We start from the raw sequence: 65,588 nt of genomic DNA, 5'->3' as shown, positions 1-65,588 counted from the left end.
GAGAACATGTTCTTCATGGGGCTATTGTTTTAAGTAGATGGACACTGTTATCTGCAAGTGAGTCGTGGTTTTTGCCGCAGGCTGATCAGGGCCTCCCCTTGGAAATATTCCTTTAGTGATCTTTCACAAGTGATGGCATGCGTTTCTTTTCAAATGGTCTATAATCAAGACTCCTATCTCACTCTTTCCAGGTAATTGTAATTAGTGAAATGTGGCTGCTCCCAGGTTTCTCTGTGTCTTTCTGTGTTGGTTGTTGCAGGATTTGAAAATAATTTCCCTGGGGAGAGAGTCATTGGCAGAGAGCTGGACTCAGATTCCTCTTCTCTCTGCTTCTCCTTTCCCACTTTTTAAATGGCTCTCTCACTTTTGTTCTACAGTTTGGCTTCAGTTAGTTCAAAACTAGGGCAATCATGGAGAGGGTGGAAGTTCCACGGTTTTTTTGTTAGTGTTTTTTTCCAATCAACCTGTCCCTCACGGGACTCCCTTACTAGTCCCTACTCAGCCCATCTCCACTCTTGGGCCACAATGAGTTTCTTTCCTCCCTCAACTTACCTCAGCTACTCTTCTGCTGCCCCTTAGGTCAGTCAGAAGAGCGTTCTCTTTCTGGTGGGAAGGATCAAAATGGAAATCTCTTATCTCTGGTACAAAATGGTTTTGTTTGTTTTGTTGTTGTTTGTTTGTTTAAATCTGCTCCCTCACACCCCTTGCCCTCTTTCTCTCTCTTTTTTTTGGTAAGTCTTCTGTACTTAAGATCTTGGCCTGAAGACCTGTCCCATTCATACCTTATATCAGCTGGGACTGTCCCTAGTCTGAGCTCTGATCAGAGGAGAGATTGAAGACTTGATCTTTCTCTGGGGAAAGAGGCCTTATATTGTTTGATGTTTTCAATGGCTGACACTCTCTCCAACTCTCCCCTTCCTCTCCATTCCTTACGCTTCCTATGCACCCACCCCACTTCCCCAGGCCAGGATGGTTGGCATTGATCCAAGACCTCTAAGGGAAGGGGAAATTTATGTCCTTTTGGCTCTGGGGACCTCTTGGCCTAGCTGAGATCATTATTGTTCCTTTTCCATTTTTCCCCAGGAGTGGGGTTGGATTAGAGGTGGGTTCTAATTCTATAGCAGCTAAACTCCATTCTTCCTATCCTGACCATCCTGCCCTTACCCCTAAGGCCCCTTTTCCTACTGACCAAATCTCTTTACCTTGTTTGGGGGAAAATATTTTGTTTTTAAATCTATTTTCTAACTTAAATGCAATTTAATATGTAAATCTCTGCACTTTTGTGTGAGCCTACAAATGTGTATGTGTTGGGGTTTTTCACTCTCTGGTATTTCTTAATAAAGAAATCTTTCTTTTGGGGGGAAGCCAATTAATGAAGGAGACTTGAATGGTTTTAGAAATATAGGGCTGTCTGTTTCTTTGTGCTTCTGCCTCATTTCTTTACTTGTGCCTAGTATGAGTGATTTGGCCCCTCCCTCACCTTTGAAACCTCCCCTTTTCCTTTGAGAGAGCCCTCAACTTGGAGGGAGGGAGAGAGGGAGGGAGGGAGGGAGAGAGAGAGAGAGAGAGAGAGAGAGAGAGAGAGAGAGAGAGAGAGAGAGAGAGAGAGAGAGACACCTGTCCGGTATCTGGTACCCCTCTGGGACCACTTAGATTGGATCAAGTGGTAACCTAGCAACTTAGCCTCCTTCACACTCCCTGTAGCCTGGCCCTGTTAGTCCTTTCTTCCAACTCAGTTCATTTTATACTCTCGAGGCTGGGGCCAGGCTAGAAAATCACCAAGAGATCACAGTAAATAGCTTTTTTCCCCCTAAGATAATAATTTTTTTTTTCTTATGGTGCTACTAAAGAAGAATCACGTTCCCAGTAATTCAAAAGGCATTTGTGTTACTTTTGAGAATACATTCTAGGAATCTCTTGCTGTTCTCAGGCGATAGGTTTTAAAAATAGCCTCAAAGGCTCAAACTCTGAATCTCATTAATTTTAAAGGATGCAAGCCCAACACACAAGAAAGAGTGTTGGTGAATTGCATGTTTTAGGTAAATATGAAAGGGGAATAAGAAGTATACACATACATCTTAAGAACATTCAACTGTCCTGTAGAACATGAATACAGGTGAAAAAAATGGTATAATCATTGGTCCTAATAATTTCATAAATAAATGCAAAATGATCTTATAGTGTGAATATACATGGATGGAGTTTCCAGGAATGCAGCAACTATGTAGATTGTGGAAAGGTAGTATTTTTTCTTTTGGTTTTTCGAGACAGGGTTTCTCTGTGCAGTTTTGCGCCTTTCCTGGAACTCACTTGGTAGCCCAGGCTGGCCTCGAACTAACAGAGATCCGCCTGCCTCCCGAGTGCTGGGACTAAAGGCATGCGCCACCACCGCCCGACAAGGTAGTATTTTCTTTGTTTGGAAACTTACTATGAGCTTTTCTTGTCTCTATTGCCATTCTTGGGTATTGAAGTTGCCAGCACAACTTACCTGTGTGAGCGTATGTTTATATGGCATTCAACACTAATTCTACAGATAGTAGGATGGATCTTGTACTTTATGTCTTAGCATAAACATTCCCAAGTATTTCTATTAACATGCATTTTTTTTTTGGTTTTTTTTGGAGACAGGGTTTCTCTGTGTAGCTTTGCGCCTTTCCTGGAGCTCACTTTGTAGCCCAGGCTGACCTCGAACTCACAGAGATCCGCCTGGCTCTGCCTCCCAAGTGCTGGGATTAAAGGCGTGCGCCACCAACGCCCGGCGAACATGCATTATTTTATAAATTACTTTCTTTTAGTTTTTCCCTTTATAGTATAGCTAGTACAGTAGGCTCTTCTTTTGTGTGTTCCACATTCACAGATAAAAATAACCTTAGATAAGATAGATATTCTTAAAAACTTCATCTGTGCCTGGTGTGGTGGTGCATTAACTTCAGCACTCCAGAGGCAGAGGCAGGTGAATCTCTGTGAGTTTGAGGCCAGCCTGGTCTACAGAGTGAGTGAGTTCTAGGCCAACCAGGGCTACACAGTGAGACCCTATTTCAAAACAAGAACATCCTGCATCTATCTATACTAAGCATACTAAATACAGACTTTTGTGTGTCGATATTCCATAATACAGTGCACTGAATATTTGAATGCTGTGGGTTGTGAAAGAGCACTCAGTGACTCAAAAGTTCTGTTTCTAGAAATATATAAGGCTGTAATCACAGATATGCCCATATCTTTTTAGAAGCAGAAATATTGAGTCACAGAAAATGTTCTTTTACAAGCTCTTGGCCAAATTCTTACATGGAAAGGGTGCTAGCAGTGTATCAGAAAGCTTCCTTCAATCCGTGTCATTCAAACAATCAGCACAGTAATTTGAGAGTGTAAATCTCAGTGTCATATGCTTGCTTGGTTAATAGTGAGATTAGACATTTTCTGCAATTTCTATCTACTCTATATTTATGGACATTTGTAGTTCTTCTGTGAATTATCTGTCTGTGGTCCATGTTCTTTTGGTACCAGGTCATTTTCTGATAAATAAATAAATCAGAGGTTGGGGCTCCCACTCCCTCATGGGTTTGGAAATGATAGGACCCTTGATTTAGAAATGGTTTTACAATTCCAGAATACAGGCTAGAGTTACCTCCTTGACATTCCATATTCCTTTGCTTTCTTTTTTTAGACTTATTTTTATATTTTAATTATGCATATATATGTATGTTTGCTTATGAGTATGTCCCACATATGTACAATGCCTGCAGAGGTCAGAAGAAGGTGTCAGATCTCTTGGATTTGGAGTTATAGAGAGTTGTGAGCCAACTCACATGAGTGCTGGGAGCTGAACTCAGGTCCTCTACAAAAGGTATACTTTTAATCTAGCCCCCACTGTTTGATGCCCATCTTCCCAGTCTTTTCTGAGAGCTACTGCCCATCTATTTGTCTATCTATCACTAGTTATTTGTCTATTCCAACTTGGATGAAAGAGTTAGAGTTTTGTGTTCAAATAAGACACATGATGATTATTTTTCATAAAATGCAGGCTCTGCTGAACAACATAGCTGAGAGGAGCCTATTGATGACGTGGGCCATGCTACTTGCTGGTGCTCTCATATTCATGATCTTTCTCTCTCCAAATTTAGTACAAAGACTTATGCAAAGTCCCATAAAGAGTTACCAGTAAAGCCAAGACCAAAAGGAAGATGCGCTGATTTCAAAATCCAGAGAGTTTTCTAGTATAACCCACTCCCTCTATGTTAAGTGGGTATTAACAGAAGGAGTTTGGATTACTACAACTGACATTTGAATGAAATAAGCCTTTGATTGGTTTTCACATTTAAAAAGTAATGTCTGAGTATTGTGTGGTCTGTGCTAGGGCAATGGTTCTTAAACCTGTGAGTCATGATCCCTCTGGGGTGGAACGATCCTTTCACAGGGATCACATATCAGATATCCTGCATATCAGATATTTACGTTATGATTCATAAAAGTAGCAAAATTACAGCTATAAAGTAGCAATGAAAATAATTTTATGGTTGGGGTCACCACAACACGAGGAACTGTATTAAAGGGTCATAGCATCAGGAAGGTCCTAGGGTTAACAGGAGAAACTCCATTGCTGACCTCATTCTCTCTTAAGCGTCTCGACACACAACAATGGTTTTTAGGATTGTCATTTGGAGTGTATAGGATTGATGCGTTCTCCATTTTAGGGGTCAGGTTGACAAGGGGGTGGTTACTGGTTTTTGTTTAAAAATTAAATCTGTTCGATTTTTCTCCAGACCCCTGCACTTAGGTTGAACTGGTGGTGAGGTTTCTTTAGTATTGAAAGTCAGGAAATTGCCTTGCCAGTTCCCACAATCAAGTTGGCTGTGCCTTTGTGAGGGCCATTGCCTTGGGCTCATTCTGGCTTTCTGACGCTATCCCTAGCAGGTCCCAGAGGTAATGGTATACAAATGCTATATTGGTCACTATGAAGTTATAGGAAAAGGTGAAGCCTACATATCAAGTACTATAGAATTCCACTTATTTAAGTACTTCCTGGAGGAGGAGTCTTGGCTAAGTCCAGAGGGGAGGCAGTTCCTTCCCACTTGATTGTGTTCTTGGCTAAATAATAATGTAATGTGGCCACTGTTGTGTGAGAAGTGAAGGTAGGTTCTATTGTGAGAGAGAGAGCTGGGAGAACCACTTTTTTTTCCCAGCTTGGAAACCTCATACCTCATCCTGAATTTCCTGAATTGGGAGGGAGGAAGGTGTTGGGCCCTGCTGGAATAATGGGACTCTGGGTCTATCAGTGTGTGTCCCCCACCCCCTGTCTTGTAATTCAATGTCCTTGGGTTCTGTGCTCCAAATAAGGCCTCCGCGCCTGTGAAAAGTCTGAGTGGGATGTTTAGAGAGTGAGAAGTTGGAAGATTACCAGCAGGGACTGGGGCCTTTGCCATATGTTGACCCACATTGCCATGGGGGTTGAGGGCAGGTGGGAAAGAGAATGGGGAGGGTCTGTGGCCAGCTGGTCAGAACCTGCCTAGAGTGGTTTTAGGTAGTGTTAATGAGATATGGAGTCTGTGAGAAGGGAGGTAGTTTAGCTGGTATGTGCCAGTGCCAGGAGCTGCTTCCTCTGATGGGAAGAAGAAAAATGTGCCTGTCACCTTGAATTGGACAGTAGCTGACCAGACGAACCCTGTCATCTAGCTTTTAGCAGACAGGAGTCTTGTGCCTAGGGCTGAAATTCTACAAACTGGACAGAGCTCAGGGCCGCCCTAGCTGCTCTAGACTCCTTAGAGGGACCTTATCTCCATCACCAGCCTCCGTGGTAATCAGAGTCGGCACCCTCAATCGACCCTTGAAACCCAACATCTCCTAGGTATTTGAGGATCAGCTTGATTCTAGGCTATGGCAGGTGAGAATGTCTGTCTACAGACAAGCATATATTAGCACGGTTTCTGGGCCTATTCTTGAACTCAGTACTCTGGACATCATAAAAAGGTCAAAGAATTGTAACTTACTGACATTGTGTGCCAAAAATTTAGTATGCGTTATCGTGTTTAGTTCTCTAAATGTACTATTAGACCACTTCTATTAATAGGCCACTATTCCCATTTATAAGGAAGGCAGTGTATATGTAACTTACCTGAAGTCAAGTAACTAGTGAGTGGTGATGCCAGATCTTGAAATCTTTTTAACATTGTTCATGCTCACTATATTTACTAGGGGCCAGGGGAAGATAGGCCTTGAAGGAAATGAAATGGAGGTGGCAGAGTGGTACAAAATAGGGATATGCAGGTGCACTATTCATTGTTAAGTACGTATACTAGTATCATGAGGCTAATACTGTTATCTCCACTTTCTATTTTTGTTTTTGTTTTTATTTTGTGAGACAGGGTCTCACTGTGTAGCTCTGGTTGTCCTGGAACTCACTATGTAGACCAGGCTGGCTTCAAACTCACAACCTCTGCCTCCTGAGTACTGGGATTAAAGGCATGTGCCCACACGAGGCTCCATATCCTCACTTTCTTGATGTAATGTGGAAATTGAGGCTTAAGGAAGTCATGTGACTTGTTTAAAGTAACACAGCTAGTGAGAGGCATCTAACCCTTGAATTTAATTAGGTTGGCCCCAGTTCCTAAAGGCTAGGCCTCACCTTTTCTAGAGGACATCCCTGTTGCTGTCCTTTGGCTCTGGTTGGACAAAGATCTTCCTTCTTGGACTAGTCTGTCCCCATCCTTCTTAGGGGAGACACTGGTTACAGTCTTAGGCCTCCAACAACCAGGCTGAAGTGAGAGTGTACCGTCTCCACCTTGAGATATCAGCCTTTTGGACCCCAGACTTCAGTTTGCTGAGCTCAGGGTAAGGGTACTACTATACATCATCTTCCAACAGTTCAGGTAGTTGGTTGGACAAGAGGGCTTGGCAACCCTTCATGGAGAAGGATCTTCGGGCTGACCTGTAGCCTTGCTTGGCACTGTTTTTCTTGTCCTGCATACCCTGTGGCCTGTTGTCTGCATTACCTTGATGCCCCTCATCTGTTCCTCCTGTGATCATTGGGGCCGTTGTGTGACTACCTCCTTTAAGTTTGTAATTGACATACTGGCCAAAATGAGTCCCATATCTTTGAGCTGTCCTTCTACTCCCCACACTCTTCCCCAGGTCAAGAGAGGGTATCAAAACATCGTTTTCTCATGTGTTCTTTTTCTGATGTTTCCCTTCAGCTTGGCGCTATTATAAAACCATTACCCAAGGTTATATTGTTTATGGGTTTTTGTTTTGTGGTGTTGAGGGTGGAGCCCAAGTCCTTGTGCATACTAGGTGAGATGAGTCCTACTGCTGAGCTATGCTCCAGTCCAGTTTAGGGATTTCCTCTGATAGGGACCTCTGGGGCAAATGATTTCTTTTAAAGCACTTTGGGCATTAGTTACCCACAATCTCCATCTTTCATCTTTCCAGAAACTTTTACCCTGTATTAGAGGGCAGAAGTTAGGCAGTATTACCTTGATTAAATCTAATTTTATATATATATATATATATATGTGTGTGTGTGTGTGTGTGTGTGTGTGTGTGTGTGTGTGTGTGTGTGTGTTTGAGACAGGTTCTTGTTATATAGCCCAGGCTGGCCTGGAACTTTCTGTATTAGTCTTGGATGACCTCAAACTCAAGTCCTCTTTGATCACAAGAACATCCCTCATCACCTTTAGGGCGGATCTTTCCCGGTTTTTATTCTGTATGTAGGACAAATTGTAGAAGAGGAAAGGTTGTGTCAAGGGGTCAGATTTCTTCTGAAGTGCCCCCAGCTATTGCTTGTTGGATAGAGAGAAATGTAAGATAAGACTTAAGAACTTGGCCTTGGGGGATGGAGAGATGGCTCAGCAGTTAAAAAAGCACTTGCTTTTGCAGAGGACCTGGATTTGGTTCTCAGCACCAACATGATGATTTAGAAGCATCTGTAGCTCTAGTTCCAGAGGATCTGGCAGCCTCTTCTGATCTCCCTGGGCACCAGGCACATATATGGTGCATATTTATATATTTATATATGCAGGTAAAACACTAATACAGATAAAAGTATAATTTTAAATTATACTTTAAATATGGGCTTGCCCTCTGACATTCTTTTCTTTTCTTTCTTTCTTTTTTTTTTTTTTGAGACAGGGTTTCCTCTGTGTAGCTTTGGTGCCTGTCCTGGATCTTGCTTGGTAGACCAGGCTGGCCTCGAACTCACAGAGATCCACCTGGCTCTGCTTCCCGAGTGCTGGGATTAAAGGTGTGTGCCACCACTACCTGGCAACTCTGTGACTTTCTAATCACTCTCTGACCTTTCAGCTTGTTTCTTCTATAAATTCGATGATGATCATGATGATGATACCTACCTAAATACATAAAATGCTCAGTGATAATAGCAATTAATCAGTCATTCTCAGGGTGCTTATTTCTTGGGTGAAGATAATGCTCATAGCTTTCTGATACCCAGAGTCACTAGGAGCAGTATGGTGGAACAGCCTGGAAGCCCCCATGCTTAGTCTGGTAGCATATCTCACTCTAATTGGCCCTCCCTAGTTCAGGTAATGCTGTGCCAAGGAAGCTCAGGGGTCTCCATCACCATGTCACTTCCCAGAAGATCATGACACTTTAGTGTGTCCAGGAGGAGGTCCAGGAGGAGGGCTTCAGAAGAAAAGCCCTGCAAATTCCAGTTGTCCTACTTTTGTACCCTGCAAAGCTCCCCAATGTAGAGCTTTAAAAGGCTCTTGTTTAAGGGATTATAGGAAGAGGGAAGTAGCTCTTCCTTGACTAGCTCACAGACCCCAGCAAGGCCTGTCGATACACCTGAGCCCTCTTCTCAGTAGGGATGTTTGGAAGGAAGGATGGAACCAGCTGGAGCTTTAGATGGAGAGTTAGGTTAGCTGAGTCAAGGATTCTTGCATCCTCGGGAAGGGGAAAGATGACTCTGAAAGGACAACACATGGATATTTTGCCGAGATCAGCTTTAAAGACCTTTCTGTCCCTCTCCCAACCCTCTCTCCATAGGAAAGAAAACAGGAGACTCTAAATAAGTTCTGTTTCTATTTATTGCTACTAATTTCTTTCCCCGATAACCCTATTTACAATAATTCAACCGCTTCATCGAAACTAGACTTTACGAAAGTTCCTGGTGGTAGATCAGAAGCATGACCACTTACTAAGCAGGTAGTCCCACCTGTGATGGGCACAGGTGACCCTGCATCAGGAAGAGCTGCTCTTGCTGCTGAAGTCAAGGAGGGCCAGTAACAGATGTGATGGTCTCCCCGCCCTTTGGAGCGAGGGTACTAAAAAACCTTTAGCAGAGCAATGTTGGGAATAGTGGAGCCTCCAATGTCAAGCAAAAGAAGCCTTTTTTTGTGAAGAGCCACATAAATGACCAAATCTGGGCCCCAAAGAGGCAGTTGTGTCATTGGAAGCCAGGTGTAGCCATCTTCAACTAGCCTGTGGGAAATCTCACTTGAAGGGGCCAAGGAACTGGTGTGAACACTTATATGAGATACGGGCATTGTTTTAAGCTGGAAGAAGGTGCCACTCAGTTTGAGTCACATGGGAAGGTATGACGTGGATGAGAAGAAGGAGCTAGTTCATTGAAAAGCCTGGGGCCCCTCCAGCCTCCTCAAGAAGCCCACTGGTGTCTTGGATGGTAGGCAACTGGAGAGTGCATATTTAAAGGTGCAGAATGTCAGCGATGGGGTCCTCAAAACTGCCCATTTGAATCTTGACCAGGCTAGTTCAAGTCTCATGGTGACTTAGTGGTCAGACCTCTAAAATGTTGAGAAGGATAGCAGGAATAGTAGGTGTAGCTTCCTTCAAACCTCATTTAAGGAATTCTAGATTCACCTATGTCCAACTGAGGTCCTTTGAAACAGACAGCTTCCCCAGGGCTATGAGACTGGTTTGAAACAGTGGTTTGGTGTTCTTCTAGCAGTGTGGCAGTGGTGTGAGAGTAAGAAGGTTTGGGGTGTCTTGGTCGTGGGGCATGGCTAGGTCCCTTGATGCCCCACTTGCATGTCCATAATGGGAGAATGGGAGGTGCCAGAAGGGCCCATACTGTCAGTCACTGGTGGAGGAATGGGGTCCAGAAGGTGAGATATGCCTCTGGGCAGTCCCTTATCCACTCTATTTGAGCCTGTAGCACCCTGGCAGGGCCTTCAGCCATAAGCCTCCCTGGTGAAGCAGGGCCAGATTCTGTACCAGTCCTCTGATCCTGAGCCATTGTGGGAGGAGGCCACACCCATCCCTGCAGTCTCTGCAGCTAGGGCTCAGCCTTGGCCTTTGCCATCTTCATTTCAAGGTGCCCCCGCCAGGGAGAGACCCTGCAGCTGCTCCTCTGTGCCTGCCAGCTCCGATTCATCACGCCCACTCTCTGAGCCCTCAAAGCAGCCAGAGTCACGGGGGATGTCCACCTTGGGTTCTGACACTGTATGCATAGGCTCCTGGCTGCTCTCGGCACCCTCTTCGGCCTCTTCACTGCCAGCTGCTAGGAATGAAGACAAAATGGAGGGACTGGGTCCTAAGCTGGTTTGGGGTGGAGGTAGGAGAGGGATAGCAGGGTGTTTTGAGAAGCCTTTGGGGCCTGGTCATGGGCTGGGACCCCTGGGCAGTCTCCTGTAGGCAGTCAGCTCTGTTTTTCTTCTCCCCAGTTTCAGCATAGAAAGTGGGAGCTGTTCCCAGGCCCAAGAGCTCACACATCCCCAGCACTGAGCTGGAGCCAGGCAATCTGGACTTGGACTCTGGGGTAAATCCCTTGCCTTCTCTGGCCTTAATCTCCCCTCTGATTCAAAGGGGGTTGGGCCTGACTACCCCTATAACTTGCTCCCCACCCCCACCCCCAACAAATTTTCCCGGAAACCCCAATTGAAGTGTAGAAAAGTGCCTTCCTGCTGCAAAGGGGGGTCTGGGGCAGAGCATGGTCAGAGCACAGGCTCTCCCATGCCAGCGAGTACCTATGCCCACCCCCACCAATGCGACTCACTGTCATAGTCCAGCAGCAGCTCTGCAGCCGTGAGCAGCTTGGCCCGGTGCTGTGGGTCCATGATGTTCAGCTCATTGAGGTGTGTTTCCCTCAGCTCTTTGAAGTCTTCCAGTGTCTGGTAGCCATTGAGCAGCAGGGTGGATGTGTGCTCCTGGGGGCAGAGACAGGCCATCAGCAGTCTCCTTTATGAGTCACCCTTGTCTGGAACCTTTCCCTTACACATAGCAGCTGTCCCCTTCGCCCCCATCCCAGGGGCAAGCATGCCTCCTTGACTCCCAGACACTAATGCAAGTCCAAACTCAAACCTCCAGGCCAATGCGTTCCAGCAGTTCATGCAGAGTCTTGGGCTTGGGCCTCTTGCCTTTGCTCTGTCGGCGGCTGGGGCGCACAGGCCCCACAGCCTCCTCAGGCAGCACGTCCACATAGATGAATTTGAAAGAGCCCAGCTTGCCATTGAGAAGGCCCAGCCATGTGCCCACAGGTGGCTTTTCTATGATCTGGATCACATCTCCTTTCTGGGGGGGGGGAGAGCAGAAGAGAGCAGGGGGAGGGAACACTTGGCTTCTGCTGATACTTGTCATACATTGGCTCTGTTTTGTTTTCTTTCTTTGTGGCTGAAGCCTGCCAGGCTCTGGAGGGACCCAGATGCCCACTTTACCTGCAGTTTCAGGGAGTCGTGGTCATAAGGGCTGGGAGTGAAGTCAGTGTGGACTCGAGCACGCCCACAGAAAGGCCCTGTGTACTGGGGAGCAGGTGAGTCCTCCATGAAGCTTCCAGAGCCTGGGCCAGGGCTACAGAGTTCACTGCCTGCAGGAGATGGGTAGAGAGGAAGCATGTCTTCGTCCCAAGGCAGCTGGGGTAAGCAGTGCCTAGTAGGGCCACTACAGGAAGCTCGCAAGTAAACACCCCGGTGACAGAAGCTGCGCTCTCACAGGAAGTGCGGAAGTGGTTCATCCCCTTAGCCACTCTGGTGAAGCACAGCTTTTTACCTCCAGGGCTTCAGACAATGAAGAGTTGGTGGCTGGAGAGCTGGCTCATAGAGACTAAAGAATGGGCAAATCCGGACCACCTCTGGGGCTCAGTAGGGCCAACACCTTACTGAACAGGTGAAGAATCGGAGGCCAGGTAGGCCAAATGATGCCCCCCACCCCCCCCCCACACAAGACTTCTCACATGTACTTGGTGCCACTGGGTCTACCACACTCCAGGGCTCCTTACAGGTCCTTATTCCCACTATGTGTTCCTTCCACACAGGAAGTCATATCTTGCAGGATCCTTTAACTCTCTCTATTTTATAAGACTTGACGATGAGTAACAAGGCCTTACGAAAACGCAAGTGCACTCTTTCTACCTGAGAGGGGCAGGGTGATGGGCATTTTAAGTGGATTCCAGTGGGAGGCAGAGAGAGGGTGACCAAAGTGGGGTGAGCCTGAGGGACTTCTTCAGGCAAGGCACCTCTTGTCTAGCCCCTGAACTTCTAAAAGATGCTCAATGGTGCCATAAGCTCAATAAACAAAGATCTGAGGTCCAAGAGGCTGACTCTTCAGAAATGGAAACTACCTCTGGACTTCAAGGTGGGATGTTTGAGATACTCAAGGGCTGTAGCCTGTAGGTCCCCTTGGACAGCTAAGGACGGGCTGGTCTTTGAGGACATTGAGGTTCTTCCTCTGCCTGTGGGCCTTTCCAGGCCTGAAATAGCAAGTGGAAGCCCCTGGAAAGCAGATCTGAGTTCAATACTGGGTCACTTGGCAAGTTACTTCCGTAAGCCTCAGTTTCCACATCAATAAAGTGGGGATAACAGTACAGGTCCTATCAGGTTGGACGAAGATTTAATGTGAAGTGGGCCGAGGAGATTCCAGTAAGGAGAAGACAAATACTCATTTCTCTTTCAGCCTTTCCCAGAAAAGCCCCTGGCACTGCCCTAGTCTAGGTCTTCTCTCCAGATCTGGCACAGGTCCCCTCACCTCCCTCACCTGTCGATGTCTGGCGGCTGAGTGCTGGCAGTTCACGCTCCTCCTGCTCAGAAAAGGCTAGGGCCATCTTCTCAGGACCGGGGCTGTCCAGGCTGCAGTCTGGAGATGTTGGGGAGGCTGAGCCCTCCTCCAGTGTGTCTCCCTATAGGAAGAGCGTTGGAAGCGCTGAGAAGCCTTGCTGTGGTAAGATAGGCCAGTCCCCAGTGTGGTGAAACTGGGCATGAGCTTCGTTCAGATCGCAGTTTTGTTACCTACAGGCTCAGTGACCACATTCTGAACCTTAGTTTCCTCTTTTATAAAAATGAGGATGGCAGGCCCAGTTCTCACAGAAAGAGACTCCTAGGGCATAGAGTGGACATATTTTGTCAGCTTCCGGTGTTGGTGGATATGAAGAAGAGGCCAGAGCGACTAAACTTGGACTTGGGGCTGTTGCCATGACCCAGTGAGGCAGACAATTTTGTCTGAGAACAATTGTCCACATTCGTGTGTGCCAGGCTGGCCTGCCATTTCATTTAATCCTCACAGTAACACTTGAAGTTAAGTGGTATGGTTGGCCTTAGTTTTAAAATAAATAACTTTGCCAAGGCCTGAGAGAAACAACAACTGAGTTGCCTGGTTCCAGAGCTCCTTCCACCTCAGCTCAGTGCATCTGAGCATACTGTTGTTTAGCAACTGGTTCTCTTTGAATAAAGGACTGGATGATTTGCCAACTCCTATTTTGTGAATGTCCCCCATCAATGGTCATCATCTGGGTACCACTGCATGTCCCTGGATGAGTTGTCAGAAGAGCTATCTAGGTTATTTCCATTATGTAGACACTATACACACACATCAGCAACATGAGTAAGAAGAACAGGTTGTGTTGGCAATAGGAGATGATGAATTTTGAAGATTTTTTTAGCATCACCTTTGTCCTGGCTAGTGTTATGTCAACTTGAAACAAGCTAAAATCATCTGAGAGAGGGAGCCTCAATTGGGAAAATGCCTCCAATAAAATTGGACTGTAGGGTATTTTCTTAATCAGTGATTTATCGGGGAAGACCCATCGTGGGTGGTGCTATTCCCAAGCTGGTGGTCCTGGGTTCTTTAAGAAAGCAGGCAAAGCAAGCCAGTAAGCAGTGCCCATCCATGGCCTCTGCATCAGCTCTTGCCTCCAGGTTCCTGCCCTGTTTGAATTCCGGTCCTGACTTCCTTGAATGATGGACTACAGTGTAGAAGTATAAGCCAAATAAACCCTTTCCTCCTCAGCTTGCTTTGGTCATGGTGTTTCATTACAGCAATAGGAACCCTAATTAGGACAACCTTTGCTTTTAATAGGACATACTTGATTTAAAGTTCTCTCTCTCATGAGTGTGTGTGTGTGTGTGTGTTTGGTAGTGTGGTAGTGTTGGTGATCAAACCCAGGGCTTTGCACATGCTAGGCAAGTACTTTACCACTGATTTCTGTAAGTCTATAGAAGTTGATTTCTAATAAGAGTTCTATTTAACAACTGGCTTACGGAATTCATGGCAGTTAACCAACTGCCCATACAAGCTAGTTGAGCTGGCTCCAGTATTCAAGATGCCTCCTGTAAGAGCCACATGCACAAGCAGCCCACTGAGTGCTCTAAGCTATGCCTGCCCCCATAGCTCTCTGTACCCCCTCCTCCTGGGGCTGAAGCTAGCAACCTCCATTTTCTCTACAGTCTTTGAGTTAATGGAGGTTCAACCAGCCGGGCGGTGGTGGTGGTGGTGGTGGTGGTGGCGCATGCCTTTAATCCCAGCACTCGGGAAGCAGAGCCAGGCGGATCTCTGTGAGTTCGAGGCCAGCCTGGTCTACAGAGAGAGATCCAGGACAGGCACCAAAACAGCACAGAGAAACCCTGTCAGGTTCAACCAATCTATCTCTTTCTTTTTTACAGATCTGTTTTACTTTTTAAATTATGTGTATATGTATGGATAGGATGACATGGGGGGGTATATGCATGCCAATGCAAGTGCCTTCAGAATCCAGAAGAGGGCATTAGATACTTTGAAGCTGGAATTACGGGTGGTTTTAAGTCACCCAACATGGCTGCTGGGAACCAACCTTTTGTTCCCTGGAAGAACAGTATACACTCTTAACCACTGAGCCATCTTGTTAGCCCCGCAGTCTATTTGACTTTCTGATGGTTACAAACGTGACACCATTCAGGGGGAAGCACACTTTCAATCTTGAGTTTGGATCTTTGCCCAGGCTGGCACTAGGTAGTGTGATCCTCTCTGGTGATGCTGGGTAGCAACAGCAAGTCATAGCTCTCCATCAGCAACAAAGCTGTGAGGGGAAGGGAGCACGGGACACTCTGCACAGTGCTATGTTGCTAAGCTTAGTAGTGTTCAGTAGGCTGGGTGTGCATTCTTGACTCGTGGCATTTTGAACTTAGGGCTTATCGGGATGTAACCACATGGTAAATAGAGGTGCATCTGTAGTTTTCTCTCTATTTTCCTGGAATCAGGCCTTTTAAAAAATCTGTCTCAGGGGCTTCTTCCAGTCAGAGCTTTTGGCTGGATACATACAGCTCAGGAGAGTTCATCTTCCTTTCAACTGCCCTCACTCTATGCCTGTCTTTGCAGAGAGCTTCTGTTGCCCAGACTTTCATCTTTCCTCAGCCTCAGTCCTTTCCTAGCCAGCCCCCTGCTGCCCGTGGCTGGTGGTAAATCCTTGCCCCCTCCCCCCCACCTCCTCGTGAACCTCCTGTTTGCACTGAGCAGCACATGCACATCTAAGTCGCAACTATCCAGGTGATCATGCTCACTCCCCTGCCAGAATGGCCTCCTTGGCCCTCCTGGGCCACACCCCACCCTTGGATTCCAGGCCTCACCATCTCCTCTGACAGGGCCTTCACCATCATCTTGCCCATCTTCCTGTTCATGGTTCGGGAAATGACTGCCCTCCACTTCTTTCCCAACTTTTTGCCACTCTTCCCAGAGTCCTCTGGGGTAAGAACACCTGAGTCATCTTCTGGAATCTGTGACAACAAAAGAAGAGGTTGAGGGACCATGCTAACACTGGCTTGGGGCCAGGTCTTGGCATACAAAGAAGTCTTCAGGATCCGGAAGTGGGTGGAGGTGGTAGGATTGAGAGCAACTTGCCCTCCAATTCCCTTTTTCATCAGGCCCAATCCTGTTCTCAGACTTATTAATTTGTGATGAATTCATTTGCTGTTTAATGTGTAATTAATCCAAGCAGAAATTTGGTTCCTAGGAGAAGCAGCCCTTCTGTGTTAAGGAAGCTTTGTCCCAGAGACACTAAGACCTCCTGTTTCCCAGTCCCATTCCACCCCCTACTCACCACTTCCCCTACTCAGTATACCCCAAGAATCTCTGAAACTCACATTATCATCCAGGTTAAATTCCTTCTCGCTCACCACAGGGGAGCTGGGCTTGGATTTGGCGAAATCCTTGAAGCTGCTGGAGCGCTGAAGTGAAAGCTGGAAGAAGCAGAAATGATGTAATCAGTGGTGCTAAAATGGCTGCCCAGGGGTGGATCTCTTCTCCCTTGTGGGCACATATGCCCACATCAGGGCTGGGCAGAACAATGGAAGCCCTGAGGTGAAGGGACAAGATGAATTGTTCTTCATTCTATCCCTGGCCACAGAACAAAGGACTTCTGGCCTCAGGTGCCTCATACCTCAGTGCAGCTCCAGGCTAAACTCCAATTCCCACCAGCACCCAAAGCTTGGTCTCAGAACTCTGGCATAACAGAGTCAATGGATCAGAGTCAGTGTCCACTTCAGCACATATGAAAATGTCGGGAGTGAACTGGGAGGCAATCCCTCACAGAAGCATTTCCCTGGCCTCCACACTCTGGTGGGCACTGAGTCAGGTTGCTATCACAGCGACAGGGACAAATATCCAGGCCTATAGCCTGATGAACTCATGTCCTGGGAACAGAAAAGACAGTCCCACCAGATGCCTGGCGTGACACTTTCTAGGAAAAGCACAGCAGAGACTTACGTATAGAAGGTGCCTATAGATTTGGCTCATAAACGATTGGAGCCAATTCAGTTCAAGAAAGCCACGATTTTCTCTTGATTCATCTCTGAGTTTAACCTTGGCCACTGATGTGAGAAGCTGGCAACTGCTGACTTTTGCCAGTGTTTGGACTTTCAGGCATGGCCTATTGTTTGTGTTGATGAGACTGTCTTTAGGAGGTGATCTTTAACTCTCTACACGTGTACACGCTGAGATAGCAGCCTGAAAACAGGACAAGACAGGTAATGGGGTAGCTATAGACACAAAGAGTTGAGACTAAGCCTGTGTCGCGATAAACAGACAAGACCAGAAGACACACACAGGAACCAGGGTTCACAGATGGCCAGACAGATAGAGTGGGGATAGACTTCAGACACCCAAGATAAGGGCTTGAGGAACCAGAGCTCCAAACCCCCACTAAAGCTGAAGGTTTCACATCCTTCTTCCTACTAAGTGGGGGTGTGTCTAGTGACACACACACACACACCCCCCAAAGCAGGGGCAAGAGCACTTGCCTCTCAAGTGCAATCTGTCCTAACTCCTAGAGACTGCACTGTAGCTGTCTGGTACATTTTCTGGGTCTTGACCAAAGATGAATCAGCAACTACTTTTCAGGGTCATGTATTCCTAAAGGTAGTTGACCAGAAACTAGGTCAGCAGTCAGGCCAAGCAGAAACCAGCTTCATCCGGGGCCACATAGGTAGGTGGGTGCCTGGAGCCTCAGGTGGTAAGTTTCCTTTGTGATACCTTAGAGACCTGGAGGGGGTGCTGTGAGTGGGTATATAGAGAGGAATATCTGACCATGGGGTGATTTCCATGATTCCCATACATCTCCTCCATCCTCCATCCTTAGCGCCACCTCCCACTATTCTTTTCTCTTCTTTCTTTCTTTCTTTCTTTCTTTCTTTCTTTCTTTCTTTCTTTCTTTCTTTCTTTCTTTCTTTCTTTTCTTTCTCTCTCTCTCTCTCTCTCTTTCTTTCTTTCTTTCTTTCTTTCTTTCTTTCTTTCCCCTCCTTCCTCTACTTTGCATCTATTTCCTTTTCTTGTATGGTAGGATGCAGCTGCCTGGATAACTTCCCCCTCTTATTGCATGGAGAAGAGGGAACAGGGAGAGGGTGGGCACCAGGCTGGCTTGGGCCCAAGGAGAGCAGGCTGGGTTGCTATTTATAGGCCGATGCGGCCTATTGTGGCCTTCTCTCCATAACTGCTTAACCTAGCCTCCAGAGTAGGAGGCTGAGAGTCGCCCCTGAAGCCCCAGGGACTGGTGAGGCTGAAAAGCAAGCCAGAGGGCAGATGTGAGGTGGGAAAAGTAGGCTTTGTTAGGGAAGAGTAAGCTCATTGCTGGCTGTTCTTTCTCCAGACCTTTTCCGGTCATTAATTTGCAGGCTGGGAAACTTGGAGGAGAGGCCTTTGACTCCCAGGCCCCTGAGATGGCCCCTCTGTCTTAACTTAAGCCCAAAGCAGGAGATAACCCAAAAGAGCCATGAAGATAATTCTGGGGCTTGGGCCCACCCAACTGGCTACTCCTTAGTCCAGATAAATAAGCAGACAGGCACATGTTCTTCAGGTGATCAGCGGCAAGAGTCAGCTAAGGTGTTCTTTTACTAGGCCTTCCTCCATGCTCCAGGGCAGCTGCAAATATCCTGGCTGACTTTTGCTTACCCTGGGATAACCTAGCCCAAAGGTGAGTTGAAATCCATGAGCTTGTTTTTTTATTATCTGTCTTCCCTTTGGGGTGAAGCCTGGCTGGGAGCTGCGCAGGCAAGGAGGAAGTCTCATGTACTGGTGGCCTCTTTTTCAAGTCTAAGGAGAGCATGTGAGCCTCTTGGAAACAGCTACACTTTGGGCATTGGGCGTTGCTAAGTTCAGCTCTGGTATGACTCTGGCATGTGTGGCCTCAGATGACTTACTTAACCTTTCAAACCTCAGTTTCTTCTTTTCTGCCACTGACCAGCTGTGTAAGTTACTATTTTCTCTGCGCTGTTGTTTCCTCATTAGTAAAAAGAAGACAAAACCCTCTACTGCACTGGACTGTTGTTGAGATGAACCGAGTACCCGTCCAGCACTGGGAACATCACTGGGCACATCTGGCCCTTCTGGGATGCTGCTTTATGTTTAGCTTTTTGTATGACCCATCAGCAAACTGATCCAAGCCAGTGTTAGCATGGTCCCTCAACCTCTTCTTTTGTTGTCACAGATTCCAGAAGATGACTCAGGTGTTCTTACCCCAGAGGACTCTGGGAAGAGTGGCAATATTTTGTTTGTTTTTTTTTGAGACAGGATTTCTCTGTGTAGTCCTGGCTGTCCTGGAACTCTACTTGTAGACCAGGCTGGCTTTGAACTCACAGAGATCCACCTGTCTCTACCTCCTGAGTTCTGGGATCAAAGGTGTGTGCCACAACACCAGGCCTTACCTGCAAACTCTTAACCTGGACATTTCCCCACCTTAAACACTCTATACTTTTAGCAACTGCCAGAAAGAAATATCCTTTAGATTTTCGTTTACTTGGACACAATACAAATGTCCATCAACTGCAGAGTGGATTAATTGTGTCAGAGTCATACAAGAGGACAGTAACCAACAATGCAACTATCTCAGCAATATTTATTCCAAAAATCTGAATAAATCTCACCAACACACAGTTGATGAAAACTGGTCAGCTTCCCCCAAAAGTATGACACATAATTCTTCCTACACAAAGTTCAAAGAAGTGGAGGAACTCATTTATGCTGTTAGAAGTCAGGAAAGTTTCTCTTGGGGAAGGGATTATGTGGTGACAGATAGGGTTGTAAGAGAAACTTCTGGAATTTCAGAAATGGTTTATTTCTTGAGCTGAGTGCTGCCTCCCTGAGGATATCCACTTTATGGAAACTCACCATATGGATATCATACTCAGACAGAAAAAAAGTGGTTTCTACTCAAGTGTCTAAGGCAGCACCCCTACAGAAACTTTTTCTCTGATCACCCCTCATAGCTTCACCCTACCACAGGTGGCTCACCTTCCCTACATATCCCCTGAATTGCCCTCTAAGCTACTTCAGTGATCTAAGCCCTAGCCTCTGCCTGTATGTGAAACCATCCAAGAAACTGCCCATATGCCCGATAGCCTTCCAGGTTCTTCACATGTGACAGCCTACTCCAGCATCACCAACTCCATAATACATCCCCACCTCTCAGTGAAGGAAACGGAGATGGAAAGAAGGGAAGTGTTCTAGGCAGAGTCCCATGACTTATCGTGGAGACACAAGAGCAGGGCACTCCTAAACCCCGGTCTGGGACTTGACACTGGAAGGCCATGGGCGTTACTGTGCTGGTCCCGCCTCCCAGCTAGCGCAGTCACTCCTACACCAAGATGGAGATGGGCTGAGTACAGGGCTGACTACGGGCACTGTTCGCCTGGAGCCACCAGGAGAGCAGGGGGGAGCAGTGGTGGAGGAACGGCTCAGGCTTGGGGGGGATGCACATTTAAATGGACTCGGGCAAGAGATGGGAGAGCCCTCCACACTGAGCTAGGAAGCATTGGAACGAGAGTGAGAAACGAGGGTGATGTAGTGCTGGGCATGTTCATAGCTGTTCTGGAAGGCAAAGCAGAAAAGGCCATGGAAGGTCCTTGCTGGCCATGTCCCTGGGGACGACGGGGAGCCACAAGTTGAATATCATTTATCTGAAATGCTTAGGACCAAAAGTGTTCCACGTTTCAGATTTTGGTTTTTGAGAGAGTACCTTGTGTAGCCCAGGCTGGCCTCTAATTTGCTATGTAGCAGAGGATGACCAATATTCACTAAGATTACATCTGTGGCTACCATATTCAGTTTCTGTGGTGCTGAGGACAGAGCTGAGAGCTTTATGAATACTAGATAAGCACTCTAGTGACTGAGCTACATCATATAACATCATATACATCATAACCCTTCCAATATAAAAAATTTAATATGTGCATATATAATGAAATATTTTGTCAATGAGACATCTAGACATGAATTTCATGTATATTTCATATACATGAAATATATATATTTATATATATTATATATAATCATATAAATATATATATATATATATGATTTGAAGGTATTTTTTTCCCGGAGCTGAGGATAGAACCCAGGGCCTTGCTCTTGCTAAGCAAGCGCTCTATCACTGAGCTAAATCCCCAACCCCCAGGTAATTTTATATAACGCTTTTTTTTTTTTTTTTTTTTTTGTTTTTTGAGACAGGGTTTCTCTGTGTAGCTTTGTGCCTTTCCTGGAACTCACTTGGTAGCCCAGGCTGGCCTCAAACTCACAGAGATCCGCCTGGCTCTGCCTCCCAAGTGCTGGGATTAAAGGCGTGCGCCACCACCGCCTGGCTATATAACACTTTTAATGTGCCTGTGTTTTGACTGTGACCTGTCACATAAGATCAGGTGTGGAATTTTCTACTTGTAGCATCATGTGGACTTTGAAAATCCTTCAGGTTTTGGAGCATTTCAGATTTTCATAATAAGGATGCTCAACCTGCAGTGAGACAACAAAGCATGTGTTGCTGGAGTGCCATTCTAGAAGTGTGACATGGGGAACAATGCTCTGGTATTGGGGGAAGAGATGAGAAGAAAGACTGGAAGGAGGCAACAGCCCCGCACTTGAACATGAGCCTCGCCCGTTCCTTTCCATTTCCCCTGGAGGGAGGCCAGGCTTCGTTAGAGCAGGGCTGTCTTCAGGGGAGACAAGTCCAGAACAAATCCCTCTCCATATCCTAGACCCTGGCCCTACTGGTACACTGAATCTTGTGCTTGTTACTCTCTCCTAGTGCTTCTGAGATCAGGACGGGGACAAGGGAGTACAGAGAGGAGGTAAGAGTCTGAAATTAAGCATCTTGGCTTGGATCCCTGCAACTTACTAGCTGCGAGAGTTCCAGCAAATTTCACCAGTCTGGGCCTTTAGTGTGAAATCAGTAGAAAAGCAACACCTGCCCTACTCTTGGAGGTTGAAGTCAGCAAGCTAAGCCATGGCCAGAGTGCAGAGCACAGCACATGGCCTCTGATGAGCCTTCCCTCAGTGGTGGCTCTCCATAGGTCTTGTTTCCTGTACTTCAAGGGTGGAAACCATGGTTTATTCTTTGCAATGTATTCCCTGTCTTGGCTCATGCCAAAGCAAGCGCCTCCTTGTAGGCAGGAGTGCACACGTGACAGAGTGCTTTCACAACTGTTATTCCAGTGATCCCTACCTCTAGATCAGACTTCACCTTTCCTTTTAGAGGTGAAGAAACTGAAGCCCACTAGAAGTCAATGAACTGTCCAGGGCCCTGAGGCAGAACACAGCAGGAGTCCAACCCCACTTCCTTGCCCCTCCCCCCACCAGCACATTTTCACGGGCAGAAGGAGGAGATGGGACAAGTAAGAGAAGCTTTCTTTGTCTTTGTTCATTCCCTTCTACCCTATCACCTCAGTTTCCAAAGGGAAGGGACTTGACTTCAGTCATCTGACGATCACAGATGGAGTTGGCTGGCTGTCGGCCCTGGGAAGATGCCCCGTCTTCTGGAGTTTAGTTGTGCTAAGGGCATTTTTATAGTCTGGGGCTTGGGTGTGTAGAGGCAAGCTCATCTTGGCTCCTGGAGGCTGGTATAGGCTCTGACAGGGGTATGGTGCAGTTTGCATGGACTACTCTTCCCTAAGGGATGTAGACTGAAGACTTTTCTAGAAGAGGCCTGGAGGAATTCCCAGAGGCCCATCTGCCAAACATAGAATCTGGGTAGTCGGAGCCAAGAGAGAGGAAAGGGATTTCTCATTCTGTGGGCCTCAGAGCACCTCTGCCTGAGGTAGCATAGGGTCCTAGTGTCACAGTGTGAACCTTTTCTCAGACTTTCCTCCAGCTTGATTCTCCTGTGGTTTGGGGCCTACCCGTGTCTACACAGCAGTCTCTGTTTCTCTCATGAGCGAGAGAGCAAGGGGAAGTAGCTTGGCTCTGAGGAGGGGCAGCCAATGGCAGGCTTTTGGGGCCTAGTTTAGGCGGGGAGGGGGGCGGAGGGGGATAGGGCCCTGGGTGAAGATTCACAAACCTCCCCCTCCTCCCCCTCCCAGCTCTGCAGCCTTTGAGAAGCCGCTGAGGTGGGGAGAGTGCACACGCAAAAGTGGCAACCCCCCCAGCTCCTCAGAGATGGGACAGGATGCACACCCCAGTGCTCCAAGCCTGTTTCTCAGCTGCCACCCTCTGTCTGGGAACTGACAAGGGGGCTCCCCCACAGTGTACCTGAGTTGAATTCCAGGGGAAACTTGTAGGGCACAGTGAGTCCTGGGGGCCCTAACTATGGCTTGGGCGCTTGGATCTAGTCAGACCTGTTGGGATATTCCTGTGCTCTCACTAGACATACAGGCCAGACAGGCTGATTGCCTGGGAGAATCCTACCACAAAATGAACTCTGTACATACAATCAGAGAGATCTGGCTATAGCAGAGTCCTCAAGCCTCTTTCCATCTAGCTGCTGTCTCAGGAAGATGAACACCTCAGCCATCCATGACAGCTACCTTCCTTCCTGGCCTTTGAAATCTCCCTCCCCTGGCAAAATTTTCCTCCTCAGCTCTCACACCTACTCACCATGTCATCAGCTTCATTTCTCATTTTTCACACGTTCTCTCCCTGCCCAGAAAGAACTCATCTAACCCTCCCGAATTCCACTGTGTTTTGGTGGGCCCTTCTCCCGAGTCGGAAAAGCACCTATTGCCTCATCTCCAGTGGCCTGGGGAGCTGTAGTAGACATGAGCCCAGTGGGCAGGGGCTTGGCCACCCACCTCGGTTGGCTAGGCCAGCGGGGCCCTCTGAATGAGATGGTTCCCAAGAGGACACATTTGAAGAGAAGTGATACCGAACCAGGCTAGGAGAGACAGAAGTCCGCTCTTGGGATTCAGCTTGGGCTCGGTATTTTGTCATTCCCAAACTGAAGTCTGTGGTTCTAGCCCTTAAATTCTTTAGTCTCACCGTTGTAGGGTTGCACTTCTAAAAGTCCAACTCATAGCTCTATACGCCAGAGTTTCAAAAGCGTCTTCCGTACGTTTCCTACTCTGGTGACCGCTGAGCCCATGCCTTTTTCTTTCGGGGAGAATGGCCCTCACCTACAAGCTCAACACACAGTCTTGGCTCAACTTCCCCCTACCAAGAGTCCAGGAGGGGATTGGTGGAGAGTGTGGAGGAGGACAGGAAGGAGTGAGCGCTCAAAAATGCTCCTCACCTTTTTCTTCTGAGTGGGCTCCTTGTCACTGGCGTTGGAGGGTTTGCGACGCAACATGGTCCTCTACTGTGACGACACTCCTGCTCTGTTCTCCAAGATGCTGAGATGCAAAGACCTCTTGCTCAGCCTCACCAGCAGCAATCAGGGAGCACGACATAGACTGAGCCTCCGGCTGCCACTGTTACTGCAGCTTGGGGGTGAGGGCCATGGACACCCAGCAGCAGGAGCAGCAGCATACAGGAAACCTTGCCACGTGACCTACTCTTACAGCAATCATGGCCCCTGCTGGCCTCTAGGGAGGAAGGAAGTCCCAGCTTCGGTCTCCAGAGATTCTGATGCAGACAGATCTTGAGTTGAACAATCAGAGAAAAGCCCCAATCCGGTTGTCTCACGCCATTCACCAGCAGTTCTTTCCTCTCTGGCTTATTCAGGCTCTAGCCTCACTAATTAAACTTCAGAAATCAGACCGTGAACAATCTCTCTGCCTGTTGAGTAAATGAATGCCCTCAGTCAAGTGGCAAATTCAAAGTCATTACTGCTATCATAATTACCCTGATGGTCACCCCTATGACCACTATCTCTGTGGCCATCACTTCTGCTCCCATTACCAGATCGTCACTACTCACTCCTACAACCATGACCTCTACAACCATCATCCTTCCCACCATCCCCACTGCGATCAGCACACCTTAGCCATGATCGATAAAGCTGTCATCTTGTCAGATATTTCCACTGCTTTTATCATCCGTATAGTTGTCACCCCTACAAACATTGCATTCATGATGCTCTTGGCTCCACAACCTTCAAGAACCCTGTATCCACAACTCCTACAGCTGCCATCCCAGCCACAATCCACATTTCCATCAGCACACATACGGCTCTCATTCTAGATGAGGTGTGCCTACACTCACCACCCCTCAGCTGTCACACAAACTCTAATTACAAGAACAACTGAGAAACATTTGCAGGCAATGCCATGTCAACAATAGGTGCCCCATTCAAAAGGCATTTATCAAATGCCTATTCACCACACCCATCTTAGAATTAGTGCGGCAGATGAGGAGGAGGACAATCACGGTGATGATTTGCAGTGATTAAGGGTCTAACCCATGACTTACATATGCATTTGTGACAGATGTGTAAATACTTTCAATGACTCCTGTTTACTACAAAGCAACTGTTATACATCATATATACTTTAGAAAATACAGTTGGACAATAAAAAGAAACTTCAGGCCCAGTAGTGGTGGCTCATATCTTTAATCCCAGCACTCGGGAGGCAGAGCCAGGCGGATCTCTGTGAGTTCGAGGCCAGCCTGGTCTTCGGAGCAAGATCCAGGACAGGCTCCAAAACTACACAGAGAAACCCTGTCTCAAAAAACCGGAAACAAACAAACAAACAAAAACAAACAAACAAAAAACTTCAAAAAGTCTCCAAATAGGCTTCCACACTGTTTAGAGAAATGGCCTTTTACCCTTTTCAGCATCTAGCACCTCTGTTTAAACTAAGTTTACTTCTTACAAAAATCATACTGTACAGGAGGCAGAGCATTGGTTTGGGGAGATTTGCAGAGATGGGAGGGACAGATCACTAAGGGCACATAGAACTTTTTGGAGGTGATGAATATGTGTGCTATTTTGATTGTAGTGAAAGTCTTATGAATGTATGTTAAAACTTTTCAAACTTTGTTTTGCTGAAGTTCAAGTATATCTCAGTAAAGCTATTTTTTAATTTTCAATGAAAAAAAAACACATTTCATAAACTCTTCGTATTTGCTTTTCATGTGGAATATATTTATATTTTCTCATGCACAGGGTCTTGCTTTGTATCCCAGGCTGGCTTGTAACTTGTGATCCTCATGTCCCAGTTTCCTGGGTGCTGGGATTATAGATGTGCACCACCATGACTGGCTGAAATAGTCTGGAACTATGTGATTAGATGTGTGCATGAGTGTGCACATGTGCATAGTCAGAGGGCATGCTTACCTGTGCATTCACATGTGGAGGCTAGACGTCAATGCTGGATGTCTTCTTCTATTGCTCTCTACCTTGGTTTTTGAGGAAGGGTCTCTCATTGAACCTGGAGCTCATGGCTTTCACCTAGACTGGCTAGCTAGTGAACTTCGGGGATCCGCAGGTCTCTGCTCTCCCCATCGAGTGCTGGAGTTACAGATGTATGTCACTGTACCCAGCTTTTATGTGGGTGCTGGGGATCTGAACTCAAGTACAACAAGCAATTTCTCAAAGAGCCATCCCCCCAGCCTGAATTACATGATTTTTTAAAATGGCTGCTTAGCATTTGGTTTCGTGAACCCACAATAATTAATCTTGTCTTGGTTGGTTTTTAAAAAACACACAAATACTTACTGAAAGTCCTTAAGGTAAAATTTACTCAGTCACATCTATTAGTTTATTATTAAGTTAAATGTCCAGAAAGTTTGGAATTGCTGGGGTGAGAGATGTGCACTTTTTTTTTTTTAATTCAAAGACAGCTTTATTCTTAGACTAAAATAATTCTTCAAAGAAGGCAGAAGAGAACAAGGAAGAAGTAAACTCTCCAAGTGATGTGACACGAAATATTCATCTTCAATGAGGAGTCTTTCTTACCTGGTTCATGCGCTACCTTCGATTTTTATTCCCTAGCCTCCTGGAACGTCATAAAGAATTCTAGTGATACACCTTTGAAAGGCTTTCGATTCTATGGAACTTGTGAAATCCCGAGCTGGCCTGCCCCAGCTCCCAAGATGTTCTCGTGACTTCCTCCCTGGGCCCTCAGGCCTTCAGATCATTCATCTGTGAGCTAAGGAAAGAAGGACAAAGTCCATCTCTCTCCAGATAAAACTGTATTTCCTCTGGCGCTAGTCCAGCCAAACTGTCAGGCTGACTCATGAAAAGATTCTGCGTTCCCCATTCCTTTTTTATCGGCTTGCTTTTTTTCAGTCTGAAAGTCTTTCCCTGGCTGCCTAGGGGCACCAAGTGTTAACTGGTTAAGGCTTTGCAGTGTGTTTAGGACCCTGAAAGCTAGGAAGGGGACGGACACATCCAGCCTGTGGGGGTTCAGTGTGATCCAAGTCGTTCTGTCCAGGTCTGGGCTAGGGAGACCTGAAGCTTACAAGGCCAGGCGCCTCGAAGGTGGGAACAACTCACAGAACCTTCCGGGCCTGTGCAGCGTCCCTGACCGGCGCTCAGGATGTGCCCACTTCCTGTTTGCCCAGCCCCAGCAACGAGCAGAGCTCACACACTAACCGCAGAACCTTCAAAGGCTGCCAGCAAACCCGGTGGGCGGGTGGGCGATGGGCTGCTGAAGCCTGGGAAAGGGGTGGGGGTAAAGTGGGAGGTGAGGTCATTCAGGACTGAATACAGAGAGGTGGCAGACCCCTGACCAGGCGGAGCAGCCCGTGTTCTGGGGGGTTCAGGGTCTTCCCTCATGCAGACTTGTTTTCCGCCAGCCTTTCTTTCAGCAAATGACCCTGGCTAGAGTCCCAGTGGGTCAAGCTCCAGGAAGCTAATGGGTCCTAAATACTTGTTTAATAGGCTTCTGTGTCATATTTGCATTTTATAGGTTCCATTCCGGGTACACAGAGTCCTCAGCTAAAGTAGTGACCCAGGGCAAAATAGTTCAATGAACTAGGCCACCTTAAACTTGATAATGGGCTGACAGGCAGGCCCCAGGAGCTTGCTGTGGCCACAGCCTTGTGCTAGGCACTTGGTGGAGGTACAAGATAAACAGATGTCAAAGTCCCTTGCCCCTGAGCGCTGCCATCCTAGGTGGAGTGGCAGGTACCCATTTGCCCTGTGCTTATTCCTTGCCGAGCACTTCATTAGATCCTTCACAAATATTCTTCAGTCCCGCTACAACCCTCCAGAGAAACAAGGGAGGTAGCTTAGGCTGGAATCAATTATTGCGGAGGTGTGGCCTAGAAGGAAGTATAAATAATTGGATAAGGGAACCTTGATTTAGCACACAAGTGTGTGTGTGTGTGTGTGTGTGTGTGTGTGTGTGTGTGTGTGTGTGCGCTGTTTGGGGTTATCTTACAGACAGCAAGATGATTATGAACCCTCAGGTGGTGGATGTAGGGGTGCCAAAGACACCAGGCCCTTGTCGACTGTGTCCACACAGAGCAGGCCCCCACCAGCATACCCAGTGGAGATTCTCTTTCGGTAGATAGAGATCATGGGTGGGACACATAAGGCAGGTGGGAGCCAGACGTGTGGAGTTGCATTCCGCGTGTCCCTGAATGGGTGCATCCCTGCTTTGAGACACTAAGAGTTTGGATACTGAAGGAATACTTACATTTCCCCCAAAGATTCTTATCTCACTTCCTACCTTCAGCCCTCCCTACACTCCAGGTGAAAACTTGTTGGCTTTACGACAACCCCCCAACCCAGGCACTGTGGTCAGCCCCATTTTCCAGGAAGTCAAGGCACAGTGGGGTTAAGTGACTTGCTCAAGACTGTACAGCTAGTACTGATGTCAGAGTTCTAAACAGGTGGCATGTCTTGCTTCGGGGCCACACTATTAAGTGTTTGTGGTGCCTCTAATACAGAATTGTTAAAAGGGGAGACGAAAGCATTGTGGAGCCCTTTGGGCATGCTTTTTCTCCATGCTGGGACTATGCTGGGCTGGGTACAGGACTAGATGCCACAGGGCCACCTCAAAGCAGGCCCACAGGGGCATGAACAGGATGAAGAAGGCATCTGCAGTCACATCATGTACGCTACAGCTGCAGTAACCAGGGCTGGTTAAGTGGGATGACAGATAGGGAGGCCCTTGTCATCATGTCGAGGAGCAAACATCTGTCATATTTCGCCTAGAGAGTTGGGGGAGGGATTCGAGGCATGTCGATTCCCAGCACCTGTCATATAGGTGAACACATCTATGTGGCTAGGAATGATGAGGAATAGGAAAATGGATTCTTTGGATTCATTTAAAGGAAGGAATTTTGGATAGTCAGCTTATACTAATTCAGTCCCGGTTAAGTAGTAGTTTTGTTTCTAGAAATATCTAAGCAAGGATTATGTAGTCCCTTGAAAAATACCTGGGGATTTCCAGGTGAAGCCTACCACGTTAGCAGCCTGGCTCCTGATCTTAGGCAGAGTGAGTGCAGGGAGAGGAACTGCAAACAGGGGCAGAGGGGCCAGGAGACAAGGGCTAGGAAGCCTAACACACACCATGTGCAAGATGCACACAGGGCTTTCAGCTCAGGAACACTGGGGAGCTCCTACCAGAAAGACAATCATATCTGGAGTTCTGAACTCATGATAAGGTCTTGGTTTAAAAACAAAAGGCACCTGCAGGCAGCTGTGGCTGTTGCCCTCTCAAGAGGAGGCGGGGCTTTGGTGCTCAGAACAAAACATGCTAATGACTCATTGGAGGGCCTTACTATGGAGGACTAGGTGTGGCTGGGTTGCTCTGCCTAGAACTCAGTGCCAAGGTTACCAGGACAAACATCTATGAGCTCTGTAGGGCCGTGGGGACAATTTTCGAGGGTTCTAAGGACAAGGAGAACACATCCCAGAAAAGGAGGCAGGTTGGACTGAGTTCAAAATGTTCTTATTGGATGGGAAACCTTGGGCAAATAACAGTATTTGTGCCTTAGTGAAGACGAACTGATAGTGTGTGTGTGTGTGTGTGTGTGTGTGTGTGTGTGTGTGTGTGTGAGAGAGAGAGAGAGAGAGAGAGAGAGAGAGAGAGAGAGAGAGAGAGAGAGAGAGAGAGAGACAGAGGCAGGCAGGCAGGCAAGCAGACTAGGCTTATTACAGATTACCTACACAGAGGGAGAACTCATGGAACATGCTTGATCCCTGGTGGATGACCCTACATCAGTTCCCTCTAGGTTTCCTCTGGGAGACTTTTTTAAACTTGATCAAAGCAAAGATAACCTTGGTGATGACTATTTTGGAGCTACTGCCTCCTCCCCACATCACCTTGGCACCTCCTAGGTTCTTGCGCCTACTTTAAACTTCTCCCCAGGATCCCATTGACCCGTGTCTAGTGTGTCTCTATAGCTTATGTCTTTCCACCTTGCCAAGTCAAGGTCCCTCTGCCCAAATGAACCTATGTGGTGTTGACAAGTAAAAAGGCCTACAGCTGCTTGGGCCTCGCTAGGAGGGAAACCAGTTTTTCAGCTTCGGGGCCTTGCCACAGCCCGCTGGGGTTTTCTCAACCATCCATCCTACCAAAGCGAAGCGGCTTGCTAAGTTCCTGTTTCATAGAGAAACCCAGAAGTGAAGAGATGGGCCAGCCTCAGAGCAAGGGCTGCCTGGGCGAGGGTTTGGGGAGCACCTCCCACTCCCAGCTGTGATGAACCTTGGGGGTGGGGGCAGGGATGGACAGAGAGGAAACAGTAGCTACTAAACCTTCATTTTTCTGTTTCTCTGAGACCAAGAATGCCCAACTATTTATTTGAGGAAGTGCCCAGTGAGTTGGTAAAATTCACTGCTGACGTGGGTTAACTGTTAGATGGCCCAGTCCATTCTGAGGGAGGGCCCAACTCATGACCAGCTGGAGCCAGTTGGCTACAAAGGAGTAAGAACTGACTGTCACCTAGAGATGAACTATTTAAACTCCCCGTGAGGGTGTTTGTGTATGTATCTGCCATTTTGCCCACATCCTTTCCTAGTCTGAAAAGGATTTAAAGCACAAAGAAAGTTAAGTAGTGACTGCCTGTAACAGCAATACTTGGAGGCTGAGTGAGGCAGGGGGACTGCCATGAATTCAAGGTCAACCTGGGGTACATAGGGAATTATAGGCTGTCTGGATTATATAGTAAGACCCTCAGCAACAACAAACAAAAATGTGGCTTAGAGCACAGCTTGGTTGTGGTCTGTTGTCTCAGTACTTGGGAGAGAAGGGCAGAAGGATAGCCTGAGGCCAACCTGGGGTACATAGGAAACCTCAGTCTCAAAAAATGTCAATGCCTTAACACTTTCATCGCAGTTACATGACCTCAAACAGGTCTCCTTGGGTCTCATTTTGTTCATTTGAGACTACATGGGAGAGACAGAAGCACACAGTGGAAGTGGGAGGGGATAAAAGCCCACGCACCCATGCCAGGCCAGGCCCAGGCTGTCTCTGTCGTCGTCCCCCCCACCCCCACCCCGCTTGCAGATCAGGCTGCAGCTCTCAGCTGCTTCTCCAGCACCACACCTGCCTGCTGCCATGCTCCCTGCCGTGATGATAATGGACTAAGCCTCTGAAACTGTAAGCAGGCCCTCAATTAAATGCTTTCTTTTATACAAAGAAAGAGAGAAAGAGAAAAAGAGGGAGAGGAGTCACCACAGAGCTGAAGCAGAATGTCTGGGATTTAATACTTGCTCCTGGCAGACTATATGATCATGGGTGTGTCCTTTCTCTCTCTCTGTTCATGAAGGTACTGTTCAGGGCTGAATATGGAACTTGCAGGCTTGGATGCAAAACGGAAATGCAGGGCTCTTTTTTAAAAAGTATTAAGAATCATGAAACAAGGTGGAGAAACAAGCAAGGCCAACTTCCACTACATAGTGAGCTTGAGGCCATCTTGGATTACAAGAGACTGTCTCACAAAACAGAAATAAAAACAAATGAACAGATAGACAAAAACAAAAAAGCAAGCAAGGAAGAAAAGAGCAGTAAGACAGGCAGCTGGGAAGAGACCTTTCAAACCAGCTTGAGGCCCCTCTGAGCACAAGTCCCTGAAGGAATGCCCAGGCCACACACCCACAAATTGGACCCTTCAACTTCTTCAAGCACAGTTGTGTGGAAAGCCCAGGAGGGCCACTTGCTGCTGGAGCTCTGCATTTGGTGACAGGCCCTGCAGCGTTTCTAAGGAAACTCAGGCTCTAGGGAGCATAGTTAGAAGACGCCAAATTAGAAGCTAGCCCCAACAGCCTTTTCAGAGAGTGGCTGGGTGGGTGGGAAGGAGAGAAGGAGGGAGGGAGGGGGGAAAAGGTAATTTGGGCCCAAAATAAATTGTTTCCCCATCTACCTCTGAAGGTAGCTTGTGCTAGGTGAATAACAGCATTATTATCTTTTGTCTGTGTAGCTTCCTGATTTACAGAATAATGCCACATCCGGGTCTTAGAGGCTGTTCTCTACAGCCTCTCCAGGAAGCCTGCATGGGTAGTTTACAAAACTGATAACCAAAGACTAGAGAGACACGTGACTTGCCCAAGGCCATGCAGCTGCTCCAAATGAGGCTAGAATCCTAGAAACCTAACTCCTAGGAACAGAGAGGAGCTTTTCCACCTGGCCTGCTCCCTAGCAGCAATAAGGTCAGGAGAAATGTGGTAAGGCTGTTAAACAGGAACACTTATGGCCAGCCCTCCAGGTCCCAAGGAAGGGAGGAGCTGGGCTAGCTGGAGACCCTTCTACAGCTGTGCATCTGAGGCTGGACTTCATCTCAAGGCCGTCGATGGGAGTGCAGGGGAGCGACATTGTAAGGTGATCAGGTGGAGTTGTAGGTTTTGGCTTGAATGACCTGCCGATGGGGCTTGGTTAGTGCCCATGACCAGCAGAGCAAGTTCCGGGGCACACAGGCCAGGCCTGGGCAGGCAGGCTCTGGGAAACAGGGAGCCTGTTTTCTCATTTGGAAAGTGGGAGGAGTCATAACCCTCCTGTTCTTTTCAGAGAGCAGGTCCTTGAGCCATCTGATTGGTTTGAATTCTGTTTTATTCACCAACTTAATATAAAAACCACCTTGAGCATTTTGCTTTCTCTCCAGTCTCTAAAGGCCTCACTCACTAGCCTCACTTTGAAAATAAGAATGATACCAATACCTTCTCAGAGCTTGGGAAGATAAAATGAGACAATGTACGAAAAGTTTTCCACACAGTGGTACAGAACGCGGTGGTGATGGTGACGACTTTACTTTTTATAAGTAGGAGGCTCTCAGAGAGCAAGTGACACCTCAAACAGCCTCACCCGTGCCAGACTTCTCAGTGAGGACAGGACAGCTGTGAGGCCTTTGGAAGCAAATTTGGGTGGTCATATATAATTTTTTTCATGTGTGTGGAGTGTATGTACATGTTTTTGCTTGTGTGTGCGTGCCCATGTTGAAGCAGGAGGTTTATATTGGAAATCATCTATGCCTCTTCTTATTCATTGAGGTAGGATTTCTTGGTAAACCAAAAGCTTGCCAATATGGCTAGTCTTGCTAGCCAGCTTGCTCTGGGGAGGCCCTGTCTTCACCTTGGGAGACTAGAATTACAGGCAGGCCTCCACACCCATCTAGCATTTATAGGAGTTTCTGCGGTTAGGAACTCTGGTCCTCACACTTGTGTAGCAATGCTTTAAACCACCAAGACATATATTTCCCCAGCCTCCATACATCACTTTCACACTTGGAGAATTAGGCCTTGTTGGACCAGGCCAGGCAAACTCTCAGTCTGTTGTTTGTTGAACACTGGGCCTCTAGAACCTTGATTCTCACCTTCAATGTGCCCCCTTGAGACAAAAGAGCTGGCTCCACCTTTTATGGACCACACTTAATAAGTTCCCAAGAGTGATGAACCCATGTCTGCCTCCTTCATAATGTTTCAACAACCTTCAGACAGGCTGGAGGTAGCTGGCTGTGTGTGGAGCACATGCCCATGAGCATAAGTACACGCGCGCGCGCGCGCGCACACACACACACACATACACTAACACGCATGCGCCTGAGCATGAGCACATTCTCAAGCCCACGTGTTTCCCTACTGAGATTCTGGGAGCCTCACATCCCTGCCCCCACCTGAGCCTCTTCTCTTCCTCCCCCACCACAAAAGCCACAGGTACCAGCAGCCTCCTCCAATACAGCAACAGCAGACACAATGCAAAACCAGAGGCAGGCATCTTTGCATTCTTTGCAAAGTTGTTTTAAGCATCTAGCAGGATGTGAGGCCAGGTGGCTAACGACTAGTCAGGGCCAGACCAGAGAAAACACTGATGAGAGTGGGTTCAGTGAATGAGGCAGTGGCTGACACGTAGTTGAAGAGACTTGCCACAGTGCTGATGGGAGCTGGAGCGCCAGCCCATCTGGCCCCCCACCCCCTAACCCCATCTCCTAACCAAGTGCTGGGTCTCTTCAGGCAGGCCACACCTCCTGTCTGAAAGTCCGTTTTCCTGTCTATAAAATGGGGGAATCAGAGGCTGCCCACAGAAAGTTAAGAGGGTTTCAGAGACATGGAAGGCTTTAATAGCATTGACATGGTGGCTACACCTTAGAAGATTAAAATGCTCCCTGAGTGCCAGAGGAGTCCGGGAGAGTGTGGCTATCCTGCCCAGGCTGATGCCCACATTCCAGAGTACCTTTGCCATTCTCTCTTCACAGGCAAAGTCCTCTGCCTTAACTCCCTGTGGGATCACTTGTCAAGGAGCACACTGGTGCTTTAGGAGCTGTGGGTTCACATATGGGGAGAGGACTGAGGCCTGTCCTGACAGGTCTCCAGTTCCAGGCCACAGCTGACTTCCGCTCATCTGTTCTCCCCAGTGCTAGAGTGGCAGTCTGCAACCAGTTCACCCAGCCACCTCCTTCTACGGGTAGGGCAGGCAGGCTTGAGTCACCCATAGTCCCTCAACTCTACAGTCTAGAGCCAGGAGGCCACTGTAGGCCTGGGGCTGAATAAGGGTGGCCAGAGGCTGCCCTAAAAGTCTGGAGTCAGCGTGGGTGGGAACAGCTCTCGCCCTCTTCAGCAAGTAGGATAGGATGGGGCCCTCTGGGCTATGGAGCCCTATGAAGAGGGGCATTAGCCTATAAGGCTCCTTTACTTTGGGGACAGGGACTCACTGTAGCAGGCTACAGTGGCTCTGCTCTCCCAGGGCCTGGGGGTGGGAGTCCATGATGAGGCATGCACATCCGGGAGAAGGTAGAATGTGCTGCCTGGGGTCTGGCTCTGGAGGAAGCTTCAGAGAGTGACTTCAAGGTGATGGGCCAGCAGGGGCTCTTGGGACATGTATGGCACAGAGAGAGGCTAGCTAAGCAAGAGAAAATGAATCCCAAACCCAAACGAACAGTCCGAACAGTCCGCAGGAGAATGGGGGGCATGGGGGGGGTCTAGCTACTCCAGCTGAGGATGGCAAGAGCAGAGGCTACCCACACGGAGGTCAAAGAGGTGAAATGAGGGGCCAAGGCTGACAGGGGTTTTGTGTGCCGCTCCAGCCATGCAAACTCCTCCAGCAGCTGCCGCCGCTGCAGTTCTGGGCCAACAGTCTCACGAATGGTCTGGTAGTAACGATTCAGGTACTGGAGCTGCAAAGGGAAGTAGGTTTGAGCTAAGCTGCCAGGAGATGAGCTCTTGGTACCATCTGATCCCCTGCCATGGTACTCGAGCTTCACTGTGGACTAGGGTCCCAGCCACTTTCAGACCTCTGCTATTTTCTGGAGCTTTCCAGAGGCAGTGCCCCGTGGTGATGGCTTAGTAATATGGTGATGCTCATGGAGAGGAGGTTGATGTCTGGCAGAGGAATAAAAAGGAAGGAGAGTAGTTATCTCCATCTTATAAAAGAGGAGACTGGGGACCCAGAGTGGTGAAGGGACTGCATATCATTCTATGCCTTTTAGTGGCAGAGCTAAGTAGCCCTAGGGGTTTACTGAGTTTGGGGATGCTGGTCCAGCTAGAAAGTCCTAGAAGCTTTGGAATCTCTGACAAGCTGGGAAGATATGCCCCAATGAGTACCTAAGGTGCCACAATGTGGATCTTCCTGGTGAAGGGCAGAAGTCCTTGGAGTAGGGAGAATAGAGACAAGAAAGGCCTAGGGTGGTTGGAAGTCAGCTGCCTGAAGAGCGGGCAATACTAAAGACGCTTACCTGATCCGGGGACAGCAGGCTGACATCGATGAGGTTTCGGTCATAGGGCACAAAGGACACCACTTCAAAAGTCAGATAGGTGCCTGGGTACTGAAAGTCCATAGAGAAGGTAGAAAGTAAGAAAAAGAGGGGGACTGAGGAACTTGCTGAAGCCCGGAGTGTGGGGAACTGATCTTTGCCAGCTCTGGACACTGTAGCTAGGTTTGAGCCTTCCAGAGGCCCTTCTCTTGGCCAGTCCTCTTGCCTACCCCTCAGCACGCTGCTTTGCCGCTTCCTTCCTGATTCCTGACATTTAGATTAAGACTCATGTCTGAGTATCAAACTGTGGGCATCAACAGTGTGTTGGGGCACATTAAATATTTGGGTTGCAAGGACTACTTCCAAGACCCACTGCAGGTAGAATCTCTAGGCAGGGCCTTGGAACCTGTGTTTAAATAATCTATAAATGTTATTTGCTCTCTCTCTGTCTCTGTCTCTCTGTCTCTCTCTCTCTCTGTCTCTCTGTCTCTGTCTCTCTATCTCTCTGTCTCTCTCTCTCTCTAGGGTCTTCTATTGCCTAGGCTGTCTTCAGACTTACTATGTAGCAGAATCTGACCTTTACCTTTTGATCCTCCTGCCTCTAAACTCCTGAGTAGTAGGATGACCAGTTCATTTGGTAGGTTCATTGGAGGATTAAACCCAGGGTTATAACCGAGTCACATCCCAGTGCCCACAGATGCCAGAAGATGGTATAAGATCCCGAGGAACTAGAGGAACTAGAGATTATGAGCTTCCATGTGGATGCTGGGAACTGAACTTGGGCACTCTACAGTAGCAGCAAATACTCTTAACTGTTAAGCCATCTCTCCATCCCTAAGATCTACTTCAGTTTAAAAGGGATGTATAAAAGTCTAAAGCATGGGGATATATCCTGATTTACTTAACCAGTCATGGGTTTGGGAGCTGTTTGCATTTTTTTTTTTTTTTTTACTATTACTATCAATGCTACAAGTTGCTAACACTATGTAAATATCTTGATGACCTTTTGGCTCTATATCCAGATGTTACATATCTGGTGGAGGGACAGCTGAGAGAGAGGCCTAGAAACTTTAATGGGTATTTTGATAGACATTGTTACACTATCCTCCACAAAGTTTGCACCAATGTATACTTCTCTCAACAGGAAATGAGGGTGTTCATCATACCACATACTCACTGGCACTGGGTATTATCAAAGTCTCTGATTTTTACTAATCTTGTGACTGTACATAACTACATGTGCAAGTTTTAAAAAGTCATACAAAGTGGATCCTACCATACATACTTCTCTATACCTCCCTCCCCTTTTACTTGGTAGTAAACCCAGGGGAGCAATTTGCTAGTCTACTGCTGTTTTGATTTATCCACATTTAAGGATGCAGTTGAACATCTTTTCATATGCATTGAGTTACTGTTCATTTTAGTGAACTGTCTCTTCATGTCCTTTGCCACTGTCCCCCAGTTTTGATCTTGTAGTTCACAGTAAAATTAAGGATATTTATCCTTTCTTTGTTGCATATATTATACTTGAAACAGAACTTTTGATTTTGGTTATGCTATGATTTTCATACAGACATTTTCTATTTAACTTAGTTATGAGCCTTTCCTCCCCATCACTTCTGGGTCTTTTAAAGAAAGGTCCTTTTCCATTCAGGATGGTAAATGAATTCACATAGGTTTTCCTCTAGGCCTCAGTGGTTCTATTGTTCACCATGAAACTTCAGTTCATCTGGCAGCAAGCAGGAGGAGGGAGCCGAGAGTGGGGAAGGGGAATATGGCTATGATTAAGGTACATGATACCCCCGATTTCATGCAATGAATAGATAATAACAGAACCTCTTTGGTCCATCTGGGATTTCATTTGCTATAACAGTGATGTCACTTTGTTTACTCCCCACAATGATTAATCATTCATTCCTTTGCCTATTTGTGGAGTGATTTCTCTCTTCCCTCCTGTGGTGAAGCAGCAGCTAACTCCCCATGTTTATGTGAATTGGAGGTTTATTTCTGGACTGGCTGTTTGCTTTCATTATTCCTGCTGTCTGTTTCATCTCCAGTTCCAACTTTTTTTTTTTCTCTGTGTAGCTTTGTGCCTTTCCTGGAACTCACTTGGTAGACCAGGCTGGCCTCGAACTCACAGAGATCAGCCTGGCTCTGCCTCCGAGTGCTGGGATTAAAGGCGTGCGCCACCACCGCCCGGCCCAACTTTTTTTTTTTTTTGTTGGGATAGTTGATGATAGGATTGGATAGGACTAGTTTGCCTCATTGCTCCTTAAGCTTTCAATTTTTTCCCCTAGCTACCTAGATATTTTGCATGTTTATTTTCACAAATAAACTTTACTTTCATTGGTAAAGTCACAAAACTATCCACTTAACATTGAAATCGAGGTTGTCTTGAATTTATAGATTAATTTAGGGAGAATGACATGTTCACAATAGTAAGGCTTCTTCCCAGAGAGCACCATTTACTTAAATCTTTTTTATGTCCCTTAGCAGAGTTGCTCTGTGTGAGTCTTTTCAAGTTTATATTCAGGTATTTCATCTTGTTGGTTGCTATAATATCAAATCCTTATTTCTAACAAGCTCCCCTGGTGATTATTATGTGCACTGAGAACCAGTGATTTAGGGCAGGGATACTGATTCACTAGGTCTGGAGTGGGGCCTGGCACTGATATTTAAAAAGAAAAAACCCAGATTCCCAGATGATTTCAGTGTGCAGCCTGAGAAACAGATTTATAGAATTCTTAAGGAGCCGAGAAAGACTTCCGATAAATTCATGCTTGTACATCAAATGCCCTTCTCCTTTGGCCTTCCTTACTCCCATTCACCCAAAGCAGAGCCATGTGGTCCATGTTTCTAGCCCACAGTGTTACCTTAGTCTTTGCTTCGACCACAAGGGCCACATCTTCAAGACGGATTCCAAACTCCCCATCCTGGTAGTAGCCAGGTTCTAAGAGATACACACAGAGATGCGAAAGATATTAAGCAATGGATAAGAGGGATCCATGCCCAGCTTGCCTGCACCAGTCTTCAAGTAACTGCAGGGCCTGGCAGCCCAGCTGCCTGTGGCTTTGGCTCTGTCAGCCCCACAACTTGTCAGATGCCAGGCCTCAGGTCCTCTCAGGTATAACTTGGCCTCACTCTCCTTCCCTTGTAGTCTAGCAGGAAAGACTGAAGATCCCACTTAGGGTTCCAATCTCCATGTGTACCACTGTCCTATTACCCCCGCATTTGTTGGACAACTCCATAGTCTGGGTGTACACCTGGAAACCATTTTCCAAGGAGAAAAAGAGAGTTATGAAAATCCGGGAGTGCCGGCGTATGCTTGTAATCCCAATACTAGAGAAGTGGAAGTAGGAGTTCAGGAACTTAAAGCCAGCTTCGGCTGTATAATGAGTTCAAGGACAGCTTGTGCTACGTGAGATGGTCTAAAACAAAACAGGAAAACAGAGGGTATGGGCAGAGGGAGCTTGGAGTGAGAGTGTGATAATCATTTGTGTCTAGATTTAGTAAAGAAAGCAGTGATAGAGCTGGGCTAAGCCTATGCTCAGCATGATCCCCAAAGATGAGTACGGATGCCTGCATCCCCCAGAGAGCTTCTTTCTGGGATGGGGTAGCAGAGTGGAAGGACTCAAGAACCATACCAATGGAAGTGAACATGCCCTTGGCCATGGCAATGTTGTTAGACTGGAATCCCACTGGCCCTGGGAAGGAAGATATAAGCATGGTTTCAGCTCTATGTGTCACCAGCTTGAAGTGAGCAGGTTCTGAGGGAGGATCCTTAGCTATGTCTAGAAGCACTTGTCATATCTGGAACTAGCATTCACCAGATAGGCTTTGCCTTTATTTCCCTGGGGTATATACTATATAGTCAGCAGGCCCTCTCTCTCCCTCTGGAATGCCCAGGGCCAATATTCTTCATTTATCCCTCGGAGCATCATTTCCACCATCTAGTCATCTTGGATGGGTCATGCATCTCTGTGGGTTAGTAATTTACATGCAGTGGAAGGCTCTATCTCATAGGAGAAGGTTAAACAAGTGTAGCTGAGAAGATACTTACACTCATGCACACAGAGGAAGTTGCCAATGCCATGGCCTGTCCCATGACCATAACTGAGCCCAATTTCCCACAAGGCTCTTCGAGCAAAAGCATCCACATTTCTCCCTGAAAGGGAAAAGAGATTGCTCCTGGTCCATTGGTTGGACCGAGACTGTCCACCTTGGCCTTTCCTACTCAACTTCTAGGGTGGTACCTGAGAAAAAGAGCTCTTGAGAGGACACAGGGGTGGGATGGAGAAGGACTTATGGATGAAGCTAGTGTCTCCTGCACAGCCCAGCCTGACCCCTCACTGTCTCCAGTACTCTATACATTGGACTAATCACCTGGACTGATAAATTGACTGAAATGTCTCTTCATGAGTTAGGCCTTAGGACTTTGACAATGACTTCCTTCAAAAATTGTATATGACTTCTGAAGCGCACACTGACCTCCCGGACCTCTGAGTGACAGCACTGGATTAAGAGGCAGGAGACCTGAGTGGCTAGGCCCAGTCCTCCCACTAACCCTATGTAGGACCCTGGGCAAGTCCTCTGTCTTGGCTAGAACTTGTCATTTATGTGAGAGGGATAGGATGTTCCATAGCCTCCCAGGATCGCAATCTGAGTCCAATAATATCTGTGCCTAGGGGGTGGGGATGACTGGATCCAGTCTGGTATTTGAAATCCACCTGATGTTGCAGCAGGAAAGATGAGTCTGGACAGATCGATGTTGCCCATCAGCACACGTGTATATGCTTCCTGGTAAGGAGAGAGGAGGAAGTGGTGATGGAGTGGACAGGAGGAAGAGCCAAGGAGCTCCGTGATGCTTGCTCCGGGAGCAGATGGGAACGGAGGCCCAGGAACAGGAGACACATTCTCATGTGTAGTCATTCAGGTTTTGGAAGATGACCAAGGAGGGTGGGGAAGGCAGGTGTTCACAAAGCTGGGGCCAACTCCATGTCTTTCTCTTAGGCTGACGTACAGGGCTCACTGTCATGTGCTGAAAATATGCTTGTAGAGGGGAGTGACGGGGTGGGCGGCAGGCAGGTCTTTTTCATCTCAAGTCTCGAAGCTTGGCTCGGCCGCTCCCAGACTCTCCCACCTCTCTCTCTTTTTCCCTTTGAGACAGGGCTTCTCTGTTGAGCTCTCCTCACTGTCCTGGAACTCAGAAATCTGCCTGCATCTGCCTCTGGAGTGCTGGGATTAAAGGCGTGCGCCACCACACCCCATTCTCTCTCACCTATTTATACCTTGGTTTCCTGATATTTAATAGGATAGGAATGGTACCTGGTTCCTAAAGTTGTAGGCTGAAGTAGACTGACAATGAGTGTATAAGGCAATGAGCAAATGTTCAAGCAAAGTTAACCTGGTTACTCCTGTATCCCTCATAGGAAGGCCTTCAATTTTCTATGTAGCCAAGGTTGGCTTTGAACAGTCAATCTTCCTGTCTCTACCTCCCCAGTATGTACTACCATGCCTTAGCAACATCCTTTAGTTTTCTTAAGGCCTGAAGTGTGGGTTGGGCCTGATCATGTGGCAGGGTAGACTTCCTGTTGGGGGAGAGAGACTGGCAACGGTGACCTGCTCTGGTCACTACTGGTGGCCATGTGGTCACTTCCTTTCCCCACACTCCCGCACTGGCTTGCCATCTGGAGTTCTGAGGAAGCAGACTCCACAACGTGCTAGACGATGAGCTGCTGGAGGCCTGCACAACAGGGCTCCCCCCCCCCCCCCCCCGCTCTGTTCCTGGCTGCATGCAAGCAGCTCCCCACCCACCCTAGTCAGTGTCCCAGGTCCCATTCTAGCTGAGCAGCCGTGTCCCTATTTTCAGACCAGCTCTAGCTCCTCTGAGAGGCCCTGTGCCCTTTTCCTCCATTAGAGATCTCTTTCCCTCCCTTTTGTAGAGCACAGGCTGGACACACAGATGACCAATGTCTGTGCACTCGTGGAGTGACATGCCAAGAGGAGATGCATGGCCTGAGGTCTTGCTGGTGGCCCGACTTTGCACCGGCTTTCCTGGCACTTATTGTGTGACTTTGGAGAAACTACACAACCTCTCCGGGCCTCCAGCTTACTCCCTCAATTTGAAAGAGCTCTTGATGAAGTGATCACTTGGGGGAAGTGAAGAGGGAAATTGGGGTCCGGTACTTACCTTTTGGAAGGCAGTAGGGGTGCCCCAATGCACTGTTCTGGTGATATCTGTGGTCCCATCCCTGTGGAGAAAGGGAACTAACATCCAACTCTGCTGAGCACTTGGGAGGAGGGGCCGGGGCCAGTGATTCCTGTGTATTTTCTGTTTGTTTCTCCTGGGGTTTGAGTGACCAGGCTGGAATAGGGCACAGTGGGAAGCAAAAGGAAGACAGAGAGCCACGTATGGTGGTGGTGGTATTGTGGGGTGCATGCTTTCAATCCTAGCAAGCAGGAGGTTGAAGACGGGAAGACTGGGATGGAAAAGCCAGCCTGGGTTACACAGGGAGAGCATGTTAGAAAGAAGGAAAGATGGCCGGCTAGGAGGGAGTGGGGGAGGGAGTGGGGGAGGGAAGGAGGATAGGCACTACCATCAGAATCATGCCTCAGCATCCACATACCAAAGAGACTCAGCAGAGTTTGTAAGGTACAAGTTGCTAGGTTCAGGGCATGGTCTATCTCTCTTTTTTATAAATTACAGATGGGGAGACTGAGGTTCAGGAAAGTGACATTGTCCTAACACTCCCACAATCTATGGGACACTTCTGCGGCTCCCCAGAGGACCTCAGAGCAGGCCTCCTTACTAAAGATGAGACCACTGAAGTCATTAGGCTGTGAGGTCATCTCTCTCCCTAAGATTTGGTAAAGCCAGGCTGGAGAAAATGCTGACTCCTCCTAAGATGCTCTTTGCTGTGAACATGGCTTGGAATTCCATTGAGGTGAAGCCAGAGCTAGCAGGTCCAACTCGCAATCACTAGTTGTAGGGGTTCCCCCAGGCTGGCACTAAGCATACCCATTCCAGGGCTCTGGGGCTTCTTGAGAGTGGGTCATGGGGCGTAGAGAACTTCTTCCTCAGGCCAGAAGAGGAAGTGAGGTGACTATTTCCCTACCTTACCCTCTTCTGAGCATGCACCAACCCAACACGCCCCCACAAATTTACTTCCTCTTTGCGGCCATCTCAAGTTCACACAGCATCCAACTAGCGGTAAGCACAGGCTGCTAAACCGAGCACATGGCGAGCTGGCTCCCCAAGTGGTATGCTATGAAGAAGAGTCTCTGTTCTTAGTGCATTCGCCCTTTCCACAGGATAGAAACCGGATGAAACTGAGTGATTGCCCACACATTCTGAAGGAATGCCTAGTCAGCTTATTCAGTATGACGGGCACATTGGACTGTTTAGGTTGACACAGCACAAGGGAATCACATCTAAAGGGTTACTTCTTTCGTCTGCCTCCATCTCCAACCGCACATGGTCAGTCATCCTGCCACAGGGAGTGAGACGGGTCTGATGGCTCTGATGTGGGCTGAGTCTAGGGCTTGCATGAGTGGGTGAGAAAATGGGTGGTGGTGTTTGTGCAGCCAGGCAGATCCATGTAAATAATTTGCAGACTTGAAAAAATGACTTAAGCAAGTAGAATCTTTTCCTAATTCCCACACAGGTGTTGCATGAGTGCCCCCATTATTCTGATCTCTGTGTATTTTCTACTGTGCAGGCAGCCCCGGTGGGAACATGAGGAGGCTGCTCAGGGCTTATTCAATGCAGGTCCGTGCTTCAATCAGACAAAGACCTATGGCCCAGGACAGGCAGCTTTAGCCAGCCTCTGGAAGCCGGGGATGTCTGAGCTGAGATCTAGGCCAAGGCCTGATGGGGTGTACATACCAGTACTGCCCTCCCGAATCCACCAGGTACATCTCATCTGGGGACAGCTTGCGGTGCAGCTCCTTAGTTGGGCTGGGAAAGACAAGGAATACTGAGGGGAGAATCTGAACCCTGCATTGGGCAAACGGGGTGGACACGAGGATGGGGGCTGAGGAGAAACACGACTCCTTCCCCACTTGGGAGCTCGCCTTCAGGCTCTCTGCTCTGGGAAATAACTGTCTCCCAAAGGACTCCAGGAAAGCACTGGGCTCCAACTGCAGCTGCTGTCCTCAGCACACTTCTGTTTATCCTGCATGTGGCCAAGCCAAGACCTTGGTCCCCAGGGAGGGGAGCTAAGAGTCTCAGAGGCTACTTGGTTCAGCCATCTCTGCTCACAAAAGAACAAAGCCCACAGAGGCAAGAGGCTTACAAAAGGCCCACGGCAAAGCAGAGAGGTGCTGGGCTCCAGCTCTTTCTCGGTAACTTCTTGATGTATCTAAGAGGACTCCAAGGAGCAAGGGCACAGGAAGAGAGGGGACTTCAAGGGTAGGATTGGAGAACAATTTTTTAGAGAACTGAGGTAGGTATACTCTGCCACTCTCTAGATCCCATGAGCAAGACTTGGGTGGAGGCATCAGGGAAGGGAATTCTCAGGCGTGCTAGGTCTTTCTCTGGAGGGCATTTGACACATTTTCTGTCATGTCCAGGCTAACCTGATGCATCTGGTCAGCTTGGCCCTCCAAATTTTATCAGGTAGGCCTACCATGGTTTGTTTTTTTATGGGATCAACTATGTGGACTAACATATTTTGGCTTCACTATGGTTGGTGGAGGTTAAGTAGACAGGCCTTTTGTTATGGGGTCTTTTTTGGTATTCATACCTGTAGTCACAAAGGGGGATCACAAGTTCCTTGTCAGCCTGAGCTACAAAGCAAAACCCTGTCTCAAGTTAGGTGTGGCGGTGCACACCTGTAATCCCAGCATTTAAGAGGCAGAGGCAGAAAGATCAGGAGGTAAAAACCCAATCTTAACAACATTGTGAATTTGAGGCTAGCCTGGGCTACATGAGACCTTGTCTCAAAACAAAAAACAATAAAACTATCTCAGACAAAGGAATAACAGAAATAATTCACAACAAGAAAAAAAAGCTTCTAATAGATTCTATGCTTTCCTTAAACTTTAAAGACCTCAGAGCACCCAAGCACCCTCCGCCCCCAAGTCCTAGCCTTAAAGGGACAAAAGTCACACTCCAGCCTTTTAATTTTAATGAGCTTCCAAACAGCAAAGTAGTTCCTTCCTTGACCACTCACAATCCCGAAGGCCCCAAACCCTAAAAGTTACCCAGAGCTCAGAGTATTTCCTTCTCACCCTAGTCCCTCTGTACTCATAACTATGACCCTGTTTACAAGTACTCTAGAAAATTCTTTGTTCTGAAATACCTGTAATGGGCCAGGGCAGCATTCAGGCCACTAGCAGAGATGGTTTCAAAACTGGGTCCAGAGGAGAAGTTTTCATTCCTAGGCAGGACAATGTAAGGAATAATCATAGAATGGTCCAGGGACTAAGCTGTGACTGGGATATCTTACACAGCAAATGAAAGCCCGGCTGCCTTCACCCAAGCCTGGTTTCATCTGCCTCTTTAAGTTCTGTCCTGTCACATGTAGGGAGAGCACTCGAGTACAGAGAAGAAGAGATCATGGAGACCAATTCTTGGCCCTCTGCCTCCATTTTACTTATGGGAGAGAAGAAAAGTAGTTCCCTGTATCTGAAAAACATCCTATCCGTGTGTTAATGTCTTGTACCTCAAACCTAGATGGTACCACAAGCTACCTCGGGAAGCCTTTTCCCTACTGGAAGCTCCCAAGTGCCCCCCCATCCCTCCCATCCCCCACTCCCCAGCCAGCCTTTCTCAGGGAGAGCAGGCTGCATCTGAGGCAGTCGCTAGGGGGTGCTGTTGGGTTGTCCCGCTTTCAGCCGGGCTGGGGAATGTCTTCCAACACCCCCTGCACAGCTCCCAGACCACCCACGAACCTGTCAATCTCACTTCCAAATACAAGCAGGATCTTTCTTCCTCCTAAGGGTACTAATTACTCCTCACTTCCCCACCGCCGCGCACCAAAAGATAATAAGTCCTGTACCGTCGTAACTCATCAATGTGTTCTGCCCCAGAAAACTCATCCACCGTGCCTTTGGGCACGTTCTTCTCCAACCAGACCAAGTACTGGATCACAACCACAGCATCCCGCACCTGAAGCAGGAAGCACACCAGTGACTAAAGCGGGCCAGAGTGGCTGCTTCCTCACTCGGGGAAGATCAGATAGCTGCCCTGGGATTGAGTGCTTTAAAAACATGACAATTTTACTAGCTACTGGATAGCAAAGGATTCTCGTTAATGTTTCTATCTAATCAGAGTGTGCTCATGTTTTTAAAAGCGTTCTTATCTTTAAAAATACTTACTGAAGCGCTGATGGCCAAAATGATAGGATATGTGGGATTTGTCTTAAAATAATCCAGCAGCAAGTGGGGGGAGGGGGGTCAGGCATGGGAGGGGGGTGTTTACAGATGAAACAGCATTGGGCATGGCTTGATGATTGTTGAAGCTGGGAAATGGGGACATGGGGAATCTTGGGCTATTTTCTCTACTGTAGTGTATGTTAAAATTTTTTCTTAAGAAAAATTCTTTCAAAATGAGGTCTTTTATCCTAATGTTAAGACTATTCTAAAAAGCGAGCTAGCCTCTTGCCAGGCAGGAAATCATCCCAGCTAGCACTTATGGAACATCGGCAGTGTTCAAAGCAATGCACATCACCACATCTAATGTCACATATCTATGCAGGGAAGAATATAGATATTTGGTGTGTGTTCCTTGCTTTTACTGAGAGTCTTCTTCAGGCTTCTCTCTGGAAGGTTAACCCATCAGACAGACTTCCCAAAAGGCCGTGCCATGGGGACTTACGTGGCTGGCCTTCAGGAGGGCCTGTTCCTTGCTGTTCTTCACAGCCTTCATTAGCATTACTGGGGAGTAGGTGCTTGTCACCACTTTCTCCTGTTGGAAGCAGGGACCCAAAGATGGATAAACAGTAAACAAAGGACAGAGAGGACCCAGCTGGGGCTGATCTCTTTCCTGGCCATGCTCTCTCCTTTGGCTACTTTCTGGTTATGCAGGCCTCTTGATGAACGTTGCCCTGGTACCAGCAGTCAGGCCTGGCACGCTGCAGGCCACAGGCCGTTCGAGCAGCATTAAGTGTCTTGTACGTAGCAGAGCAGTTACCAGATCCCAAGCATGTACTGTGTCAACCACTGGACTTCACAAGTACTATCTCTTTGAACTCATCCAGCAGCTCCTGGAAGTGCTCAGCTTCATTGCTACTTTATTTATTTATTTATATTTATATTTTTAATTTTTTTTTGTTTTTGTTTTTTGAGACAGGGTTTCTCTGTGTGGCTTTGCGCCTGTCCTGGAACTCACTCTGTAGTCCAGGCTGGCCTCGAACTCACAGAGATCTGCCTGCCTCTGCCTCCCGAGTGCTGGGATTAAAGGAAGGCGTGCACCACCACCGCCCGGCTTCATTGCTACTTTAACGAAACGGAGATCTAGACCAAATGAGCCACTTAGCTAAAGTCACTGAATAGCCATTTAGGAAAAGAGCTCTGGTCAGTACCAGGGTCAGCTGACTTGAAAGCTTCTTCTAGATCAGGCTGTATTTTGTCTAGCTTCTGCAGCTATATGGACTCTGTGGACAGACACCCCTGCTGCCTCCTCCTCCTCCCCCTGCTCTTGCTCAGTCTTCTGTCACTGAGGCCTACAAGAGTACACACCGCACATTTGCTGACTCACTAGCTGGCCCAATGGCCGAGGGACCCCATTTTAAGTGGACAGTTGTCATGCCTGGAGCAGACAACTCCAAGTCAGTGACTGGCAAACCTACCTTAGGTATCACTTCATAGAGCCCACAGGTGGTATAGCTGAGCCCAACCAAGATCGTTACATTGCCTAGGGCATAGGCCTTTACACTCTCACGGACTTGACTGTAGTCCTCAAGCTGCACACACATGGGCGTCGTGCAGTTTGTATTCAGGTACTGTAGGGTCTCGGGGCTAAAGCGGCTCTTGTTGACAAACAACCTAGGTGGAAAGGGAAGACCAGGAGTGCTGTGGATATCACTCTATTTAAATAAAACACTGATGGCCAGTGACCAGACAGGAAGTATAGGCGGGACAAAGAGAGAGGAGAATTGGGGGAACAGGAAGAAGGAGGAGAGACACTGCAGCCACCGCCAGGATAAGCAGCATGTAAAGACTCTGGTAAGCCACCAGCCACATGGCAAGGTATAGATTTATAAAAATGGGTTAATTTAAGCTATAAGAACAGTTAACAAGAAGCCTGCCACAGCCATACAGTTTGTAAGCAATATACGTCTCTGTGTTTACTTGGTTGGGTCTGAGCGGCTGTGGGACTGGTGGGTGACAAAGATTTGTCCTGACTGTGGGCAAGGCAAGAAAACTAAAGCTACACAGGAGGGCCCTGAATGCCTACCTACTAAGAACGACACAAGGAACTGGGGGCATATTCCACTCTTCTGATTCCAAAGGTCACTGGAAGCCAGCATAGAGAGCCCCAAGTCAGAGGGTTAAGAATAGCCAGTGGGAGGTCTCCTAGAGAAGTCTGCTGTGGCAGGCACCCAAACTCATGAGCACCCGAAGCTTGTAAGGGCAGTGGAACTGGATAGAGTGCAAGTTGGAAGACATTCACAACAGTAAGCCAAGGAGACGCTGTACCTGATGGAAGAGTCCGTGAGCAGCGTGTAGGAATAGAAGAAGGGATTATAGGGGATGTCACTACTGCGAAGGTTGAAGAGCCCTGGAAAAAAGAATTGATGGGACTTTTTGAGGCCATTCTGCATGGGGGCAGGCGTTTCTGACACCTATGGTCCACGGCTTGCTTTGACCTCAAGATTACGACAGCAGCTTGTGGCATTTGCCTCTGATTGCTTCTTAATCTTCTTAGAGGTCTTTGAGATGGTGAAGAGAGCTATGGACTTCTCCCTCATAAAATGTAGATAGGTGACATCCAGCACACAGTATTGGTTCAGCCTCCAGATGTCTGAAGCCTAGCCATGGGAACTGAGCAGAAAGCCCTCAGCTATGTGGGGACAGAGTAGGGTTACTCTGGGTATTGAGTGGCCCAGATGACAGCCAGGGCTGCTGGCAGCTTTGCAGGCCTTCTTCTGCTAAGGAGACAAAATCACTGTGTTTCTTGGGGGGCCTGTAGGCTAGCCCCTCTTGCTTGGAGCCCCTGGCCTCCTTCTTCTGCAGCCCTGAGCAGCTGCTGTTTAACTAACCCCTCCAAGTTCCCGTGGGCCATGACCATGGGGCTCCTAGCAGCTGGTGGATATGTTGTTATTTCAGGAAGAGCTGTATGCTGCAAGGCCCAGGAGGCTTGGGACTACAGGACCCATTTGCATTCATAAATTCCCACTCACAAGCTGTCTCATCAAGTGCTGATAGGAGGAGACCAGTTGGAGCCATGGTATGGTTCTGCATATAGCTTCGGACGGCGGTTACTTTCTCCTGCCAAGTGCTCCCTAGAAGCAAAGAAACCCAAAGAAAGTATGAGTGACACACCTTGTCTTTGGCATAGGGCTCTTGCGAAACTCCCTAAGGGTAGGAGTTTTCCTTTATTTCTGGTGGAGGAGATGGAACCAATGGCCTTGAACACTGGGCAAGTGCTCGATGACTGAACCACTCCAGCTTTCTATGTTTCCAAAAGCAGTAGAATTCTATCTTCAAACAGTTGTGTCATTAGTGATGTAGGCCTTGGACCCAGATGGCGCTCCAATAAGCACCCCGCCATTAGTAACTGGGTGTGATCTTGGGCAAATTACTTGACACCTCTGTCTCTCATTTGGCACATCTGTTAGATGAGGGTGGGTGTAACAGCAGTATCTACCTCAATAGGTTTGCTGCAAAGATCCAATGCATTGGCATTTATAAAGCTGTAGAAAGGCATTCGCTAAGCCTCACAGTGCTTTTTTTGACCTGTCAATAACTCTAAAGAAGGAACAGAAGAGCTGCTTAAATGGGCAAAGGGAGAAAGGAGTGGGATGGTGTTTAACTTTTCCCGCAGTACCTCCAGCACTCAATAAGCCATAGATATCGGACTAAGCACTCCTTGGGCATTGTTTGAATGCTTACATGCACCATTTTACAGATAAGCAAAGTGAGCCTTCAGAGAGGTAAAGTGACTTGCCCAGGGTTTCATAGCTGAAGGGGTGGACCTGAGATTTGAACTCATGTCTGTGTGATGGGCCTGGCCCACAGTCCTCATCTGTCCAGATACTGAGCTCTCTTTTAACATTTTCAGTCTACTAAGTAGTCTTCAAACTTTGTCCAGTACTGTCCTTTCTAGAATGCATGTATCTAGGTTCCAGGAGTTCAGTTTTCAGCTCCTATTTCTGCCTCCTCCAAGGCATGTAAAGTCTCTCTCTAGACAGCACTAGGAAAAAAACTTGGCAGAATGTCATGAACATCAAGACTCCTGCTTGGGCCCAGATACAGAAATGATAACTTAATGCTATTAAAAAAACTTTATGCAAATGGGTAAAACTACTTAACTAGAACCAAAGCTTTGGGTATGATATACTTTTTAGGGTTATTTTATTCTGATAAAGCAGACATAATATAAAATTTATCATTTTAGCCTAGATAAAGTACACAATTCAGCTGGCTTTAAAAACATCATAGTATTGTGCAACCATTGCCAGTATCTAATTCTAAAACATTTTCAACATCCCCAAAGGAAACCTTGTACCCATTAAGGAGTCACTCCCCATTTCTTCTCCTTCCAGCCCCAGGAAATCACTAATCTATTTTCTGTCTATGGGTTTGCCAATGCTGAGTGCTTCATAGAAATGGAATCATACAAGATATGGCTCCTTTCACTTAAAATTATGATTAAAATTCATGAGTATTACTTGGTATGGTGACTCATGACTAGTCCGAGCACTTGGGGAGCTGAAACAGGAGGAGCACCATGAGTTGGAGGCCTGTTTAGGCAATATAGTAAGTTTAATGTCAACCTAGGCTACAGAGTGAGACCCTGTCTCAAAAACAAAACAAAAGCCCCCAGCAACTTGTAACTCACAAAAGGAAAGATGTGTGACTATGATCCATTTTGAGAAAACAAAAGCACACATAAATGGTCTGATGTGTGAGTGGCTAACTTTTCACTTGCCACTCTTTGGCTTTGCTCCACCCCCAACTCCACCTTTAAAACCTACACAAGAAAAAAAAAAAACTTAACATGGCTGGAGAGGAAAATTCATTTTTGTCTAGGCGTCTTGAAGCTGAACTCTGTTCTTTGGCTTCTGGGCCAAGCTCTGACTCCAAATGGCTTTTCCTTGAAGACTAGAGATGCCGCAGCATCTCCTAGCTTATGGGAAGTGACAAAATCCATGTGAATTCTGTCCCAATCCCCGGTAGCCTTTTTTATTAGAACCCTTTTATCTTCACGTTTCCCCAGCACCACGGTGGCCTTTGATCGCTGAGAAAGGTGAGTGGTTTTTATGATCAAATACTCATAGACAGCCATTCCCTTCAAAAACTAAGTCAGGCCGTGCACAATGATGATTCTGTAAGTCACACTGGAGTGCAGAAAGAAATTGGACGCCGTTTCTACTTGTTTCCTCAGAGGCACAGTTTTGAAATTCCCCTCCTGCTCTCATGACTCCTTTCTAAATCAGAAATCATATGTGGAATTGTATGTGGAAAGGGGGCCCGCCGATTGCTCAATGGGACAAGAAATGCATCTCCACTGGTCCATTCAGAATTTCCAGGGGGTAAAAATAGTGATCAAGACTCTGGTCGGGATTTAGTGATTGCTTACAAGAACCATAATGTAAACTGATCTTTTATATCAGATTACGATAGTGCCAATGAGGTCAGGGTTACAGATGTTAGAATTTTCTGGGTTAATTAATCTTCTTTTGTGGTCCAGCCAAAACCTGAACCCTCTTCCATGCCACAGACTGACACTGAACTTAGTCACTTACTCACTCTGTCGAAGTCATTCATGTCCTAAATCTAAATTCCTCCTCAGAGTAGAACCAGAAGCAAAGGGCCAAATGACCAGTCAGTTTCCACTTCCAGATAAACAACTAAGATCCCGGGGACTTCTCTCTTAAGAAAGCTTTTTTTTTTGGGGGGGGGGGTGCAGAGGGCTCAACAGTAAGAGTACTGGTTGCTCTTTCAGAGGGTGTGGGTTCGATTCCCAGCACCTACATGGCAGCTCACAACCATCTGTAACTCCAGTCCCAGGGGACCTGACACCCTTTTCTGGACTCCACGAGCACTGTATGCATGTGAAACACAGACAACGTGCAGGCAAAATATCCATACGTTAAAAAAATACAACTGATGTCGCAAAAAATCAAAACCAACCAACAAAACTTGAAACAATTTTTTTTCAAGGAAAGGAGGGTTCTGTTGTTGAACTCTCCTCAAGTCTCCTCTTTTCTCCCTCCCTGCTATCTCTTCCTGCAAATGTGAACACTGCTCATTCCAGTGCTTTCTAAATATAGTCTGGGCACCTTTGGACTCAGGAGAGAAAGACAAAAGCAGTCTACATTTTAACCATGCATCTCAGGTAGTTTGTCAACCATTACTTTGTTGCCTTGGTTAATGACATTTCCAGGGGAAAAAAAAAACATGCAGCAGCACTGGGGACCCATGCTGGGAGGGACCCTTGTTCGTGCAGACCGGGAAGCGGGAGGGACAATAGGCTGATGGAATCACCTGTAAATTCTTTTGGCAGGGCATAAATGGGCTGGCTTGGCATGGGGGGCCTCTCCGACCCCCATACCAGGTCCACAAGGTTGGTTGTCACGGATACCAGGTGTCTGTTGGAGTTATGGAATTCCACACTATAGTCATCCCAGGAATCTGCAGAGACAGACAGAAAGGAGTCCTTGCTCCAGGTCCATTTGCAACTCAAGGAAAACTGATCTAGGCAAAGTGAGTCCGTCCTGCAGCCTTGACTTTGCTTGGCTCCTATGGCTCCAGCCCCACAAAGCCTGCCCTAGGCTCTGGCCCTCTGAAATGCATATTTCTTCTTCCCAGCGTGTCTTCCATCTGTCTCCTTCTGTTTTGCAAACCTAACTGTTCTACTCCCACCTCCATGCCGGCCACTGTCAATGAGCTAATCTTGCCCTTCACTGCCCCAACCCCAGTCCCAGCACTAGGGATTGAATCCAGGACCTTGCTGAAGCCAGGCAAGTACTCGACCACTGCACTATACCCCTGACCCTAATCTGGTCTTTTTTTACCCCCAGAGCTGAGGACCGAACCCAGGGCCTTGCACTTGCTAGGCAAGCGCTCTACCACTGAGCTAAATCCCCAACCCCCTACTCTGGTCTTTTTAAAGTGTCAGTGATTGGGGACGGTCCCTCTGAGGTACAAACCATTTTTATTAGGAATTAATGTCACCATTCAGAGGAAGGGTGATGATCAGGGCTTTGGATAGGCCAACAAAGAAGTCTGTTTGGAAGTAGAAGCCTTTCAATGCATATTCATGAAGTCTATTTTGATGGTATGGGCTGTCCAGCTGTCTGGGGTCCCAGAACTTGGAGAACTGTATTCTATGGGACTGTCTTTAGCTTACAGGCCCTCTCTACACTTTTGATCCTTCTAAGCTACCTTCCAGAAAATGTTTTCTAAGAGATCCCAAGTATCATAATTGGTAGAGTCCCAGGACCCAGGGATGGTTCTGGGGTCAAGGACATCCAGACTTATTTACCCACTGGATTGTAATTATTCCAAGTCTTCTAGGTTGGCTTTCTGCATTCATTGCTTTTTTTTTTTTTGTAAAATTTGTATTCATTCTTTTAGCATATTTTAATTATACAATCCATGAATATCTCTTTGTTGTAAAATATTTCTATAGCCACAACTTCAAGATACCCTGTGGTCATATTGCCTCTCATTCTAAGCAAATATGTTTGTGTATCTCCCAGGAGGCTGAGTCACCCTCCTTGGCAGCTCACGCAAGTCCGGAGACTGAGAGAAAAACATACCAACAGAGAAGAGGAAGGGGTCGAAGCCCACATGCCCTCCAGCAGGGACTTCAGCAAGGATCCAGGCAACAATGGAAGAGGCGCTAACTAAAAGATGGGAGGGAACACAAAAGTCACTTCGCAGACCAGCCTCAGACCCCAGAGCCAGACTTCTGTCTGCGACAGTCCTGCCTTACAGATCAGAGATGCCCTCGTAGTTCCTGAACTTCCCCACCGAGGCCAAGCATGGCCTTGCAGACAGCCACTCACCTGTATCTCCCCAAAGCTAGTCTAGGGTCCAGGGCTGGGGGGACAAAGCGTACTACCTTCCTTATGGAGTTCCCAATTGCAGTCCATCTGCCTCTCAGCCTGAGTCCAGTAACGACTATCGGTCCAGACAGCCGCTTTCCCCATGCTCACCACGGCAGTACCTGCAGCAGAGCACAGCAGTCTAAGGGTGAGGCCGAAGATGAAAGTGAGGGGCGCAACTTTGTTGGGTGTGTAATGTAGTACTGGCTCTGTCACAGTATCAGCGCCTCTCCTCCACTGGAAGGAAGAGGGGTAGGAGATGTTGAAGGCCCGCTTCGGGGAAACCTGCAGAGAGCTCTCCTCTGGCACCCCAGCTCGGCTTTGTGTTGGAGGTCCCTATAGAGGGCCTTTAGGACTTGGAGTAGGCCAAGAATCGGCTTGGCTTCTGCAAGTCCAAAGGAGCTAATGCTGCACGTCGGTCGTTGTTGTCGTTGGTGTTCACAGGAAAAGATGAGAGCTGATAAAGACATCAAACTAGGTGCCCATCTGAGGATTGGTGGGGAAGACGAATGCAACAACTCCGAATACAACAATGTGAGAGAGAGAATAAGGGCTCACAATGAGGGAGGCAGAGCACCTCGAGGCTCGGGAGGCAATGTGTAATGGTCAACAAAGGAAGCTGCCTTTATTTAAGGGAACAGGATCCGGATGGGAGGGCCCTTCAGAAACCGAGACAAGACAGCATTGAGAGCCTCCATGTTTATGTCTCGTTTGGCCATACAGAGTGATGTTGTCTGTAAAAAGATCCTAAAGTAAAACTTTATCCCCAAATGAGCTATTATGTAAAAGGAAGAGCAGGTTTCCTGTCAATAGATGTGGAAGTAGCAATTGCTTCAGAAACCAGATCCAGGGAGCACTGTGCTGGGCCTGGCTGTGGCAGAGGCAGCCAAGCATGGGGAGGAAGCCAGGAGGGCCAGCTCCTATGCAGAACTATGGCCACAGGGGTATGAGACAGTTGACCTGAGGAGCATGCTGGGTTCATAGGGGTGGGGAGAATGAGAATGAACACCAGCCTCTGGTCCTGGGTGCTGAGGAACTGGCCATACCAGGTCCTTTATGGATCAGTTCAGGTCTACCAACACAAGCAATCAGAGCGGGTAATGGCTGTTACCTGTGGTTCCTGTGAAGCCGGAAATCCATGCTCGCCTCTCATCGTGTTTGCCAATATACTCACTCTAGGAAATCAACAACACCATCATTAACTTTCTACATGGAGTCAGATGCCAGGTGGGAGGCCCCAGGTACATCTCAGATTTTTCCTGTCTTGCCACCCCTGGCATTTGTTCCAGGAAGCCTCTGTAACTCCTTCAGCATACTATCTTCTTCACCTTTCAAAAACTGTCTCTTGGGTTGTCAAACCCACAGTGTAGCACTGGATTTGGTTACACCAGATTGTTCTGCAAAATTCACCACCATGGTCATAATGCAAATTCAGTATGGTCTTGGGCCATGCCTTTTGGTATTCCCCTTCAAATACCATGTCTTCCTCCTGAGTCTATCACACTATATTGGGTACTTCATAAATAACTTCTGCACCGGGCTTTATACACTATTGGCCAGATAGATATCCATATCCATGAATTCTGTATGTGCATCTTCTATTAACCTTGGTCTTGGTTAAAAAAAATTGGAAAAACTGGGACAGTATTTGGTATATGTTTTTATTGTCATTATTCCCTAAGCAAAACAGTATGGTAACATTTATATAGCATTTGAATTATATTAGGTATTATAAGCCTTTTAGAGATGATTTAAAGCATATGGGAGGTTATAAATAGATTATATGCAAACACTATGTCATTTTATATAAGGGAGTTGAAACACTATTCTTTTAGACTATAGATACCGGGAGATGACTTTGTTGCTTCTCATCCTTGAGGATATATCATTGTTATTTTTGCTGAAAGAAGCTCGGATGTTGGTCAAACTTCTTAAGCATCCCCAGCAGGTCAGAAATAAAGTGAAGCAGATACATTGACTTTGAACATACCTTTTCTTCTAACTGGGTTGGTGTGGGGAACTAGATGAGGTAGAGGCGGAGTGACTGGTAAGAAAAGGTAGGCTGGGTAGGCAGCACTACTATTTGGGGGAAAGGAGGTCTGCTCCAGATCGTCACCTTGATTTCTGTCTGCTCCCCCCCCCACACTTGTATAGTCTAGAGCTCTGGGTGGTCAAGCAACTTTGGCCCTGTTTTTCCTCCAGTGTAAAGAGGTACATTCTTTCAGTTGACCTTAAACTAGTGTGGGTGAGCTTTCCATTTTCATCCTTTTCACTGTGAAATGCTTTCTCTGTCTGCAGCTTCCAACTCCTGCTAGCCTCTTGTTTGTGGCTTCTGTTTAGAGACCAACAAGCCCAAGTATGGAAGAAGGGAGAGGACAAATAAGAGCAGAGCTGGTCCTTACCATGTGTGCATCTGTGTCTGGAATGATGTAGGCAGTGAGATTCCAGGCCTGCATCTGCTGGCGGAGGGCTGCAAGCTGCACTGTCGTATTGACTGCAGTAACTGGCAGGTGCTGACAGATAACAGGAAGACACCCAAACATATGGATTGCTTAAAGAAAATGACATCTAGGGCTTTGCCTCTAGGGGAGCCCCCAGCTTCTCCTGAGGGTGAGTTTAGGGGTATTTAGGCTATATTTAAGAGTCTTGGGGTTGCCAAGCAGTGGTGGTACATGCCTTTAATCCCAGAACTTGGGAGGCCGAGGCAGCCGAATCTCTGTGAGTTCGAGGCCAGTCTGGTCTACAGAGTGAGTGCCATGGACAGCCAGGGCTACACAAAGAAACTCTGTCTTGAAAAAAAAAAACAACAACAACAACAAAACAAACAAACAAAAAGAGAATGATGAGGTCAGCCAGGCATAGTGATTGAGGCAGAGGCAGGTGGATCTCTGTGGGTTCAAGGACAGCCTGCTCTACATAGACAGTTCAAGGGCAGCCAAAACTATATAGTGAGACCCTTTCTCTAAAAAACAGGGGGAAGGTTGAGTAGGCTGGCTGCTGATAGTATTTGTTAGTCTAAATTAAGAAACCTAAGCTAAGTAAGGATGGAGGTATTGTAGAACTTGAAGAAAGACCCTTTGTGACAATTAAGGGACCTGAATGTCCACTGGATGTGTGGTTGAAAACGACAGGAGTTTCATCCCTGGTCCCAGGCCAGGCTATGGGCAGTCCCTTTGGGCATATCTTGAGAGTACAGTTGCCAGATATAATGAACAAAAGTACAGGCCACCTATCTGGTTAGATTTGACTTTCAGTTAAGCAAGGGATCATATCTTTTTTTTTTTTCCATGCCTGTCCTGGATCTCACTCTGCAGACCAGGCTAGCCTTGAACTCACAGAGATCCGCCTAGCTCTGCCTCCCAAGTGCTGGGATTAAAGGCCTGTGCCACCACTACCCGGCACCAAGGGATCATATCTTAATATAAGTATGTTCCATGCCTATTTGGGGCATACTTTAATACCAAAATATTATCACCTGAAATTTAAATGTAATCAAGTTTCCTGTTTCTCATCCAGCAACCCTACTTTTCCAGTACTTACCCACTGGCCCCAAAAAATACCAGAGAGTGAATGAGTACCCCTGTATTTGTGACATATCCCAGAAAGAGCCTCTTCAAGCCAGATATTTCTTTAGAAGGCCTTTCATCTTTCAAATGAAAACAATGTTTTTTTTTTCTTGTTTGTTTGTTTTCCTTGCCTTCTCCTCAACAAGAAATCTAGATTTGTTTGAATACAAAAATGCTGTAGCTTGCTCATTCACTTGCTGGCTCTCATGGTCCTGTAAAGCTGCTATCCCATGCAATGATCTGTGTTTACCCTGTGACTCAGACTACTCCTGGAGCTTGTCCAAGTCCTCACACTTGGGAGCCCAACCCTGCCTGGAGTTCGTTACCCTCTGGAGTTGTGGGATCAATCACTTTAGAGGCCAGCTGGGAAGCCGGCCACCTTCTTCCCTTTGCCTCCCATTTGCCAGCCGCCTTTTGCCTTTCAGATAGATCTTACAGCTCACTGGCTTCTTCCCCCCATCCTTTTGCGCTTCCCTCTTCAGAGTTCTCAACCTGTGGGTCATGACCATTGGAAAACACATATTTCCAATGGTCTCAGGAACCCCTAACCATAAAGTTTCGTCACTACTTCATAACTGTAATTTTGCTACTGAGTGGTATCTCAGTTCCTAAGGCTATCGGAAATATGGTTTCCAATGGTTGTGACCCACAGCTTGAGAACCACTGCTCTAGAAGTTCTATTATCATTCCTTCCATTTCCTTCCTTGCCTCTGCCTAGTCTCAGTTCGAGGCCAGCTAGCAGTTCTTCACTATCTTTACTCCTCTGTGGAGCTTCCCAGGCCAGGGCAGAAGCCAACAAGCTGTGGAAATCAGTGGGTCTGAGGAGCGGAGGACCCATAATGGGTATGGTAGATACCTGAGCCGCTGCTGATTGCTTTTAATAAGAAGCAGGGGCCCCAGTGTGCAGAAATCAGAAGCAAGCCTGTAGGAGAGGCTAGCAACTGGGCCAATAGGGGATAGAGAGAATGATGGGTGGGAGGGGCATGTGGGAATGGGGCCAAGGCCTCACCGGAGGGTTAGTTGAACAGTTTCTCACATCTTCTCTTCCATGGTACCCAGGTTGCGGGTAACTCCAGGCACATGCTAGGAAATAGGAGACAAAACTAGGGTTATTTGGGGACCAGAGAGCTCTCACAGAGTGAAGGGACATCTTCCCTTAGCCTGTAGGGCCGGTATCCTTTGAAACACACCATGCTGGAGACTAAAAATAATCACATTTCATGGGAAATCAGCCTGAACTGGATGGCACCCTGGGTCATACTCACTGACAAGTGATTGCCACTTTTGGATGGGTTTGTGTTCATTACATCATTTTCCCCCTTCTAATCTAATTGTGTCTTTTCAGTGTCTAGTAAAGTGGGAAAATTGAATAAATTAAAGTTTTAAATCAAATTTTCTTTGAAATGCCCTAGAGGACCTTGATAATCTCTTCCACTTTCATGTGTGTATGCGTATGATTTCTTGAAATACAAGGGTCACTTACACCCTTTCTCACAGTCCAAGTCTCTGCTTACTATTCCAGGCTTCGATTAAATCCAAGACAGCAATCCACCCTAGTCCAACACTAGGTGGTGAAAGGTGACTAAACATTAAAAAAAAAAAACTCCTACTATGTGCCAGATATGGAATTCAGTAATCCACAGCTGAGCACAGCATTGCATGCCCGTATCACCAATGCTGGCGAGGTAGAGGCAGGAACTCAAGATTATCTTTGGCTATGTTGCAAGTTTGGAGGCAGCCTGTGCTACATGAGAACCTGTCTCAAAAGATAATACAGAAGACTGCTGCATAGTCATGTACCACACGACACTATTGAGGTCAACCAAGGGCTACATATATAACAATGACCCCATATTATGCAGTCTAGTGATATTATAACCATGTGGGTTTTTTAAAGTATATTCCATGTGGTCATTGGAACAAAAAAATTGCCTAATGGTATATTTCTGAGCATGCAGCCCCATTGTCAATTGACCACAACTGTATCTCCTCTGACATTTGTGACAACCCTATGAGAAATGTATGATAATTCATCTTCTATAATGGAAGAAGCCAAGGTCCAGGTAGGTTTCATAATTTGTTCAGGTTTCGCCACAGCGAATCAGTGGTTAGATGGAGATTTGAAGCCAGGCCATCTAAGGAGGGGGCAGAGAATGGCGCTGGCAGTGTGGCTCAGTGGTAAAGCATTTGCATACTTCAAAAATAAGTCCCCAGTTTTATTTCTCAGCACCACCAAAGAAATAGGAGTTCCCTTTCCATCTTTTCACTAGTCAAGCATAGGAAGCGGTCCTGGAAAGGGTGTGGGTGTGGGTGTGTGGAGGGGTGCCACACAAGGGTCACAGTATACTGAGATCTAGTTTCCAGTTTGGGCTCTGTACGAAATTTGGTAAGATCCAAAGAAACCACCTCGAGATTCACTTACCAGATGTTTTTTAAGTGCCTACTGTGTGCCAGGCACTGAGCTATGCCCCATTAGCTCTGGGACTGTGTAAAGGAGGCCAGGTTTAGAGATCCTTCCTGACCTGAAAGTCCAACGACCTCTTTGACATCCTGACACTTAGGGCACCTACTTCCCTGGAGACCATGAGGATTGAGTACAGGGAGGTGCTATACTTCTACCTTATAAGTGGCTTCATGAATGCCCTACTTGAATGACTTGGCCTCATAAACTCAAAGGAAATCTAAGAAATTAATCTAAGAAAATGAACCCCCAATTCCATAGGAGCAGCTCTCTAGCAAAATGGCAGTGCTAAGGTGCCAACCTAGGAAGTGGGACCTAGCCAATCCACGTTCCTCTGAAGGCCAGGATATATCACTCTCTCTGTGTTCTCTGGACAGGGGTGCTACCAAGGAGATACTCATTCACTGGAGGCTGAATTAATAAGCAGGTACTGCTGACAGAAAACAAAGGAAGATTTCCCCAGGACCAGGGATAGGGGTAGGGAGCTGAACTGGGTACCTGGTTGGAAACAAACAGAGCACCATAGATGTGATCTGGCATTCTCCCATTGGTCTCTTTTCTTGACGAGACCTCAACACTGACCTTTTGTACCTGCCCTGTCCTCCTGGGCTTTTATTGTCTTAGTAAGAATTCTGCTAGGTCAGTTTATCATTATCTGAGTGGATCAGATTCCTTATCTCTCTACCCTTGATACTTGATTACCCTAGCCTGCCTTCTCCAAGAATCCTGTTAAGTCAGTTTAGCAGGAATTCTCCATCCTTGGACCTTCAAGGATTCCTCTTCGGAAGTTTCTTTTCAGAAGTCCTCCAGTCCTAACTGGTTCTAAACCTCTTGCAGTCTGTGCTGTGTCCCCCACCTGTCTCCCTTCTGCAACGCCCTTTCTGCAGTCATCATTCAAAAAGTCATCAACCCAATGAGTGCTGAAATAATTTTGTCACGGGGTGGGAAGGTTCCAAACTAGACTTGATCCAAGTCATAAAGGCCCTGCAGGGGGCCCTTTTCTTCAAAACAGGGTGACAAAGAGAAAAGAGATAACCTGAGTCTTAGCCCTCACTCCAAACTTTTCTGAGCCTGGGGAGAAAGACCAGAGCTGCCTGCCAGGAGAGGCTGGGGTGCACATACCACAGAGGAGAACAAGCCAGGGGTAGCAGCGCCAGTGGACTTGGGCCATTGGGTCTCCAGATGCGATGAGTAGATGAAGGGACGGAGGAGAGGACTGGGTGGTTTATGGCCTCTTCCTCCCGGCCTTTCCTGGGCAGGAGCAGGCAAGGTTGACCGCTGTGTCCTGCTGCTGGATGAGGATCCTTCTCTAATCTTTTGTTTCAGAGGAGTCTGGGAAGCCACAGAGGGCAGAGGAGCCTCAGGCTGCCCGGGCAACCTGTGCTGGTTTCTTGTGGCTTGGAGGAGGGTGTGAGCCTACCCCAGGGCACAGTCCAAAGATCTCTGAGCTTGAGGAGCAACAGCTGGTCTCAATTAGCCGGTTTGTCCCATCCCCCTCTTCAGCAGCACTACCCCAGCAGTTCCTGAATTCTGTTCCCCACCCTCCAACAAGCTGTTTCCCATTAGCTCCTCCACATCAGGCGCTGGGTACAGCCCTACTTTTGCTTTAGGGTGGATAATGTGTTCCTACTTCTGCTCCTCCTCCGAGCCCTCCTCTGGAAGAAAAAGCCAGTGAGTTCTCCCCCCCCCCCCCCCCCCCCCCCCGCAAGCTCTGCTGTCCCACCTCAGGGAGGCCGATTGCGGCTAGCTGGGGGGTGACTTCCTTAACAACTGGCGTGAATCTCTCCACTAGTGCACCCTAAAAGATACCAGCGGACCTTCCCTTGGGCTCCCACAGTCCCAGTCAGCTGAATATTCTGGCCTTTGCAAACGCTAAGCTCCTGAGGGACCTTGATATCTGGGAGGAATACCTTTGAAGGCCTAAAGATTTGGAGGGACCAGGGGCTGCCATGGAAGTGGGAAGAAGACCTAGGAGGAATTTGGGGGCTCTGAGAAGAAATCCCCTTGACACGGCTTCTAGAACAGAGATCTGGTCACCCTGCAGTGTGGCTCACTAAGCAGTAGTCAGTCTCATCCGTGAGCTTCATGCCACACCAAAAGCAGAGATCATATGCATGCATGCTGACAGGCTCCACCGCCCCCCTGTCTGTTTCATCTGAAAGCTTCATGCCCCAACAATTCTAAGCCAGCTCCAAGGAAAGGCTTTTGAGAACCTTTGGGGCCCTGTGAGCCCAGATAGAAATTCTTCCTTGGGTTGGGGATTTAGCTCAGTGGGAGAGCGCTTGCCTAGCAAGCACAAGGCCCTGGGTTCGGTCCTCAGCTCTGAAAATAAGTAAGTAAGTAAATAAATAAATAAATAAATAAATAAATAAATAAATAAATTCTTCCAAGTGACAATTTATTATTAGTTTTGATACAAGGTTTTGTATCAAAAGTCTAGCCTAGTCTAGCCTTGAATTTACAATCCTCCTGCCTCAGCCTCCTGACTACTAGGCTTACAGGCTTCAGCCATTATGTCCGACTTTGACTTTATTTTTTAATGTATTTAACCTCCTGTTTGTAGCCACAATGAATTTAAGGTGGCTTTCAACAGTCCATTTAAGAATGAAGTGTAGCCCGGTGGTGGCGCACACCTTTAATCCCAGCACTCTGGAGGCAGAGTCATGCAGATCTCTGTGAGTTCGAGGTCAGCCTGGTCCACAGAGCTAGTTTCAGGATAGCCAGGTCTACAAAGTAAAACCCTGTCTCAAAACAAACAAACAAACAAACAGACAACACAACACAACACAACACAACATACAAAAGAATGATGAAGTGTTCCTAGCATGGATGTGGGAGGGGGGTCAGCTCATGAAGTCCCACCCTTATCTGAGGAGCTATTGGTAATTGATTGCTATATGGGAGGGAGAGTCTTCTTTTTTTTCCAGATATGTAGCACTTGAGAGGCTACCCACGCTTCAGTAGATAGTCCCACACCCATGCACATACAGGCAACACCAACGGGACTCAGTGGATTTTTTTTTAAGTGCAAGAAGTTGGGAGGGAACAGTGATGGGGTGGGATGTTGTGGAATATTATTTTAACTGGGCAAAGATGCGTTTTGTTTCTGCTGCATTTGTTTAGTGATGTAAGGACATGTGTTTAATGATGTAAAGGTGTGTTGCATTTGTTCCACCTTGCCTGCCTAAGGCACCTGATTGGTCTAACATAAAGCTGAGTGGCCAATAGCTAGGCAGGAGAGGATAGGCAGGGCTGGCAGGCAGAGAGAATAAGTAGGAGAACTCTAGAACAAGAGAGAAGGAGGAACAGGAAGAAGAAAGAGGAGAGAACAAGGGAGACTCTGGGAACCAGAAGGCAGGCAGCCCCCAGCCCCAGACACAAGAAGCAGTGAAAGTAAGATGTAGGGAAGTAAAGAAAAGTAAAAAGGCCCGGGGCAAGAGTAGATAAGAGAAACATGTTAAAAGAAACAAGCCTGAACAAGGCCAAGCAGTCACAACTAAGTCTCGGTGTCCTGGCTTGGGAGCTGGTTGGTGGCCTAAGAGAAAGCCCGCTCCAGTGGAGTGGGATCGTAGAGGAATTGGAGAGGAGATAATGGGGGTGGATTTGATCAAAACACATTATCTGCATGTATGAAATTACCAAACAATAAAAAATGATGAAGTAGACTCTTTTGTAGAGGGAAAGGGGGCCGTCTTGGAACTCCCTGACAAGGCAGAGTCAAAATAAGTGAGGATGCTCTGTGACCTCTATCTTCAGGGGGGAAAGCAAAGGGCAGAAGTCCCCAACCTGAGGGCCAAGAACTAGGAGAACTCCATGCCATTCCATGACTGCCAAAGCTCTTGTCTCCCCCTCCACCCCAGTCCCATCTCCTCCTTGCCACCCTTTCCAGGACTGGTGAAGTAGTAGTTCCCAGAAACAGGAGGATGTGGAAATGTCTGCTCAAAGGCACTCACCTCCTCGGGTTGTACCAGCCACCTCCTAGGGCAAGCACAGGCTCATGCAGAGCTAGCCTTCAGAGACAGTTCCTGTCAGTGGTCACCTGCGTGGCCTCAGGCAGTAACGTCACCTATCTGAACCCTCAGTTCTTCACCTGTGACATGCTGTTACCATAAACCTGAAAGTCTTCTGGCTCGACAAGGAGCAGAGCAGGTGGCAGGGTAGTTAGTCTCTAGGAAGCTGCTGCAGCTTGCCTGCCAGAGCAAAGCCTAAATGCTTTGTGTTTGTTCATGGACATGCATGACCAGCAGCAAAGCAGGTCTCAACTACACCTAGTCCTCTGTCCCTGGCACCAGAATTGCTGAAGTGGCGGTCATTGTTACAACAGCAAAACTCAATGGCATCTAGGTCTCAAAAGCAATCCAGCAACCCAGGCATCCCGTCCTCATCTTGTGAACTCTGCCCTGGGATGTGTCTACTCAGTACTTAGCCCTTCCACTTCCATCCCCTGGGACCTTGCCTTGGCCTTGGTGGTGGCAATGACCTCACCTGCCTGTATCCTCAACCTCTCTTATCTCCTTATCCAGAAACCACGGCCTTTGCTTTCACCATTTTGAAGACTTGACCTAAAATGTTGGCTCCAGTCCTGAAGTGGAAAGCAATAATTCAGGATGGGCAGGGTGAATGGCCAAGGGTCCTTTTTATCAAAGTTGTTTGGAAATCCATGAGTCACACACTCCAGTCCCCCCGTGGCCTGCAGACAGTTCACTTCTGCTGTTGCATCTTTGTACTTCAGACCTCACTAAAGGCCAAGTCCGGAGACTGGAGGAGGTGCTTTTCAGGATCTTTCTTCAGCAGGCCTCCTTTGCTTTCTTCCTTACCATCCCAAATTCTGACCTGGACCTGTCCTTTCTGTCTCAGAACAAACAAACAATAAAGAAACAAACAAAAACTCATTTTATTTGAGCATTAAAAAGAGAAAAAATTTGCCCTAACCCTTTACTTTCTTAGTTTTCACTTTCCACATCACCTATCCCTGAGGGCAGGAGCTTGCTGTTACAGAATTTTGTCTTCAGGACAGAGCCTAGCAGAGTAGGATTAACATGAATTGGTTGACACTAGACTCCAGCAATGCATGGGCCAGCCTCCCCATCCCTCTTCCAAAAAGAATGTCTTGAATGGGGTGGGTTTTCTAGCCTCAGAAGGTTTCTGGGATGCTGTTGTGTGCTCCTTTTTTTGAACCTGCCCCAAAGCAACAAAAAGCTACCTGGCATTGGACTTGGTGGTGCAAGTCTTTAATTTTAGGGGCTCAAGAGGTTGAGGCACAGGAATTGTGTGAGATTCAGGCTACATGTGAGACTCTGAGTCAAAATGGTTAAGAAAATGTGTGTGTGTGTGTGTGTGTGTGTGTGTGTGTGTGTGTGAGAGAGAGAGAGAGAGAGAGAGAGAGAGAGAGAGAGAGAGAGAGAGAGAGAGAGGAGAGAGAAG

General features: G+C 47.4%; 2 protein-coding genes across 3 annotated transcripts; both read right to left on the bottom strand.

Annotated features, from left to right (window-relative positions):
• Nucleotides 1–9,020: 9,020 nt before the first annotated feature.
• Sash3 (SAM and SH3 domain containing 3) lies at nucleotides 9,021–24,363 on the bottom strand. 2 transcript variants are annotated; one of them, XM_028887370.2, is made up of 8 exons: nucleotides 24,134–24,363; nucleotides 16,293–16,388; nucleotides 15,780–15,926; nucleotides 12,940–13,081; nucleotides 11,625–11,773; nucleotides 11,272–11,481; nucleotides 10,967–11,117; nucleotides 9,021–10,471 (listed from the first exon to the last, which is right to left on the bottom strand). In XM_028887370.2, the coding sequence occupies exons 1-8, from the start codon at nucleotides 24,188–24,190 to the stop codon at nucleotides 10,281–10,283; spliced, it is 1,143 nt and encodes a 380-aa protein (XP_028743203.1). In that variant the 5' UTR covers nucleotides 24,191–24,363; the 3' UTR covers nucleotides 9,021–10,280. The 2 variants fall into 2 exon arrangements, with proteins under 2 accessions (XP_028743203.1, XP_028743204.1); XM_028887371.2 differs by having other exon boundaries at nucleotides 9,021–10,468; nucleotides 24,134–24,362.
• Nucleotides 24,364–33,945: 9,582 nt separating this feature from the next.
• Xpnpep2 (X-prolyl aminopeptidase 2) lies at nucleotides 33,946–61,588 on the bottom strand. The gene is made up of 21 exons (XM_028887373.2): nucleotides 61,287–61,588; nucleotides 58,713–58,786; nucleotides 56,540–56,650; nucleotides 55,249–55,312; nucleotides 54,155–54,259; nucleotides 53,850–53,936; nucleotides 52,573–52,719; nucleotides 49,263–49,364; nucleotides 48,559–48,640; nucleotides 47,709–47,904; nucleotides 46,736–46,825; nucleotides 45,918–46,027; nucleotides 45,219–45,296; nucleotides 43,802–43,873; nucleotides 42,107–42,167; nucleotides 40,644–40,713; nucleotides 39,977–40,081; nucleotides 39,561–39,620; nucleotides 38,790–38,866; nucleotides 35,899–35,988; nucleotides 33,946–35,340 (listed from the first exon to the last, which is right to left on the bottom strand). Exons 1-21 carry the CDS (start codon nucleotides 61,333–61,335, stop codon nucleotides 35,146–35,148), a joined length of 2,025 nt encoding a protein of 674 aa, XP_028743206.1. The 5' UTR covers nucleotides 61,336–61,588; the 3' UTR covers nucleotides 33,946–35,145.
• Nucleotides 61,589–65,588: the final 4,000 nt, after the last annotated feature.

Source organism: Peromyscus leucopus, chromosome X (genome assembly GCF_004664715.2).
Source record: "Peromyscus leucopus breed LL Stock chromosome X, UCI_PerLeu_2.1, whole genome shotgun sequence".
In the NCBI taxonomy this organism is placed as follows: Eukaryota; Metazoa; Chordata; class Mammalia; order Rodentia; family Cricetidae; genus Peromyscus; species Peromyscus leucopus.
The sequence above is the reverse complement of the archived record's forward strand: the minus strand, read 5'-3'. Positions and strand labels throughout refer to the sequence as shown.

Coding starts and splice junctions, on each gene's coding strand:
- Xpnpep2 (XM_028887373.2), bottom strand. CDS start 61,335: ATGGCCCAAGTCCACTGGCGCTGCTACCCCTGGCTTGTTCTCCTCTGT. Junction 48,641..49,262: donor AGCACTTGATGAGACAGCTT/GTGAGTGGGAAT, acceptor TCTTTTTTCCAG/GGCTCTTCAACCTTCGCAGT. Junction 42,168..43,801: donor GATTCGGGAGGGCAGTACTG/GTATGTACACCC, acceptor CTTTCTCCACAG/GGATGGGACCACAGATATCA.
- Sash3 (XM_028887370.2), bottom strand. CDS start 24,190: ATGTTGCGTCGCAAACCCTCCAACGCCAGTGACAAGGAGCCCACTCAG. Junction 15,927..16,292: donor AATTTAACCTGGATGATAAT/GTGAGTTTCAGA, acceptor TTGTTGTCACAG/ATTCCAGAAGATGACTCAGG. Junction 11,774..12,939: donor CAGCCGCCAGACATCGACAG/GTGAGGGAGGTG, acceptor CATCTCCTGCAG/GCAGTGAACTCTGTAGCCCT.